The sequence below is a fragment of the Vigna unguiculata genome, chromosome 10 (genome assembly GCF_004118075.2).
Source record: "Vigna unguiculata cultivar IT97K-499-35 chromosome 10, ASM411807v1, whole genome shotgun sequence".
Classification (NCBI taxonomy): domain Eukaryota; kingdom Viridiplantae; phylum Streptophyta; class Magnoliopsida; order Fabales; family Fabaceae; genus Vigna; species Vigna unguiculata.
The window spans coordinates 33,408,209-33,467,210 of record NC_040288.1 but is presented as its reverse complement, the minus strand read 5'-3'; the positions used below and the strand labels follow the sequence as shown (position 1 = coordinate 33,467,210).

General features: G+C 30.6%; 6 protein-coding genes across 18 annotated transcripts; 5 read left to right on the top strand and 1 right to left on the bottom strand.

Annotated features, from left to right (window-relative positions):
* Window positions 1-8,325: 8,325 nt before the first annotated feature.
* On the top strand, window positions 8,326-12,065 carry LOC114166262 (tRNA-specific adenosine deaminase TAD1). 2 transcript variants are annotated; one of them, XM_028050980.1, is made up of 10 exons: window positions 8,329-8,566; window positions 8,700-8,820; window positions 9,269-9,456; window positions 9,569-9,649; window positions 9,939-10,052; window positions 10,674-10,843; window positions 10,927-11,003; window positions 11,090-11,209; window positions 11,394-11,481; window positions 11,604-12,065. In XM_028050980.1, the coding sequence occupies exons 1-10, from the start codon at window positions 8,410-8,412 to the stop codon at window positions 11,712-11,714; spliced, it is 1,227 nt and encodes a 408-aa protein (XP_027906781.1). In that variant the 5' UTR covers window positions 8,329-8,409; the 3' UTR covers window positions 11,715-12,065. The 2 variants fall into 2 exon arrangements, with proteins under 2 accessions (XP_027906782.1, XP_027906781.1); XM_028050981.1 differs by lacking the exon at window positions 11,604-12,065 and having other exon boundaries at window positions 8,326-8,566; window positions 11,090-11,226; window positions 11,394-11,482.
* A 6,779-nt stretch (window positions 12,066-18,844) lies between these two features.
* LOC114166088 (protein O-glucosyltransferase 1-like) lies at window positions 18,845-24,752 on the top strand. The gene is made up of 6 exons (XM_028050748.1): window positions 18,845-19,182; window positions 20,203-20,750; window positions 22,696-22,888; window positions 22,983-23,047; window positions 23,134-23,344; window positions 23,957-24,752. Exons 1-6 carry the CDS (start codon window positions 19,024-19,026, stop codon window positions 24,317-24,319), a joined length of 1,539 nt encoding a protein of 512 aa, XP_027906549.1. The 5' UTR covers window positions 18,845-19,023; the 3' UTR covers window positions 24,320-24,752.
* Window positions 24,753-26,354: 1,602 nt separating this feature from the next.
* On the top strand, window positions 26,355-33,635 carry LOC114167190. 9 transcript variants are annotated; one of them, XM_028052196.1, is made up of 14 exons: window positions 26,355-26,469; window positions 27,204-27,280; window positions 27,386-27,587; window positions 27,825-27,899; window positions 28,055-28,156; window positions 28,722-28,762; window positions 29,446-29,559; window positions 30,810-30,924; window positions 31,032-31,222; window positions 31,326-31,442; window positions 31,516-31,596; window positions 31,742-31,980; window positions 32,418-32,457; window positions 32,863-33,635. In XM_028052196.1, the coding sequence occupies exons 2-14, from the start codon at window positions 27,233-27,235 to the stop codon at window positions 33,436-33,438; spliced, it is 1,941 nt and encodes a 646-aa protein (XP_027907997.1). In that variant the 5' UTR covers window positions 26,355-26,469; window positions 27,204-27,232; the 3' UTR covers window positions 33,439-33,635. The 9 variants fall into 9 exon arrangements, with proteins under 9 accessions (XP_027907997.1, XP_027907995.1, XP_027907991.1 ...); XM_028052194.1 differs by having other exon boundaries at window positions 27,197-27,280; XM_028052190.1 differs by having other exon boundaries at window positions 27,188-27,280.
* Window positions 33,636-35,265: 1,630 nt separating this feature from the next.
* On the top strand, window positions 35,266-37,512 carry LOC114166520 (LIM domain-containing protein PLIM2b-like). 2 transcript variants are annotated; one of them, XM_028051267.1, is made up of 5 exons: window positions 35,266-35,780; window positions 36,076-36,169; window positions 36,321-36,349; window positions 36,475-36,567; window positions 36,972-37,512. In XM_028051267.1, exons 1-5 carry the CDS (start codon window positions 35,646-35,648, stop codon window positions 37,335-37,337), a joined length of 717 nt encoding a protein of 238 aa, XP_027907068.1. In that variant the 5' UTR covers window positions 35,266-35,645; the 3' UTR covers window positions 37,338-37,512. The 2 variants fall into 2 exon arrangements, with proteins under 2 accessions (XP_027907068.1, XP_027907069.1); XM_028051268.1 differs by having other exon boundaries at window positions 35,269-35,780; window positions 36,478-36,567.
* Window positions 37,513-40,948: 3,436 nt separating this feature from the next.
* LOC114166769 (K(+) efflux antiporter 2, chloroplastic) lies at window positions 40,949-51,324 on the top strand. 3 transcript variants are annotated; one of them, XM_028051579.1, is made up of 21 exons: window positions 40,949-41,056; window positions 41,384-43,050; window positions 43,387-43,558; window positions 43,626-43,716; window positions 44,135-44,271; window positions 44,361-44,420; window positions 44,513-44,632; window positions 44,927-44,995; window positions 46,510-46,575; window positions 46,958-47,047; window positions 47,967-48,071; window positions 48,253-48,381; window positions 48,831-49,040; window positions 49,330-49,479; window positions 49,990-50,043; window positions 50,138-50,196; window positions 50,374-50,440; window positions 50,515-50,691; window positions 50,773-50,829; window positions 50,942-51,016; window positions 51,107-51,324. In XM_028051579.1, the coding sequence occupies exons 2-21, from the start codon at window positions 41,459-41,461 to the stop codon at window positions 51,212-51,214; spliced, it is 3,588 nt and encodes a 1,195-aa protein (XP_027907380.1). In that variant the 5' UTR covers window positions 40,949-41,056; window positions 41,384-41,458; the 3' UTR covers window positions 51,215-51,324. The 3 variants fall into 3 exon arrangements, 2 of the variants coding, with proteins under 2 accessions (XP_027907380.1, XP_027907381.1); XM_028051580.1 differs by having other exon boundaries at window positions 40,950-41,056; window positions 41,369-43,050; XR_003600019.1 differs by lacking the exons at window positions 50,374-50,440; window positions 50,515-50,691; window positions 50,773-50,829; window positions 50,942-51,016; window positions 51,107-51,324 and having other exon boundaries at window positions 49,885-50,043.
* Window positions 51,325-54,674: 3,350 nt separating this feature from the next.
* On the bottom strand, window positions 54,675-55,545 carry LOC114167607 (transcription factor DIVARICATA-like). The gene is made up of 2 exons (XM_028052713.1): window positions 55,217-55,545; window positions 54,675-55,135 (listed from the first exon to the last, which is right to left on the bottom strand). The coding sequence occupies exons 1-2, from the start codon at window positions 55,423-55,425 to the stop codon at window positions 54,967-54,969; spliced, it is 378 nt and encodes a 125-aa protein (XP_027908514.1). The 5' UTR covers window positions 55,426-55,545; the 3' UTR covers window positions 54,675-54,966.
* Window positions 55,546-59,002: the final 3,457 nt, after the last annotated feature.

Sequence of the window (59,002 nt, the reverse complement as noted above, 5' to 3'; positions counted from 1 at the left end):
CATAAATAACCCTAATTATTATTTTGAATAAAGAACTTATAAAAGCTTTTTTTATTAAAAACTTGATATAAAGTTAAATTTCAATTTTATACAATAAGGTTAGTATGCCCTTATTTATACTATAATTTAATATTATATTTATACCTAAATATGTTTAGAAAATGTCTTATAAAATTCGAACAAAAATATTATTAATATTAACTCCTAATATATATATATATATATATATATATATATATATATATATATATATATATTAAAACAATATCAAACTATTTAGATCTATCTTCTACAGTAACTTCTAATAATTTATGAAACCCTACAAGAAAAATAAGAAAGTAATCATAAAACGGTGGGTTTTCCGTGTGGTTTAGCAGTGTTGTGTCGGTATTTACACAACAGCGTAAGATTTTGATGGGTTGCGTCACACGTGTCTTTTTCACGTCATCTTTTAGATCTTATCAAATTTTAATTATATAATTAAATATTTTCTAATTTTAAAATCCAAAGTTTCAGATGGGATGTAAGTTTCAAATTTAAGATTTTTATTATATCATACCAACTAGATTTAATAAAAATCTAAATCTTACTTAAGAAGCTTATTAGAGATGCTTCAGGACTCAAATTGAGTTTATTTTTGGTCCAAACAGTGTTATTTGCCTTTCAAATGGCAACAAAATCATTACTTATTTACTCTAATTAATTACAAAACACAAACAAACACTTTAGCTAATTTGTCTCAACCTTTTATCTTTTGGATCTTTTATAAAGTGTTATTGGTACAATCACATAATTAATCTCCTTATTAAAGTTATGGAAAATGTTTTACTCCAATGAATAATTTTCGTAGCAGTATTTGTGGAATATGAATGTAACTAGCAAATACTTTATAATTAAGATTACTTTTAAATTTAAGCAAAATAAACTCTATTGTGTTCAAGTTTATAGATATTGTTTACTTTCATATTCAATAATTTCATTACAATTTATCCCAACATTGATGTTTTCATGAGTTAAAAAAGAAAAAGAAAATGCTTATATACACTATTTATAATTTTAATTTTTAAATTGGGTAAATTGTTTTGGAAATATTAAAACAAATCACTTAACAAATGAACATTAAAAAAAATTTTAAATTCAATTTTGTTAAAATATATGATTGTTAGGATGGATAATCGTAAATATTTTTTTTTTCTCACAATTTTTTTACACGCGTTTTAAAAATAAAACTTTGACGAAAACATTAAACTCTGAAAGAATCATACTTCAAATATAGTCATGGCTTTAAATATGTGATTTAACATAATTGATTTCAAAATATTTTCACATTTGTAAGTAAAATATAAATACAGGTAATTTTTCAATCTTAATCTTTCAATGTAATTTTAATAAGACTAAAAAATATTATATATTTAAAAGTAAAAATAAAATATTATTAAATAAATAATTAATTTAGTAAAATTATGATAAAATAGATATAATTAGAGTAAAATAAAAAAATCATTAATTTTGATTAAATTTATTTTGATTGTTAAAGTAATTAAACACATATTTAGTTTTTGAAAATTGTCAAATGTATTATATATTTGTTAAATTTTTTTAATAAACACGTGATAATTAGTGAATATGAAACGCATATTCAATTATTAAATTCAATCAATACAATTTTTTATATTTATAGTATAATATTTTTTTTCGTATGTTATAATAAAAGCTAGATATTTTCACATTTATTGTACTAAAGTGATGGTTTATCCAAAACCAAATTTGTCTATAAAAGTTACTCTCTTAGCTACTAAACTGTCTTATAAAAAAAAAAGTGTTACTAACATATTAAATTTGATAGCAAATAATACAGATTGGAATGACATTAATAAAATCATTTTACAAGAGAATCAGTTGTTAAAGAGTTACTTTAATTACAAAGTCAAGAATTAGTTGTGCCAACTAGTTTAGTGAAGTTAGACAGCTATGTTATGTTTGATTCCTACGACTTCTTCCCTTTTAGCTACAAAAACCATGTTATTAAGCTGTAATATTACTGCCATTTTCTTTTTCTTTTCTGCCATTATTCCCCTGCTAGGTGCTTTCTTTCTCATATATTACGTGCAAACACTTATTAATAATTGAGGTTGACCACCCCAAAAGAAAAAAAAAAAAAGTTGCAGTAATGTGGTTGGAGACAGAAAAATCGCGTTGGAAAAATGTGGAATTATTAGATTCGAAGAGTGTTTTGTTTGAGTTCCCACTTGTTTCGCCGTTTGTTGTTGGTTTTATTATAAACTGTGGACACAACTTTCCCTACGTGCCCTGCATCATCATCAAATCTTAGTTTTCGTTTCAACCTTTTCTCTTTCGTTTCAAGAAAAAAAAGAAGTAAACAAAGCAATATTACAGGGACTCCATGGAACGAGTTGAAGAAGCACCTCATGAGTTCTGTGGAGAGTGACAAACAATGAACAAAACAAAAGAAGAGACAGAGAAACTATTTTTCAGTAGTTTTTACTTTTTTTGCTTTTAGAATATCTTTTTATATAATTTTAAAATTGTATATTAGTTATCAATCGAACAATTTTCAAAGTATATTTTTGTTTTCTATCGAAAATCAAGTTTCAAATTTTGCTTATTTTTTAAAGCTAAATTTTGTCCACCAAACTTTGTAATTAAAAATTGATTTGTGATTTTTGGTAATATTCAACTCAATTGGGTTACGGTTTTTACTTTCTGCATCCCCAAAATATTTTGGTGCACCTCCCAAAATTTGGAAATGATCTTTTTATCTTTCGGAAGTAATTTTCATGATTATATATCCCGAAACTTTCCAAAAAAGTTATTCAAAATTTTATTAAATTTCTAGAATGAGATTTTTGAAACCAATTTTTTAGGATAAGTTTAAAAATGCATGAATAGAGATGGTAATGGGTCAGGTCGGGCACGGATAGTGTTACCCGCAATCCGACCCGCAAAAAAAAAGAAATCCGTTCGCTACTCGTTCGTTTATCCGTCAAGTATCTGCAAAAAAAATCTGTGGATATCTGATACCCGCAAATATTTAAAAAAAATATTTTATAAAATTTTTAATATAAAATTATAAAAATAAAATATAAATTAAATTAAATTATAATTATAATTGAATTTAATATAACAAAATATACTGTTAATTTTAATTTTAATTAAATTTAACTTAATAAAATATAAATTAAATTTTAATTTTAATTTTTTGTGGGTAACGGGCACCCATGAGTACGGATAGTATGATACTCGTACCCGATCCGTTTATAAGCGGGTATTAAAATATCTGCTACCTGCGGGTAGTAACTATCCGTCGCGGATATCCGTGGGTGCATGTATTTTTGTCATCCCTATGCATGAATATATGTTGTGGAACAAACTTTCTATAATAGGATTTCTAGAATAAACTTTCCATATTATATATAATCTATGAAGTTTGAATACGAACACAAATATGACACGTGTAACACCCCATTTAATTAATAACGTTAATTAAAGAAAATGTCACACAGGATAATATCGGAAATAAAGATCTGGAGTACAGACACTACTCCTAACATTTAACCAAGAGAATCCTGAATAGAAATTTAGGCACACCAAGATGTCAGTGACCAAAGTGGAGTAAGAGTCTACAGTATTCAAAATAATTGCCCAAGGGCAGACAAGTACATGAGCTACAACCCTAAAAGAAACTTGGACGACATAATCCAACCCAAAGCTAAGCAGCAAAGTCTCCATTATCCTATTGACCACAAAGAGTTCTCACATATGCTCACATCAATAAATTGATGGTCATCGTAAAAAGAGAACACCACACACACAAAACATACAACAAGCAGAAAGAGTAAGCTAGAGTAGAAAACGATTTTTATCATACCAATGCATACAACTTTCATAGCCAAAGATACAAATATCAACCAATCATGTTATGACATGCAACCAATACACTAAGACTCAAGACACGACTCATCCAGATACATATAATTAGTCGGATTCAACGAATGCTTGCACTTATAGTGAACTTCCCTGCTCTACTGAGCTGCTCTCCCGAGCTAAGTGTTACAATGTTTCATCCCCCCACACAAGGTTAGCCCTTAATGAGTTTCAGGCTTGGCCTCCTGCTACTCTCACCACTAGAATCAGTACACTCTATGTGAGACTAACTGACTCTTTAGAGTGTCAGGATGCAACCTTACCTTGAACCCTTACTAAATTATATAGATGGGGCACCACCATGAACTCCCACTAACAAGGGTCATGGAATTATGTCCCGACCAACTAAGGCACCACCATGAAGTCTCACCTAGAGGCTCATGGAATTACGTCCTAACCAAATGAGGCACCACCACGAAACTATCCTGGAATTATGTCCTAACCAACCCAATCATCATGCTTCCAAGAATCAATATTGAATCATTTATCATGCCAAAATCATGCCACTTTGATAACCAACCATCCCATATAAGTCACGTGCCAAGGTCATGTTAAACTTATCAATCACAGGCCATAAACCACTCTACTCATACCCATTCGCCCAATTCATGTTTTTAAAAGTAATTGAATCAATCCACAAGTTCAAGTTAAAGTAAGGAATTAAAATTCTGCAGCAATTCTCGCTTAAGCTAGACTGGTCTCGCTTAAGCTAGACTGGTCTCGCTTAAGCTAGACTGGTCTCGCTTAAGCTAAAATTTCTCGCTTAAGTTAAACTGACAGATTTTCACTGGTTTCAACATGTAAAAACACGAAATCCGAAACAACAAAAATTTAAGAAAACACAAGCACGTTGTATAAAACATGTTGGCATCATATTTCATGCTTTAAAAGGGTAAACAAATCAATCATGGGAGCATACAAGCATTTAAACTATGTTGTCAATCTCGCTCAAGCTAAGGAGCTCTCGCTCAGGCGACATGGGTCTCTCGCTCAAGCGAAAAGCTTTCGCTTAAGCGAGATTGAAAACAGAGTACTTTGAGTTCCTGCTCAAGCTAGCACATGCACCTATGACAACGAACGCAACAACTCCAGGAGCATACTCAAGAGGTGGAACAGAGAATGAGGTTGAGCTGACTTGAATCTGGATGAGCTTCGAACCTTAGCGGAACACTGTTTGAAGGGAAAAGAGAAGAGGAGTAAGGTGGCTGATTTTGCAAAATGGGCAGAACATGAGAGGGTTAGGCTGGTTTAGGGGTTTTGGGATGCCCTATGGGCCAGCCTTAGGCCAAACTGACTAAGAGAGACCCTTAAATTTTCAGGACAAAATTAAAGCGGTCTTACAACACGAATGATTAAATTGAAAAACATAGTATATAGGACACAATATGTATATACATATTATTTTATAACTTTCAATGAACACATTGTCAAATAACACATAAATAAATCTAATTTATTTATCTAATATCCAAAAAAGTGGAAAGTAGTGATCGTATAATATTTTTTACTTATTTTTATAATCATAATAGTAATATATGTGATAAATTTATAAGTTTATATATTTTTTAGAAAATCATTAAATTTGTGGTTATTAACGTTGTGTTAGAGTTGTCAAAATCATGTTAAAAAAAAAATCTTCTAAATTAACCTTTATTAATACATATCGTATGAATGTTGGTGTCTGATACATGTTGCACACCAAAAAACGTCGTTAATGAGGCGGGCTTCACGATGCTTTTCGGAAGGAGTTTTTCGTCGGAACATGCTTATGTAAAATGTATTCTAAAAAGAGTTTTTTTTGGAATACATGAAATACGTTGAGCATTGCGAAATAAGTTTTTTTTTTCTACATTTTCTTTCGTCTTCCTCTGCAACATTTTTCTTTTCTTTTTCTTCGTTGTGTAGCGGCAGTGACGGTAAAAACTGGTGGCGTTGACGGTGACATTTAATGGTATATGATGTTTGAATCTTTTCCTATTATTGTGGGGGTGCAATTAGTAATAGTGGAAGGGTAGGAAACAATAGTTTTGGATACTTATTTATTCAGCCCGGAGAGGGAGAAGAGGATGTTTTTGTTGGGTTTGAAGAAAAAAAATGGCTATATAAAGAAGAAACAGAAGATTTTGACTAAATTGTCCCTCCATTAATTTATGATGAGATTAAAAAAACTAATTGTAATTTTCCGGTAAATGAAAATCAATAAGTTGATTTTAAGTTAAATATTTTGTAGGTTTAAGTCAAATACACTTAAAAATCTAAGCAAGAGTTTTAGAAGTAATGACAAAATGGACGCTTCTTCCTGCACCTCCAACAGTTCTTCTGTACCCCCAAATTTTACTATTATGCCCTTATTTAACTTACAGGTGAAAGTGGGTAGGGACGCAATAAATTTCATTTACTGCGTCGCCAACTTCTCTGCACCCCCAATACTATTTCTTCTCCCGTTCCTTCTCCATCCCACTGTGCCTTCATTTAAAATGTTATCAGTTTCATTCTCTGTGGTCCCTCAAGAAGTCCTGAGCTTTAATTTTTCTGAGCTTCATTATTTCATTATCTGGTAGGTGGTGATCCTCTTCCGAGGTTTGTATAACTTTCATTCATTTTATGAAACGAATTCTGGAATCCATTTCAAACCATTACGAAACGGATTACGTAAGCTGCTTCGCAAAAAAGTTAAAATTTATGGGAAACGGAATACGAATTCCGTTTCATAAACTTGTGACACGGATTCTGTAATCCGTTTCAAAAGAATTTGAATTTTTTTTTTTGAAACGGATTACAGAATCCGTTTCACAATTTTATGAAATGGAATTCGTATTCCGTTTCCCAAAAATTTTGAAATTTTTCCCGAAACGGATTACATAATCCGTTTTGTAAAGATGTGAAACGGATTTTGAATTCCGTTTCACCATGTTCCATGTTTAGCGTAGGGAGAAGCCCCCTTTCACTTTTATTTAATTTTTTCAAAATGACTTCTGATATTTAATCCATTAATTCATAGCCTTTTTATAGTCCATAAAAGACAAACCCAGAAGTCCTCCTGCAAACACATCTTGCCAATGATGCCAATAGTCATCCACTCGTGAGATTCCAACCATGCAAGCAGTAAGAAGAGGAAGAAAAACAATGCATAGTTTTGCTATGTGCCCTTTTTGATCAAAAGCTTTAATCTTTCCTGATAAGTACAGTGAGAGAAAATCTAAACCTGCAAAGGACCCTGCACAACAACATTTATCAGAAAAAGGCCCATGCACAAACAATTTTCAGTACAAATACAAATATGCTAGTAATCCGATGAATAACTAATTTTCTGATAAACTAAGCAAAACAATATTTACCAATTTCCCACTCTTCTTAATATTAAAAGCAAGCTCGCTTTTAGTTAACATTACGCTTCTAACATAATTAATGAGTATTACGAGAAATATAATTCAATGCTCCTCATGCATCTCCAACTTGGTGAGATTTCTGCGGTGGTTGCATCCTCCCCCGGCTTGGCCAAGGAAATATTGAAAACCAACAAAAAATAACCAAAACGGGTTCCATGTTCCGTTTCAGCGTCTTCTACACGGATTCCAGAATCCGTTTTTGTAAAAATCAAAAACAAAAAAAAGGAAACGGATTGTGTATTCCGTTTCATCGTCCGACACGGATTCCAGAATCCGTTTCAGTAAAAAAAAAAAAAAGAAACGGATTGTGTATTCTGTTCTAGCTTTCTGGGAAACGGATTTCACATTCCGTTTCGAAAAAAAAAACAAAAAAAAAGGAAATGTGTGTTCCGTTTCAAGCATGTTTGAAACGGATCTGTAAAGCTGTTTCGGTGCACTCTTAAAACGAAGACCGTTTCTCAATTTTGATGAAACGGATCTTGTAAGGGTGCAAAGCGTGAGGGTGGTTTTGGGGGTGCAGAGCGTGAGGGCGCTTTTGGGGTGCAGGAGTATGCTGCGTAAAAAGAGACAGTAACTCTTATATTTTACCATGGGTAAACATGGAAATAGATTTGATTTTGGGAGTACAGGAGAGATTGTTGGAGGTGTAGGGAAAAGCCCCCTGACAAAATACAGTAAGCCATCTTTTTGGGCAGAATTTCAAATTGGGTTTGGGTCATTGAGTAGAAGCCCAGAACTCTGTACACAACACAACACACTAGTTAATTAAACTTAAGAAAAAAATTTAATCTTAAACATTTTCCATGCAAAAAGAGTAATTTAAAAAGAGGATTAGAATAAATAATTTATTTACAAGAGGTTACATTTTAGAGTTCAATTGTTATTTTTTACACTAATTATTTTAAAAGTTATACTAATAATATTTGATCAATTAACATTAACATTTCATTTAATAATTAATAAAAAAATAGTAGAGGATTAAGCCAAGCCAATGCTGTTGGGGTTTTCTTCTCTGATTTTTCACTACACAGAGTTCAGAGTTACTGCACTGGTTTGGTGAACCTCAACCATTTCTATGGCGGTTTCAGTTTCATCTTCTGAGGAAAGTAATTGGGGCCAAAGGGTATCGGAAAAGGTTCTTTCTTTCTACGCTTCTCTTCCCAAAAAGGGCAAACCTCAAGGCCGTGAAGTCACTGTTTTGGCTGCTTTCCTTCTCTCTTCTCCTTCCAACGGTTCTCTTCTTCCTCTTTCCACCATAACGATCACCCACTAACCAAATTTCACTTTTTTTTTTCTTATTTCTCTCTAAAAAAAAGCCTTCTTTCGGGTTAAGGAGTTCACTAGTTCATTATTTTTTCTCCCAAGACTTGAAGGTTGTTGCAATTGGAACGGGAACAAAGTGCATTGGGCGCTCTCTCTTGCGAACTTGTGGTGATGTTGTTCATGATTCGCATGCTGAAGTCATTGCTCGAAGAGCTTTGATGAGGTTTCATTGCTATCCTTTTGAAACTTCTTTGTCTTTTTTTTTGAGAGCCTTTTTTTTTTCCTTTCTTTTGTATCATAACTATGCAGCACTTTATATCCATCGATTTTTCAGTTTTGAATACCGATAGTGAAGGTTTGCTTGTGTCATGTTTGCAGTACAATTTACTTAAGTTTTGTAAAATTGTAATGCAGGGTACTACTACTGTTTGTGATGAATTATATGGTCAAAACTTCTATACGATCCTTGTGTTGTTTGTAATGTTCTCTAATTAGAATTGAAATATTTTCGTAATAAAGGTTTACAGAATTATGTGGATTATTGTGATGAAAATCCAATTGTTATTGGAGAGTTTACAGCAATACCAATGAAAATGTATATAATTTTTGTCCTCAATATAATGTCTTGCTATGTGAGGAGATGTTATTTCATTTGTTTCTATTCACACCAGGTTCTTCTATACACAGATTCAACATCTTACAGAAACTAATGGTAACCACGGACCTACCAATGGAGGCAAACGGTTTAAATTTGATGATGGTAACTTGCCATTTGAGTTAGATACAGGGTGTCTTAATAAAGCGAAATATACTTTGAGGAAGGATTGGAAATTACATATGTACATATCACAGTTACCATGTAATTTATCTTTCTGTCCCTTTCACTCTATCTGATCAAATTTTCCTCCTTTATCTGTGACCCTATGTTGGTTAGGTTCAAGGGTGATTTCCATTTGTGTTCCATTTTGTAGGTGGAGATGCTACACTGAGTTCGGTTGTCTCGCCTTTGGAAACTGTTCCTTTAGGAGAAAGAGATTCAACTTCACCTTTGGGTATGCTATTCGATTCCATGGTTAAGTTTTACAACATTTAACATTTTATGTGAAAATTATGAAGTGTCTGAGGTCAGAGGGGCCTTAAAGACAGATGAGACTGAGCTTTTTAATAGAAAATATATTTTCTGAACTCTGTTTCCTTCTATACTTCAATTATTGGATTATGATGATTTTTATCAAGTTTTGATGTATGGTGGTTTTTTATATTTCATTGATAATTGAAATATTGCTGCTGTTTATTTTGGTCTGACTGTCTGAAGAGAAATACTTTTCTCATCAATTCCAGACAACGCTTTAAACCAACAGGGGATGGTCCAGAGGAAGCCGGGTCGTGGTGATACGACGTTGTCAGTTAGTTGCTCTGACAAGATAGCTCGTTGGAATGTTGTTGGTGTTCAAGGTTAGATATGTTTAAACCATGGATGTTTACATGTTGGTAGTTCTTGCTTGAAAATTAGTTGTGATGTGATATTTACATACTCCTGTTCTACAACAATTTAATACAGCAAACGAATCATCATGGAGATTGACATTTTTATTGTTTGTATACTTGTAAATATTCTGCATCAACTATACTTGGCTGTATGATTTTGACTCTTTTATTTTTACTTGTTTATTTTCCATAAATCTTTTACTTGTATTACTAAAGCGTAGACGTCTAATTTGGTTGTAAACACAATATTGAGGTTTCATGAATATCAATTTTGTCAATTTTTCAAACATAAAAGTTAGAGTTTCTAATTTGTGTGATAGTGTTAGATATGTGGATATAATTGGAGTCAAGTTTGAGTTGGAGCCTCACATTGGGTAATAATATGCAAGATAAACAACATATAAGGTGAAAAGACTTACAATCTTGTTACTTTAGGTTTTTGGTTGAAGGTGGTGTTTGAGTTTACTCATGACTTATACGTCTCAAATCTATCTGGTGTCTCCCATCAAAAAAACCCAACAAATTCAAATAGTGATTGTATTTCCGTCAAGTTAGTTAAGTGTTGTGACATTGTTACTCTTAGTGCAGGAGCATTGCTTTCCTACTTTCTTCAACCTGTATATCTTTCTTCAATCACTGTTGGTCTTCCCATTAACAGTCCCGGGAATTTTCATTTTGAGGATAACTTGAAAAGAGCTTTGTATGAACGTATCCTACCCTTATCAAGTGAACTGACATCTCCATTTCTGGTGAACCAGGTATGAGGAATATTTGGTATCTTAGTGAGAAAGAAAAGCGCATTGTAGGATGCTGACTTGTATGTCTTTTTTTCATTTCACAGCCGACACTTCACGCCGCACCAGTACCACCAAAGGACTTTCAGCAATCTGAGAGTGCTGCCAACACCTTAACATGCGGGTACATACGCCAAATGTTGGAGAATTGTGAAATTAATGCAGCTTTATGGATGGATGTTGCATTTAGTTGAATGATTAACTTTGCAGATATTCTATATGCTGGAATGAATGTGGGTTGCATGAAGTCATCCTGGGAACCACTGGAAGAAAGCAAGGCACCTCTGCAAAAGGGGCACTCTACCCTTCTACACAGTCATCTTTATGCAAGTGAGTGCCACTGACATGTATGTGGTAGAAATCTTTGTGAATCACTAATAACATTACAGTTACTGCTACCTCCAAAACCTATATAAACAAGTAACTAATTTCTCAAGACCAATAAAGATGGTTAAGTTACTTAATTATAATTAATAAAAGATCAGAGGTGGTAATAAATTTATTGTCTTTCCAGACAGAGGTTGCTGGAGGTTTTCTTGCCACTGAGAAGGGAAAAATTGAGCAGTTCTCTGGCCAATGGGATTACCTACCGAGAACTTAAGGTATTCTTGATGTTCTTCACATTCTCTTTTGGGTTCACCACAGTTTTTAACAGTTCTGTTCAGTGCAGTTCATTTTGTCCACTCCTAATAATTGTGTCTTGTTTTGCATGATTAATCATCAGGATGGAGCTGAAGAATATAATTTGACTTCCAAAATTTTCAAAGGGAAGCCACCTTTTAACAGGTGGTTCTTGAAACCCTTAGATTGTGAGGCATTCCCCATTTCAGAATAATACATTTACTTATCTGTCTAAACTCCATCTTTGGTTATGTCATCCAACTTCTGTAATATGAGAATGTTGCTCAATTGGACATGGTTGCACATCCTAAGAGACAGAGGGGTAGAATAGAAGTTTCATGAATCAAAAAAGGGGTGGTAAGATGAAAAGTGGAGGGGGATGTTTAGGAAATCATTGTCCAGTGTAGGAGACTGATGGTTATGAAGTCTGTATTTTTGGGCCAACAAGGACTTGATTATCTATTTCTTTCATGATTGTCAAATGAATCCGAATTATCACTATTGGAAACTCTTGGGGGTATTTCTTTTAGGGTTAAATATGTTTTTGGTCCCTTAACTTTCAATGAATTTTGGAATTAGTCCATTTCGAAACTTTAGACCAATTTAGTTCTTTATTTTTTGAAATACGTAGATTTAGTCATTTTTATTCAAATTTTGTTAAGTTTATTTGACATTTCAAGTGTGTTTCATAATATTATTTGACTTAACATTAAAGCAAAATTGTATCAAACATAATGAACAACTCAAATATAATCATGAAATGTGTACGAAACATCAAATAAACCTAACAAAATTTGATTAAAAGGATTAAATTCACGTATTTCGAAAGATGAAAGACGAAATTGGTTCAAAGTTTTGAAATTGACTAATTTAAAGATTTACTGAAAGTTAAGGGATTAAAAACATATTTAACCCTTTCTTTTAAAGCACTTCCATACCTTCTCCTCGTAGGTGTAGAAAAAAGTTTAAATTATACATGGACTGGACTGTAAACATTTTATAATGCATAAATTTATTTTGAATCGTGTCATTCTATACTCATAAATGTGTTCTAGATTGCATAAGTATGTTATAGATTGAATAATTCAGAATATATTTTTGAATTTGAAAATGTATTTTGGATTATATAATTTGAAATGGTTTTGGATTGTGAAACTGAAAATGCATTTTAAATTGTACGATATGAAAAATACTTTTGGATTGTGTGATCTGAAAATGTATTTTAGATTATGTAATAAGAAAATCTAGATGTGTATTTTGGTAAGAATAACAAGTGAACCGTTTTTGTAAGTATTATTTAAATCTGTTTCGATTTGATGAAGAATTTTTGTTATCGGCTCTATACCCATTATTGTTTTCATATCTTCTTATTTTAAATTTACTAAAATATTTTTAATTTATTAATTTATCTAAAATAATTAGATTAATTTTTAATTTTGTTTCTTAGTTCTATAATTTATTTCTAAGATATATCTTTGATTACTTTTGTTCTTTTTTATACTTGACGTTTATCCAATTATTACTTGATATTTATGTAATATGTTTAGCATTGGTTAACAAAATACGCATGTTTTTGATGCTGAATATTATTATGTTTTTTCTTTTTTTGGATGTTTCTAAAAAATATTTGGAAGAGTAAAGGAGCATATATGAGTGTAAATAAAGATAAGGATGACACAAAAAAAAAAAAATTGGTGAAAAGGATGGAGAAGTGAAATTCGCACTCACCTTCACCTTGCCTCGTTACAATTCTTATATTTTAAATTATGTAACGTGAAACTATATTACATTGTTTGAAAATCATTTTAGATTATGCAATTTTGAAATATAAAAATATATTTTGAATTATGTAATTTTGAATATATTGTTGGTTTACATAATCTCGAAGGTATATGTTGATATATATATATATATATATATATATATATATATATATATATATATATATATATATATATGTTTGTATTTCAAAATAATCTTTTAAGCTTTAACTAACTTTTATGTCATTGATAAATTAATAAATGTTCAATCGAGTTCTTATTAGAATTTTGTTGTTCATTGAATATTAAAAAAAATATATTAATCGATTCCTATTATTTAATTTAATTTTTCTGTTAATTGTGTGATGTAAATGTTATGTTGTATGATCAGTTATTAACATATTTTATTTTATAATATAATTTTATAATTTAATTATCATTTATGTCACAATTTTCATCACCAATTTCAACTATTATAATCTCTCTCTTCTTTTACCATCTAATATTCATAAAGTTTCAACCTCAATTACAATCTATTTAATAAAGAAATTATCGAGCATCTCTCTGTTGATAGAGAACTAATAAAAAAAGTTTCGAGAAAGATCATGCATGGGCTTTGATGTTGTCATCACTGTTGTCATCACTGGTGTCAACCACGAGAGAAACTGGTATGAACAATGTGATTCTCTTTAACATCTAAAACCTTCAAAACATGTCACATTCTCCAATTTGTGTCTCAAAGTGGAGATAAACTTCATGCTTCATAGGTGCGTTTACGGAGTGGGTTTCAAATTATAAATTTGCTTTTGTGAAAGTGAAAACAATTGAAGCTTTGACATGGTTCTCAGGGTGGGAGGAAGAAGTCTGATGAGAGTGTTGTCCTTTGAGGTGACATGCAACTGCTAGCAATAGTCGAAGATAGGATTTTATGAGTGTGGTTGAAGTCCAACTAGATATACCGTAGATTTTGTAGCGTTCTTGTTGAGCCAAGTATTCCTACACTAAACTTGTTGTAAGTAAGGTTGATGAGTTTTATTGATGAAAGGATTTTTTTTTTCTTTTTTTATGAAGAGATTTATTGACGATGGGTTAGATGAAAAAAGGAGAAAATTTTTAGTAATTGAAATTGATGTTGAAAATTGTGATATAATTAATAGTCGTAAAATTATAAAATTACGTGTGACAACAACTAAGCAATGTGATCACATAAAATAACAATCATATTATCTAGATAATAGAAAAATTAAATAGTAAGAACTCAATTGACACTAACACAAAAAAAGATTTCAATGTATGTTATTTTAGAGACGACAGACATCAATTTAACATCTGTTACGTTTATTTCAATGTATGTTATTTTAGAGACGACAGACGTCAATTTAACATCTGTTACGTCTATTTCAACGTATGTTATTTTAGAGACAACATACGTCAATTTAACCTCTCCTACGTCTAAACAAATATCAACTAACATCTGTTACATCTAGAACAGACGTTAATCGATGTCTGTTACATAGGCAACAAATGTCAATTTGTGGGATTTTTCTTTTCGCTAATATTTCCTCCATTAAAACATGAAAAATCGTTATACAATGCAAGAATACATTACAAAAATTTCCACAATTATAGAAGTAGTATGGGTATCTAAAATAAAAGTATAAAGTATAAAAAAATGGGTGAAAAATACTAAGAAATAAAAAATACCTTAAATAATGAATTTTTGAAAATTTTCGAACCACAATTCTCTTTGGGTATTGGTCAACGTGTTTGTCACCGCTTTTCCAACAACTTTCATTTTTTGAGTATCTTCATCCAAAGGTTTGTAGCAAAAGTTACCATAAAAAATATTCACAACTTTGATTTTTGTGACCAATATCTTTCGGTATTGAACACTTTACATTTGAATACAACTTAATAGAAGTTACCACAAAAATATTCGAGTAAAAAAAAATCATTTTCTACTATTTTTAGTGATTTTTACAAAATAGAAATAATCTAAAACACAAAAATGCAACTTTTAGGACATACAACAATGACTAGTGAATGAAAACACCAACTTTATGCGAAATACAATCGGGGAGAATGAAAGTTTGAGCCAAAACAAGCATCACCATGACAAGATAGAGTGAAAGGTTGAAACATTTGCTCCTTCAAGTTTGACGTTGTCATTGTACTTTGGTAGAAGGTTTCGCACAAACAAAACAGAAAAAGGTGAGGATTCTGAAATTTTAAAAGACAAATTGATGTCAAACTCTTTACAATAGACATTAAATGATGTTAGACCTAGGATAGTTTGATGTTATTTAACATCCTAGCATCATCCTAGTATCCTATAACAATTTAGATTAAATATTTACAAAAATAACAGTGAACATTTTTAATATAACTGATGATAAGTCCTTCTTGCACCGGTGTGAAAAATATTAAATTTTTTTAATACTCAATAAAACTTTTGTTTCAAAAATCTTTGAACGCAGAAATAAAATTTGTGGTGCAAAAAGTAATTGCCAAGTATTGGTTAAAAGACATGGATAATTAACATAGACAAGGACCACCTCGTATGAAAACCTGGGAAATGGGCACATGGAGTGTGCATTGACGTCGATGTCCAAAATTTAAAGTCTATTTGTCGTTTGCAAAATTTCCTTTTGAGTTTGGTGCACGTTACTGTCTACTCACTCTGCATTTCAAGTCAACCAATAAATTAAAAAAAATAAATCCCAAACATCACGTCATCTCCTCCATCCTCAATTTGCCCAAACCGTGTATCTTTGCATTAATTTTTTTTTTCTAGATTGAGTTTAAAACTCAAAAGTTTTAACGTGTAAACGTAGTTTGAAGGTAATTAATCTTGTTACAAAATTGAGTTTACCCTTAAATGAAAAAAAAAAAATCAAATTGAACAGGTAAATTGGTGTAAAATTAACATACACAAAAATGATATTCACCAAATACATGTGTAACTATTTGTAACTATAATCCTTTTTAGCCTCATTTTATGGTGGTCCTCCACTGATTCTTGCAACTTATGCACATTCTCTGCTTTTTAATTGCTACGGTTTCCCAGTTAGGTTAAAACAACCTAATAGCTTGTATTATTCAATAAATTTGGTGAAATGCATAATTAACCAACCTAACTATTTAATGAATCTTCATTATCCTTATTTCGAGTCCATATTATTTATTAATTTTTTTTGTGTTAGAACATTAAAAATACACTGTATTAATATTTTAAATATCTTTTTAATATATTTTAAAACGTTAAAATTAGTGGTAATCGGTGTATTATAAAAATATAATAAAAAAACAACACAAAAAATCTCACCAAAAATCCAAATTCTTTATTTCATGTGCATGTACTTTGCATGAAGTGAATGATATCTGCATAAAATTGACATTGAAAATTGAATAGAATGTGAGCACGTGGTTGCTGAACTAGAGAGAAGGCCATAGACAGAGTTTATAGCTCATAAACTAATAATGCTCTATTATGTTACATTATTTGCCTCATAATTTGCCCCACTTTCTAAGTAATTGACCACTTAGAACTAATTAACTACTGGAATTTTCTACCTAGTTTGGCATCTTCCTCTCACATTATTATATTAATCAAATTAACATTCGTTGCTGACTTTTCATTCTTCGCTTTCCTTTTTCTTCCAACCCACTCTTCCCACTGTAATTTATGTGTGTCTTTGTGTTTGACGGAGAAAAACGTGGGGTCAAAACAAAACGATGTTCACAATTTCACTCTTCCTTTTCTTTCAACTTGATATTGATAATAGAAAGATTATGGTTGAAAATCTTACTTCGACAGATAAGACGAAATCACAATATATAAGTGGGTGTAAATCTCATCTTACAATTCGGTTATGTGAAATTGAATTATTTCGATTTTGTGAAATTGAAATATGTCAATTTTAATTGATATTTTGAGAAAGGATTATTAGAAATATATTTATAAAGTAAATTGAGTCCAACTCACACACATAAAATAAATGACATTATTCTCGATCCAAAATCTTAAGTTTTTTTTTTATCTAATATGAAACTTATCAATTTAGATATATTATTATAAAAATAGTGAGATTATGGACTAGACTTGTTTTGAGGCTGAAAATGAGAGTCTTTGAGTCTTCTACGTCACTTTGAAACGATGGAAAATTACCTGATTAAGTTGAAGAGCAAATTACGGACGTGAATGTGGAATTGCCTTTACAAACAAGTTATAGCATAACATCATCACCACGTTATTTTGTTCTATTAGTAAACTCATAAACTATAAACAACTCTTCTTACTATTCTTTTTACTTCCTATATAATCAAGAAATAAAATTTCATATTCCTAATCGTAAATAGAATACAATAACATCGAGAATATATATAATTTTGGATTGAAGGGTCAGATAAATTAAATGATTTTTACTGAACATCACATGTTTCATGAGATATTAAAAAAAAAAAAAACTACTTTGAGTATATTTGAGTCAAGAAGAATTTTCTTGATGGAAAGTTTTTATGATTTACACCAACACCAACTGTAATCGTAATAGCAACAAAAGAGCATTGCATTTATACATTGAATAAACATATATAGGTTTAATTACTCTTTTGATCTCTCTTTTCGTCCAAAAATATCAAGTTAATCACTAAGTTTTGTTTAATCTCAATCCGGTTCTTTAAAACATTGATACTATTTGATTTTTTTTTTCGTTAAATTTTTTGAAAGGGATGAAAGATTTTCCATCAAAACTATAGAGTTGTTAATTAGAATGATTTTCTTTTTTTTGGTGTAATTAATATAATCCTAGTGTCAATATTAATGAAAAATCATTGATTCACATCAAAAAATTCGGGACCAAATTAAAAATTAAAAAAAAATTGGAGAATCAATTTGATATGTTTCGATGAAAACAAAGACCAAAAGAGTAATTAAACTATAAATACAATATATTTTATGAATATATTATTTATTAATATTAATAAAACTTATTATTTAGTTGTTAAATAATAAAATTCATGATTATTCTATGGCTTATATTTAAAACTTTTGTTTTTATATTTTATTTTATTTTATCAGTTTGTCAGTTGAAATATAAATAATTACATACATTTATGTATGTTGTAAAGAAAAATTAAAACTTTTATTTTAATCAGTAACTGAAATAATTTTTTATTGTTGACGTGTATTTATTGAGGTATATATATAAATACTTGTGTTAGAAAGACCATGTATAATACTCGTGTCTTTGGTAGCATATTTTGGAAATAATTTTGAGTAAAAACATATTTATCATATTTTTAATTATATAAGATGAATAATATTATCTATAAAGGCTAAGACAATGTTTAACATAAATTCATAAACCAAATATTAAAGATTGTTTTTCCCCATATAATAAGACTTTAATATTTCTTTTCTTATAATTAACTTGCTTAATTTGTTGGCCATGTTAATCTTTTCTTATAGTGTGTAAAAACTTTACATAATATTAATTATAGCATTTATTTAATCATCAAAAATTCAAACTTTGACTAGTTGAAAGTGTTTCAATTTCGATATACATCCAATGGTTCTTGCTTCCTCTTCCACACACACCATCTCTCTCTCTCTCTCTCTCCATCAAACATAGCTACAGAAACCAACCAATAACACAGTTTGTGAGAAGAAACACCATTGTTCAAAATCCATGATCAAACACAGAGAGAACTTCAAAAGCTTCTTGAATTGAAAGTGATTAATTATTGAAGCAGTGTTTGAAGATGGAGAAGGACAACGAGGCATATCTGAAACTCTTCTGGGGGCGTTCGAGTAATCAGAAAATGAGTTTGTTGTCGAAGAAGGGGAAATCCAGAACAATGGTGTTTGTCATGGTTTTCTTTGCAGCCACTTTCCTTGCTTTCACTGTCTGGAACATTACTGTGAGTCACTTCTCAAACCATGCAAATTCAAAAACTTTTTCTGGTTTTTGTTTCTTCTCACATGCATGGAGATATTGATGATGCGCTTGAAAATTTTTGAACGAGTTTTAGATATGGAGTCTAATAAACTCAATTTTTTTACATGCTATTGGATTCTAGTTTAGTATTATTTAAAACCACATGCATCTAGATATTTTCAATCTTTTCAAATTCCATGCTCAGAATTTGTGGTTTTTAATGTGAATGTTTGCCGGTGATAATTAAACATAAGTGTAAACAGATTAATCACAGTTTGTAGAATTTTAAGATAGCAAAAATTAAGATTTATCTTAGTAAGAACCTAAAGAAAATATAATATGTCTTCATCTAATAAATCAACAAAAATAAATAAATAAAATAAAACACCAACACATAAAATTAACTCCAGCTCTCCTAAACTTTAGTCGCTTGAATAATTATTATTAGAAATTGAATTTAAATCTAAAATTCATGATTAGTTTAATAAAGAAAGTATCCTCACTTTTATACGGTAATTTATTCTTATAACACATTCATTATAAGAATAAACGAGTTTGATGCCATTTAATAATGAAATTTAAGCCCTAAACTAAACTTAATTAGTAATTTAGTTCATACATTTAACTTTATAATTATTTTTGTTCTTGTATTAATTTTACTCAATTGAACTACTATATTTTTTTAAATAAAAAAATCAAGGATATTATTATTATTTTCTTCTCTCTTTTTTTTTTCAAAAGTACTATTCCATCCATCCCTCCATCTCTTTCCTTCGTCCCACTTGAGGTCACCTCCTCCACATCCCACTTGTTATTTGTCTCAATATTTGTGAGTCTTGATTTTATTTAAAAAAAAATACAAACTTAATTGAATAAAAAATAAAAACAAAAATAAATTATAGAGCATAATATAGAAATTAGATTATTAATTAAATTTATATGGTTGGTAAAAGTTTCTGAATGGCTAGTATCCTAACATGGTGATTTTTTTTATTTTTTGAAGTCGACATTTTCTCCAGGTGCTTCCATTCTAATGAAGAAGAAACCCTCCCCCGTGCCAATACCGAAAGTCCAAGAACAAGAGTTCCCACTTAGGTGCACCCCACCACACGTGCCACAAGAGTGCCCTAGAGACTACCCTAGGTCGCATAAGCCCACGGGCCCAGCCCGCACGTGCCCCTCGTACTTCAAATGGATCCACGAGGACCTGAAGGCATGGAGAGAGAGAGGGATCACGAGGGAAATGGTGGAGGGGGCAAGGCGAACGGCACACATGAGGGTAGTGATCGTGGACGGGAGGGTGTACGTGGAGAAGTATAAGAAGTCGATCCAGACCAGAGATGCGTTCACTTTGTGGGGCATCATGCAACTGCTGAGGGTGTATCCCGGTAAAATTCCTGATCTGGAGCTCTTGTTTGATTGTGATGATAGGCCCGTTATACCGAAGGGAAGGTTTGAAGGCCCAAATGCTGCTACTCCACCGTTGTTTCGCTATTGCTCGGACCAGTGGAGCTTTGATATCGTCTTCCCTGATTGGTCCTTTTGGGGATGGTACGTGTTAAAACTCAATTTCTCTTCCTCTTTTTAATTCAAAATAATATCTTATTTAGTTTTAGTAAATGATACAAATTTTGTACTGTTAAATATTTATTTAATTTTTCAATTTCAGTGAAATTTTGAATTAGTATTTTTTTTTTAAATTTTTGATTAATTTAGTCTTTCATCTTTAAAAATATATGAATTTAGTCTTTTTAACCAAAATTTATTAAGTTTATTTTATATTTCAAACGCATTTTATGATAATATTTGAATTTTTTACGACACATTTTTGCTTTAATGGTAAATCAAATATTATTATAAAATACATTTAAAATGTTAACTAAACTTAACAAAATTTGATAAAAAGAATTAAATCCATACATTTTTAAAGATGAAGGACTAAATTTGTATAAAATTTCAAGGAGAGACTAATTTCAAAATTCAGTAAAACTTGAAGGACAAAAAGAACATATTTAATCCAATTTTTTATTTTCTTTCTTTCTTTATTTTTGCTTAATAACTCTTTTTCTTATGCTATTGCGATTTTTTTTTTATTTTTTTCTTACCACTTTATAGTTAATGTAACGTGTACATAGTTTAGTGTTTGTATAGTTTTAATTTTTTTAAGAAAATCGAGTGATGAAATGGTATTAGGATTGACATGATATGTCATTGTATTACTGACATAATATTATTACCATTAATTTCACATATAGGTTATATTAACTTGTGTTAAAAATTAATAAAATCAAATTCAAAGCGTTTTAAATAGTAAAAAAAAAATCTTGATTAGTACAAAAGGAAATATTAAACCTTTATTTTTTAAATCTTTGGATCTTATAAGTGGCGTCTTTTTATTAGGTCTGTTTGTTTATTTTCTCTAAGAAACAAAACCTTTTTGATAAAATAATCACGTACTATTAATAATTTTACATATTTAGGTAATTTTATTTTAAAATGTAGATGAAGAAAACAAATTTGTTTTTGACAATAGTTTTTAATTAGAAACAAATAGACTCATTATTTAATGATCATCTTATCTGAATACATCTTTTAATTATATTTTAAAATTAGAAAAAAGAGAAAAAAAAACTATTCAAATAAAAAAGTATATATATATATATATATATATATATATATATATATATATATATATACTTAGTAAAACATAAATGATGTTCATAAAGGTGAATAAAATATAAAATTAATTAAAACAATATAATAGAATTGTCTTCGAACTTAAATACCATTTTACAGTTTTTTTCTTGCACCCCATAACTTTCCTTCAGTGTTTTTATACTAAAATAATTTTCCATTATTTTGTCCTTTCAGATTATACATTTTGAAAATATTTTTTACATTCAAATTCTATAACTGAAAGTTAAAAATGACTTTGTAATTATGTAATTTAGACATAATTAAAAAAAAGCTCCTAAGTTACATAAATTATAAATTATAAATTATAAATTAAAATTTAAAAATTATTTTAGTTTTTGGATTACATAAGAAGTATTTTTTAGAAAAAAAATGACTAATTGAAAAATTACTTTTAACTTTTAAATTATACAATTCATGAATCTTTTGAATCATATAATTCGGAAATCTTTTGATTCCACAATATCAAAATATTTTTATTTTTGAATTGCACCAAAAGAAGAACAAGACAGGGAAGTGTTTTTTTTTATATGGGATGCAAGAAGAAACTTACGAAGGTGTAAGGAGAAAGCTTACATTTTTTTCTACAAATGGTATCAGGATAATTTTTTTCGAACAATTTTTTCTTATAATTTGAAGTGATATAATTTTAAAATGAAAAAATAAAATAAAAATTATTTAAAAAATATTTTTTAAAATTGTGAAAAGGATTATTAAAATTTTGTAAAAGAAAATTAAAATTTGGTCATTAAAATATTATTTTTCATATACAAGAACTGTAATTAGGATTTTGTTATAACAGGGCTGAGATAAACATAAAGCCATGGAAATATGTGCTAGAAGATATAAAAAATGGGAACAAGAAAACCAAGTGGAAAGAAAGAGTGCCATATGCGTATTGGAAGGGTAACCCTAATGTGACTCCAACTAGGAAAAACCTTATGACATGCAATCTCACAGACAAAGATGACTGGAACACTCGCCTATACATACAGGTTTTTCCCACTTTTTCACCATTTTTTTTGCTCTGTAATTCATTTCAGAAAGGAAGATTTGTATTTTTATTACATGTTTTTGTTTTGGTCACAGGACTGGGATCAAGAATCCCAACAAGGGTTCAAACAATCCAACTTAGGGGACCAATGCACACATAGGTAAGATTCAAACTCTGTGACTGACATTCTGATAAAATTGTTGTGTGAAATCTATGTTAATGATGTGTGCAATGGTGGTGACACAGGTATAAAATTTATGTAGAAGGTTGGGCTTGGTCTGTGAGTGAAAAGTATATTTTGGCATGCGATTCTACAAACTTGTATGTTAGGTCTCGCTTCCATGATTTTTTTATCCGAGGCATGGTGCCATTGGAGCACTATTGGCCCATTAGAGACAACACCAAGTGCTCTTCTCTTAAGTTTGCCGTCGAATGGGGCAACAATCACACCGACAAGGTACTCTCTCACTCTCACTTTATAATAAAATTGATAGGAAAGCTATTTTGTCGTCATATTTTGTTGGATATTTCGAGAGAGAGGATCCCTAAGAAGGTACAATGTCATTGAGACATGAGACAAACACACACATAAGAAGAAATTGATACTACTGTTATCCCAAAATTTTAAAACGATGAGTTTATAGGTATTCGTTCTTATGTGATACTCAACTTTCTCATTTTTACTCTCAAACTTTAAATTCCCAGCATATCTTAATAAGTATCTGGGATGTATAAAAAACTGAGACAATTGTCCATCCTTGAAAAATTTACAATTTTGTACAAAAATAATTATATAGAAAAGTGTGCAGTTTTGTTTAGAAAAATTGTAGAAATAAGTCTGTAGTTTTGTCTAGAAAATTTAGGTGTTAAACCATTCTAAATTTATTGTGTAATTTTATTTATACAATTATTTGTGAGTGTCTCTGTGATAAAAGAGATAATTTTCTAATGTGATCAACATAATATGGCAAGATGTTTCTTTGATATATAGATAGAATATTGAATGATGAAAAATTTCTCATTCTATTGTACACAAAACTATGTGTCTTAACATCACTGAAATTTGCAGGCACAGGCAATGGGGGAGGCTGCAAGCAAATTCATTCATGAGGACATGGACATGGATCATGTGTATGATTACATGTTTCATCTGCTAAATGAATATGCAAAGCTCCTGAAGTTCAAACCAGTTATACCTCCAAAAGCTGTGGAGTATTGTCCTGAAACAATGGCATGTGCTTTAAATGGTACAGAGAGAAGGTTCATGGAAGATTCAATGGTGAAGTTTCCTAGTCATTCAAATCCATGCACTATTCCTCCTCCATATGATGCTACAAGCCTACAACAATTTCTAGACAGAAAAGCTAATTCAACAAGACAGGTAGAAATTTGGGAAGATGAATATTGGGAGAGTAAAAAGAAGGTACAATAGTATACACATTGTGCTCATGACAAGATTTTGTCATGTTTTATTTTACTTCTTCATCTGACAAATATCATTTTATCCGAATCTAAATTCTCTACTGAATTTTTAGTATTATTCCTCGGCTGAACTTTCAAAACACATTGATATTAAGATATTAATACATATTTTAATGTATTTTACAACATTAAAATCAATATCTATGAATATATTTTAAAATGACAGCAGAGAGAATGACCAAAATCTCAGTAGAGAATTCAAATATACTCACTTTCAAATATACACAGTTGATAGTTGATGTTGTCTCTTACCACATTCATATTTGTTCTCATTCTTCTTCTTTGATTTTCTTCTGAATAAAGCTTGATGATTAATGTAATTATAATTGCCTCCAATTTGTAAGAGACTTGTTTGATATAAAGCACTAAATGAAATAATTTACTGTTCTTTCTGCTCTTATGTATCTTATTGTGTTTTGGCATGGTGAAGAAGTCGAATAAGAGTAAAGCTTGAAATTTGAATAGAAGTGAAAAGGTGAAAGTGAAATAAAACTTTACAAATTTTGTTTTAATAGTGGTTACACAATTTATAACAACAAAACTAAGAACAGGTACAAAATTACAAAGACAACGACATTTTAGTGATTGAATATTTTTTCATTTTATTATACATCAACCAAATTGTAAATTTAATTCCTAATATTTGTGTTAATTGCACGTCTCATACAATTAAATTAAATATTCATGTTAGTAATATCAATATTAAAATGAGTTTTATGTAGAATAATCATAATAATAATTTGCAATATTTGTTTAGTTATAAATCAATTTTACACTGATCATTTTGCAAGGCTTATTCTAAAAGTTGGCTGAATCAATCAACCATTTTAATTTGTTGTTTCTTAGGTACGTACAATTTATAAGAAACTATATATTATTCAGCGAATGCTATACGGCCAAATGAAATATTTACTTATATATATATATATATATATATATATATATATATATATATATATATATATATATATATATATTAACCTATAAATAAAAAGAAGAGAATGAGATGTTTACCTTTTCAATATTACATTTTTAAACTTGTTAATATATATAAAAAAATCATATTTTTTAAATTGTATTCATATACATATAATTAAATTTATTTGAAATATATTTTATGAATAATATAATTAAAAATAAAACATTTTAAATGTATATTTAAGTTAAAATAACTCGTAATAATGTATCTTAAATAATAATTAAATATTACAAAGTAAGATATTTTATATTTGTGTCAATTTATATATATATATATATATATATATATATATATATATATATATATATATATATATTTATTTATTTGAAATTTCAAAGTATTTTATAATATGATTAAAAGTAATAGTTGTAAAGTTTAGATTACATATTCTCTAGCAATTAAATTTTTCATAATATTTTATTACTTTAATCACTAATAGAATTTTTAATATTTTGTGAATTTTTTCAGTAAATTTGTTATAAAATTTAGCGGGAAAAACTTTTTTATTTAACAAATTTTAATTGAGAGATAATTTGTTTGTAATAATTTCTTACAAAATTATAAATGTTGTAAGTATTTTATACAAAATTTTCTATAAAAAATATTTTATACAAAATTTTTTTCAAAAGAAATAGTAAAAATTTCTTGAAAATAATTATTCATAACAAAATTTGCAAGTATTTATTAATAAAATTTCAAAATAAAAATTGGCAGAAAATATGTATTTTTTAGTAGTGAATAATTTAGCAACTTAATTTATTAAATATATTATATTTTAAAAATAGCTCTTCATATTATTTTTACAATAAATGATTATATTTAATAAATATTGTATCCAAAACTATTGTACAAACATTTTATCCCAAATTAAAAATATTTGTACATTACTTGTATATTAGTCTTATTAAAATTATTTTCTCCCAAATTCAATCTTATCCAAACATGCTGGCAAAGTGTTGATACTAAGATATGATTCATTATTTATTTGTCAATTGATGCACGGAACCATTGTACCAACGTTACCTAGACTAGTTAAGCCTGGGTTTGGTGGGTCCTTATTGGAAGAACTAACACCACCATCGTATTCTGATTATCACTTTTCACTAGTGGATTTCAATCTGGTTCGGTTCCTTTTCTCATACCCACCAATCCTGTTCTTCATATTTTGACATTGTTGAGTGGATTTTGCACAATCATTATCAATTTTTCCTTCATTTGTAAGTGGGCATGTATATGCTGAATCTGAGCTACATGAAAAATGTCTCTTCTGCATGTCGTGATATAATTATTTCATCCCACATTTTCTCTCATTGAATTGGAAATAGTATGCTAAGTTACTTGTAGCTCTGTGTCATCTCTCTGTGGGGTTATGGTTAGTACAAGTTTTGATTTCAATCAATGGTTCAAGTGTCAAGTTTGATTTGTTTGTTCATGCTATCCTTGTAGTGGGATACGAGTACAGTACTCTTGTGACGGTTGAAAAAAAAAAATCTTAATTTGATGTATGGTGTATCATTACGGTAGCCTACTGTTGATTATATTTTGGTTTGAATTTGATGTTATTCTTCAATCATATTCAAAAGAGAAAAAACGAGAAGAAGCTGGTGAAACTGGTTTGAATTTAAGGTGTTTGATGAATAGTTCACACCATCTTTCTGAAGTTCAAACGTGCCAACTTCTCATACTTGTATTCGAATGGAATTGATTCAGAAAAGTTATCTAGAATTCCTTTCTCAAGAATGAAAATGTCTTTTTGGACTTTTTTGTATTGCATTTTATTTGGATTCTTTCTCTCTATATAAAAGGGCTCTTGGATTCTTTTCTTTTTCATTTGGTTAGTCGTTTTAGCTAGCAGAATCAGGGGTGCAAGAGGACCTTGAAGTGATGGAACCCCAGGATGAAGAAGAGATCCATAACTGTTTAATCAAGCTGGTTGTCTTATTACTCCTTACCTTTGCTTATCTTTTTTGTGGTTACTGTCTCAAATGCAGCATCATAGCTAGTGAGGTGATTAACTGTGTTGATTTTGCATTACAGAGAAGTAATCCTCAAAGGCGAAGGGATAAGGTTTACATTGGCTGTGGAGCAGGGTTTGGTGGTGACAGGCCTTCGGCTGCTCTTAAGCTGCTTCAAAGAGTTCAAGAACTAAACTATCTGGTTCTGGAATGCCTGGCTGAACGGACTCTAGTTGATCGTTATCAAATCATGATGTCTGGTGGTGATGGTTACGATTCTCAGAGTATGTGTTTCCTGTCCAAATAAATTGTTAAGTTTCATTATTTGGTCTATATCTACCAAGTCTCAAATAGTACTATCTAGGGTGCTATATTCCAATTCTTAAGTTTTTTTTAAGGTGTGTAACTAAGTCTCAGTTATGTTTTAGACAGGAAACTTAAATTTATATTATTAAAAAATCCTGCTCTTGTGTTTTTTCCAATCTTATTCTACGTTTGACATTTGTAAATTTTTTCTGCAGTTTCTTACTGGATGCGTGTGCTGCTGCCTCTGGCTTTGGAAAGAGGAACTTGCATAATTACCAATATGGGTGCAAGTAAGTAATTTCTGATGCTGCATCTGATGTAACGAATGACAATAACTTTTGATTGTCCAAAGATAGTTGTTCAACATTGATATTAGTATTAATATATATGACTTCTTGCTGCTTCTTTTTTTTCTCCAACTTCGCTTACTCTTTGTTTTTAACAGTGGATCCTCTGGGTGCTCAACACAAGGTCTTAGAAATTGCTGACAGCTTGGGTCTCAGTGTTTCCGTTGCTGTGGCTCATGAGGTGTCTGTCACTAATATAGGTATTTGGATTTTCCTGTAAACTTTACTTTAGCTTATTTTGTTGTCAAATTTTAAATGAATGTTTGAATTTCAACTATTCAATTTATTTGTCTCATACATTAAGTTTTTAACCTCCTTACAATTTATTTTTCTCATTTTACTTTTATGTTCGGAGATCTTACCTTTGGTAAATGTTGCTCGCCTAGAAAGGTTGATTTGTTGTAATTGGATGACATCGAGAGTGCTACTTCTATCTAATGTATAAACAAACAGTTGGAGTGTTCTAATAAGGAGATTTTTCTGGCTAACAGAATGATAGTTATTAACATTATGAGCTCTATATTTATTTACTCTTAAATTAAGATTAAAAAGGCACATGTTTTTACTTTCCAATGTTTTTCCTAGTCTTAGCTCTTTGCCTGGTGCTTTTCTGAAATTGTTGGTGCATCTGGTTGTACTGTTCTTCCACCTTTTAATATATTTATATATTAAAAAACAAATTAAAATTTTGGATTTTTTTTTAATTTAATTAGTCTCTGTACTTAGTTTCACGACTTATACATACATGCATACACAATCTTTCAGGTTCAGGATTTTCACCAGCAAAATCATATTTCATGGATGGAGTAAGAATATTTTCTCACGAGGCTGTTTGTGTTCAAATATAAAGCCATTCTCTAATTAACTCTGTTTTTATTTAATTTGGTGATATATTCCCAACTAATTTGTGAGAAATCATTCACCAACCAACCACCTGCCTGCACCAAATGTGACTAGTTTAGCTTTTAGCCCTTTTTTGACTACCTACTTCGGGTGTGTTTGAATTCCTATTCAAACAACCCAAACAAACTATTGAAAGGATTATTTGTAAATGTGTTGTGTACACATGAATATTCTTATTTATAACAAAGAGGAGACATAATAACAAGGAACAAAATCAATAATTAATAATGAGAAATATTTGCTAAGATATTTCCTTATTTAATATAATAAAGTCATATCTTTAACACTCTCCTTCAAGCCAAAACATATGTATTATATGAGTTAAACTTGTTACAAATGTCATAAAGAGGAGGCCATTTGATATTACTGATTCCTTCTGCAATTTTTCTTCAGTTCTAGACTTATAAGGCTGCATTCTGATTTACTTATTGAACTAAGTAAAGGAACCAATATATTTCACTTTGTCCGTATTTTGAATATGTTAATGAGCATAATCTGATCAAATTTAGTTATCCACGCTTTTTGTTTCTTCACTTTATCACACTTCTGTTAATGTGAATGTTAAATTTGGCTATAATTTGCAAAGGGTATCAGCACATACTTGGGAGCTGCTCCCATTGTTCGTTGCCTTGAAAAGTACCATCCAAATGTAATAATTACTTCAAGAATTGCAGATGCTGCTTTATTTCTAGCGCCTATGGTATGATCTGTTATTTCCTTCACATTTCCCATCATAATCAATACTTCCTGTTTAGTGACTGAATTCATTCTTCATTATGGACAATATTGTTTTTCACAAGTTGTAGGGAAATTTATAGTTTAATTTGATACTTGATTCTTTATTTTAAGGAAGTCAGTAGAGTTAGATAACACCATCAACTTCTGTACGCTTAGGATAATTCTTCAAAAAGTACGTCGCTCTGCTTCTCTTAGAGTGAGATCCTAATGATTAATCACGGCACATGGAGTCATCTCTTTATCTTTGTTTCAATACAAAGATAGCATGATGTAGTCACTGTTTTTTCTTTTCATTTTTATTCTTTTTAGTGGAACCAAAATGTACCTCCTTTTAGTATCATGTACTGTTCTCTTTTTTTCAAATATATATACCAAACATAAAGTTAAACTCATCTGTTCTGTCCTGTTCTAATACGTCTATGAAACATCTCCCCCAATTTTTTCCTTGAAAGATAAGGAGAATAATTTGTTGAACTATATTTAAGTCATTAAAGAACTATTCATGGAATGTGATTTTCATCAATTCTATCCCTGGATCAAGAGTCACTACTCATTGGATTTTCTGAGTAACATACATTGCTGACTAAAACTTTTTATGCTCATTAACTGAAGCTATTGATAGAGTTGACAATTCGCACGGTATGAAATCCTATACGACCCTGTGATTTTTAGATATCAACCTTTGTCACTCCCATTCTTCCATGTAAAAGTTGAACTTTAGCACATAGCAGTATTGATTGTCCATGATGGATTCCCTAAACATCCTTGTGAGAGGTGACATGCTAGACCTTATTCATACTTCATCCCCGCTGATAAAAAGAAAATCATATTTTATCCCCTGACAGCTTAAGGAATTTTGAAAATTTGGTATATGACAGGTAGATTTTGTTGAAGTAGCTAAAGACACTGATAAAAAAAGTAACATAGTGAAAACAGAAAAATAACTTATTATCCCGTTATTAAAAATTTTCACATTAATTAATATTTATTTCAGAAAAGTTCTAGACTTTTTTTACAGAACATATTACATTTTTTTATAATGTGACAAATATTCTATGCTAGCAAACAAAGATAGAATCAGAAGTATTCTATAACTAAAGATATTATATTAGCTGTTCATTCTCAATCTCTTACACTTTTGAATTATATTATTCAGTCATTTGTACTTAGTATGGAACATAATTCTGAAGGGTTAAACTGGTGAATGAGTAGGTTTATGAACTAGGATGGAACTGGGATGAATTAGATCATCTAGCTCAAGGTTCTCTGGCTGGCCATCTTCTAGAATGTGGTTGCCAACTCACAGGAGGATATTTCATGCATCCAGGTCTGCTAATATAGCTTATCTCTACCCTTGGTTTGAGATATAAAATATTTGAGGATAGGTTGTGTGAATGAGATGATACTCTTTAAACGTTATCTTGTTTGGTTTAGGAGACCAGTACCGAGATATGTCCTTCCAGCAACTACTGGATTTATCACTTCCATTTGCTGAAATCTGTTTTGATGGCCAAGTATCTGTAGCAAAGGCCGAAGGCAGTGGGGGAGTTTTAAATTTCAGTACATGTGCTGAACAATTATTGTATGAGGTTGGAGACCCCGAGGCTTATGTAACCCCTGATGTGGTAAGCTAAATGTTAGTTGTGAAGCACTGGACATTTATATCACTAGATGGTAGAATATACAACAAAAAAGATAGAAAAAAGAACTCACTGTGTTCTTCAACAGGTGATTAATTTTCAGGATGTTTCTTTCAGTACATTATCAAGCTCTAGAGTTCTCTGTCTTGGGGCGAAACCATCTACTGTATCAGTTCCAGATAAACTTTTGCAGCTGGTTCCCCAGGTACATATCTGAATCATTCACTGTTGATTCGCCGAATCTACCTTTATATTGATGCTTCAAATACTTTTTGCAGGATTGTGGATGGAAAGGATGGGGAGAGATATCTTATGGAGGCTATGAATGTGTTAAACGTGCTGAAGCAGCAGAATATCTGGTAACGTTTAAAAACTTATAAGGAATACTTAGATCAGTGATCTAACTATTTTTTTTATAATTTAGGTTGATTCTACTGCTTGATAAGACTTATAAGTACATCTATTACTATCAATTAATATTGGTCTCTTCACATGCTTAATTAGGTTAGATCATGGATGGAAGAAATATATCCTGGTCTTAATCACCGTATACTTTCTTATATAATTGGGTTTGATAGTCTTAAAGCTACCAGCAGCAATGGAAATGAGCGGTCACAAAGAACCAGTGAAGATATCAGGCTACGCATGGATGGCCTTTTTGAGCAGAAGGAACAAGCCCTCCAATTTACCAGAGAATTTATAGCATTGTATACAAATGGACCAGCTGGTGGCGGTGGTATCAGGTAGACTTTACCGAAAATTTGCTTCTGCATTCATTTCATTGAAATTATTAATGGCCAATTTTTGCAGTGTAGGATTATAACTCTGTTGAATTGACAACCAATGTTCTTCTAATTTGATGATTGCTGGTGAAATTGTAATTTTATCAAAATTGTTCTTCACATTGCTTTGATTATCAGAGTCTGCACATTGTATTAGAATTGCAATGTTATTAAACAAACTTGATAATCAAGACTTGGAAAACACCAATTGTGAATGGAGTTGGAACAAAAAGTTGAAACTAGGTTGTTAAACTTTGAAGAGCTAGCTATGATGTCCATGTACTAGTTATCTGCATATTGGTTCTTCTTTTTTGTTTTGGATGCTGTTATTTTGATACACGGTATTACTTCTGCAGTAGATCTTTAGTGACGTTGACGTATCTTTTATTTAAATGCAGTACTGGATATAAGACGGAGAATCTTCTAGAAAAACATTTGGTATACTCTCCTCCCCCTTACTCTCTCATGGATTTACTCACAGTGATGTATATGCATGCATGTACTAGGACTATACTGAAACATCAAACACCAAATTTTCAGTAAAATAATTTGTAGAAAAGTCCTTTTCAATGGAATAAGGCTTAGTTGTTCAATCAACATTATACTTTGAGGAGTGAGAACTAGGAAATTATTTGTAAAAATGGTAATGAGAAATGTAGCATTTCATTTTACTGAAGAGTTCCTTCTGAACTGCTGAAGTCAGACAATAAACTTGAACGTTCAATGAAACTTGTTGTGTCATGAAGACGTTTAGTTTAGTTGCAGTGCTAGTGATTTAGTCTTACTGCAAAATTCATTAACCATTATCCTAGAACTATTCATCATAGCTAGATTTATTTTCAGGTTAAGCGTGAAGAAGTTTTCTGGCGAACTGGGGTAAAGAGGAACACAGTGAGTGAGTCAAATAAAGTGGTTAATCCTGAACACAATCTGAGGCACACATTGACAGTGGAAGCAAAACTACAAACTGAAATTGACAAATCCTCTTCAGAATTTGCTTTCCTTGGTAGTAGTTGCTCACATTCACCTGCTCCATCTGGCCAAAAGATTCCACTTTACAAGGTAGCACATAGCAGAGCTGGAGATAAAGGAAATGACATAAATTTTTCCCTCATCCCACATTTTCCTCCTGATTATAAGAGGTTGAAACAAATTATTACATCTCAGTGGGTAAAATCAGTGGTCTCCCATCTTCTGGATTTGTCTCTTTCTTCTGATCAAGATGCAAGAAATCAAACAGACAAGAGAATCAATGAAAATGTTACAGTGGAGATATATGAAGTCAAAGGAATCCAGTCATTGAACATTGTTGTCAGGAACATCCTGGATGGTGGTGTCAACTGTTCTCGGAGAATTGATAGGCATGGAAAGACCATTTCAGATCTCATACTGTGTCAACAAGTTGTGCTACCTCCTTGATTGCTTGATTCACTACTATGTGGTAATGATCTCATGATTGGACTGGAATTGAACATTGGAAAATAAGTGATAAAATATTGAAGCTTTTAACTGCTTTAATTGAAGTAGGACTCTAGTTTTTTCATAATTTTATGCTCTTTAATCTCTTCACAGACTTCTGATTTATCTAGTAGAATAAGACTTTGTTGTAGTTGGATACTTTATATTGTCACCATGACCTATGAATAATGTGTATAAGAAATTATAATATAATTTTTTATTAAAACTTTTAAGACGATGAGTTTGTTTTTTTCTTATTATTGTTCAACTTTCTTCTTTCTATTTCATGTGAAATTCACATTTATATTTGGATTCCTAATAATATGAAATTTTTATACAGATTTAATGATATGTTTAATTTAGGCGAACAAGTCCAAAGAAACCACAGAAGTAGAAACTTAAATAATTTTTTAAGTTCGTCAATAGAAAAAAAATTAAAATAAGAGAATAAAATATTTTTTTCTCTTGTTTGTTTGTAAAGAAAGTAAAAGAAAAGAAATGAAGACAGTATTGCATTTTTATTAACAAGAACATCTTTATTGTTAAAGTATAGGTTTCTTAGCAATGCTAACAAAATCCTCATTAATACCCTTGTTCAAACACATATACAAGCAATCCTTTCAATACCTACTTAAGTATAATTGTTGATAAATATTGTTATTATTAATACTGAATTTGAAAATACAATTCATGTAAGGAGACAAAACACTGAAGAAAATATTTTGGGCAAAACAGAAACTTGAAAAATTAGAAAAAAGTTAGTTGAAAGGATACAAAAATGTACTAAGAAGAGCACCGACAGAAGTTTGAGTAAGAAACAAATTACACTTGAACTAATAAGATGAATTTAAGTGAGTTTGAAACCTATTATTAGATTGAGTTGAGTAATCTATAACAATATATAAAGGAGATTCCCCTTTTTGTGTCTACATTTTAAAATACCAATTTTACCCTTTAAATATAATAATTTATTAAATTTTTAAAAATTGACCGTTACTTTTACAGGCTTTTTCTAAAATCAGTTATATCTCATTCTTCCCTTTTTTCTTTATTTATCAATGATTATTCTGTCATATGTTCTAATATATTTCACTTTATTTTTAATAAATATAATTTTATTTTATATATTAACTTATTAATATCACAATATTATCACCTACTGATATAATATCACGTATATTTAAGAAATTATATACATAGGCGCGATAGTGTCTGTGTTTATGTGTTTATGCTAGTATATAAGAATGAAGATTTATAAAGTTGAGTTAAATAATACTAAAATCTCTTATACAAATTGTTTAAAGCATGATTTCCATTTTATAAGAAAAAAGAGAAGATGTATAAGAAAAAAAAAATTAATGATTTCCATTTTATTTTTATTATTTAAGGAACTATGGAACAATTTTACTTTAAGAATTCATTATTTGTACAATTTTACTACATACTCAATTCTATAATTTTCTTTACTGGATATAATTCACACATTATATAAGTGGAACATGACTTTCGCTAATCAAAAGTTATTTTAACCTAGCTCTATATTAATTCACAGAATCCATAATTATTTCTTTAATAAATAAATACAGTTTAAATTACAGTTTACAATTCCAGGGGGAGGAACTATTTTCTCGGTTCTAGATTAAGATTGTTGGAGAAGAAGTAGGAGCCTGATCACCATAGATTTGACCAAAATTAAAACATGCTAAAGATAAAAATAGTCTCTTAATTTACAAAGATCAATGAGGTTAACATCTTTTATTAACCTCTTAATTATGAAATCCACATCATAATCACAAGAATAGTAAACCAAAGAAAAGTTAGAAATAGCTATTTTTGTTGCATCTAATAATCTCATCTAATTAAAGTGGTCAAACCAACCAGCCTCTTTTCTCTCCATTCAGATGGATCATATCCACAAATAACAAATAACTTTTCCATTTTTGCTTCACATTTTCAGGGTCTATAATCACTTGTTAACCACTTACAATAGAAACCTACATGTTCATATAAGTCACTTTTTTGCTCAGACATACCCAAGACTTTGTTCAGTTCCCTTTTGTCTGAGGTGTGCATTCTTGTTCAACCTCTCTTTGTTCCTCAGACATCCCCAAAGGGAATAAAAAACACAAAAAAAGTACATTCAATAAAGGAAGGGAATATAAACAATCATGTCTTTCACTGGAACTCTTGACAAATGCAAGGCATGCGACAAGACTGTCTATGTGGTTGACTTGTTAACCCTTGAAGGCACTCCTTATCATAAGAACTGCTTCAAATGCAGCCACTGCAAGGGATGTCTCACGGTATAACACCCTTCATTTTCTTCATTTTTTCCTTCATGATTTTACTATTTGTCTATTTGTAACTCCAAATTGGAATCAGAGACATCATAGTTAAAAGGGTCAAAAGAGATTTATCTTAAATCATTCTACAAAGATGATAATTTGTTCTGATATGAGGAGGTTTAGGAATGTCACTTGTTTTCTGATTTTATGACTTTGAGAAGGACATTGCAGAAAAAATAAAATTATTTTCAAACTTTACTGAATGAAATTTGGAAAATATTAAAAAAAATTTCCTTTAAACATTGTTGATCAGATGTGCACATACTCTTCAATGGATGGAGTTCTCTACTGCAAGACGCATTTTGAACAACTCTTCAAGGAATCTGGCAATTTCAGCAAGAACTTCAGTAAGAGGAACATCTTTTGGCCAAACTTTGTGTTATGAATTCTCATAATAACTCTCATCCAACCTTGAATTGAATTACAAGTACATATGAATCACTTCCTGTTATTTACACTAATGAAGCTATGTTGTTTTCTTGATTCTAAATGTTGCAGCAAAGTCTGCTGACAAACAAACCGACATAGTATGTTCCCTATCCTTTCTTGACACACACTTTACCAATTAATTTTACTGCCATACACTTTCCTATGTATGATTATGTATTCCTGTGTTCTGTATCTAACATGCAAGTTATATCATGATCAATAGCAGAACAGAGCCCCCAGCAAGCTATCTTCCATGTTCAGTGGAACTCTGGACAAATGTGCAGTATGCTCAAAAACAGTTTATCCTCTTGAAAAGGTTTGTGATCTCTCATATCTTCACCATGTAACATGAAAAAGTGAGAACAAGTTTGTACTGTCATATTTCTCAAAAATACTAGCATTAATCATAAATAAGTCACTAGATACTCTAGATACTTCACATCTATATCATGTAAATAATAATGATGGATCCTTTAAGGGAATGACAGAGACTTTTAATCAAACATCTTTAAGAAAATGGGTTCATGGGTTTTCTTTTTTCTTATATAGTTCTTAACTTTATCGATCTTATATAGAACTTAGACTCACAATTTTCTTCAAAACACATAAAAACTAACAAGACCATTGAATGTAGAATGATTTCAAATCACTTGAAATATGATTTTGTTTGGCATGAATAAACTAACCAGGCATGGAAATTTGGTTTTGTTGATGAAACAGGTGACACTAGAAGGGGAATGCTTCCACAAGACTTGTTTCAGGTGTGCTCATGGAGGGTGCACTCTGACACATTCAAACTATGCTGCCCTTGATGGTGTCCTCTACTGCAGAGTCCACTTCCAACAACTGTTCATGGAGAAAGGGAACTACAGCCATGTGCTCCAAGCTGCTGCACACAAGAGAACCGGTTCTTCTACACCTCCTGAGCCTCTATTTGAGGAGTCATCACATCCACCAGCAGCATCTGAGGAACCTGAAGTAGTGGAAGATGAAGAAAAAAGTGACGAAAAGAGTGAAGGAAAAAGTGAAGAAAAAAGTGAAGAAAAAAGGGAAGAAAAAGAAGAAGATGAAGAAGAAAGGTCTTGAAGAAAACTGGAAACATGACTTGTTTCCATTCCCCTCCCCTACCTTCTTTCAGTTTGAGCAGGGTCTTTGGTTTCAAGTTCTTTACTCTCAAAACATTTCCTACAAATTTTTTTTTGGTTTCTTTGTAAACTAACTTGAGAGCTATGTAAATGTATTTGAAATTTGAAATAAAACAAAAGTTTGAGTAACCCAATGTTTTCCTTTCACTTTTTTTTACAGTAAGATATTATTTATAAGGTTTAATTACTCGTAAGGTACCAAGTTTGGATTAAGGGTGTCAAATTGGTACCCCGCGAAAAAAAGGTGTCAATTTGGTACTCAAATAAGTTTAAGTGCATCAATTAAGTCCATTTTCATTAACGCCGTTAAAGTTATTAACGTTGACCAATTAAAAGAGTATGTTGACACAAAAATTTGACACGTGGAATACCAATTATTTGTGACGTGGTAATTTAAATAAAAAATAGGAATTTTTGAAATGAATTAAAAAAAATTTGTAATGTTCGAAGTGGCCATGTGTCAAGAAAAGTAGGAAAGAAGTGAGAAGGTGATCGAGGTTCATGCGATTTGGGGGCTTGTGCAATCTCAATCTCATTTCGCTCCCATTCCCAACGATTTTCATCTTCTAGTTTTCACCATTGACGCCGAATCTGAGTCCTAAATTCCAATTTCCTCTCCCTTCTTATTCATGACACAATCACGTTAGACTAAACTTCTAATTTTTTCCTCTTTCATTTTTCTGTCGCTTTTATTCTTTGAACTGTACAACGACATTTGTTGCTACAATAGGGTAATTTCAATTTCAATGCCAATTTCAAATATTCTGAATTTTTTATGTATCTTTTTAGGTTTGGGATTTTAGGGTTCTAAAGTTTCTACACCTAACCCTGGGGGATATTGATTGGGAGGAGGGGGAAAGGAACTCGAGATTAGGGTTTCCTCAGAAGTTTTGTTTTTATTGGAAAAAATCAAGAGGGTGTATTTGGGATTAGGAAGAGGGTTAGGTCTGAACTAGCAAGCAAATGGAGAGGAAGAAGAAGATGATAACGACCACAAATGACATAGGGCAAATTCAAACTTTACTATTTATTAAATAATTTGTAACACTGTACAATTGTTTTTTTTACACATCTTCTTCTTTCATTGCCACATCACCACAAATTTATCGCCGTTTTTGACAATTTAACGGGATGCACCTGATTGATGCACTTAAACTTATTTGGGTATCAAATTGACACCTTTTTTTCGCGGGGTACCAATTTGACACCCTTGACCCAAACTGGTACCTTACGAGTAATTAAACCTTTTTATAATTAGTAAAAATTTTAATCGTCAAAGTAATTTTAAGTAAAGGTATAACTTAGTATACACTTATAATTAAAGGATTAAATATGTTTTTTTTCTTAATTTTCAGTAAATTTTGGAATTAGTTTATTTTGAAATTTTGAATCAATTTAGTCCTAATATCTTTCAAAATATGTGAATTTAGTCTTTCTAATCAATTTTGTTGTGTTGGGTTTATTTGATGTTTCGTATGCATTTTAGGATTGTATTTGAGTTGTTTGTATTATTTGACATATTTTTACTTTAATGTTAAGTAAAATATTATTACGAAATGCATTTGAAATGTTAAATAAACTTAACAAAATTTGATTAAAATGACTAAATTCACGTATTTCGAAAGATGCAAAACTAAATTGATCCAATATTTTAAAATAAACTAATTTCAAAATTAGTTAAATGATAAAAAACATATTTAACCCTTTAAATAACTGGTATTCATGTTTAGTTAAAATTGTGTTTCTTAAAAAATTATAGATATACATATAGATACTAACATAAATATATTTTATATCAGAATTATAATTTCCTAAAGCCTTAGAACTGAATGTTAACATGTAATTTTTTTATATTTTAAATAAAAAAATTGTTAACGAATGTACACTACACTTTATTTACTTAGAAAAGTTATTAATTTCTTTAAAAAAAATATTATTTAACATAATTTGTAATACTCATATACTGTTAATTAGAACTATCAACCTGTATTGAGCTGGAGTTTCTATTATCAATATTTCTTACTTCTTTTTTCTTTTTCCGGAGAGGTGTATTTTAATTTATATACTTGATTTTCTTAACTATCTATATATTCTTCTCACTTTAAAAATAATTCTATGTAATTTGAATTATTTATTATAGATATAAAGTGCAATTTATATATTTTAAAATATTGTTGATTATGAATTTTAAGTATCATATGATTTATATATTTTAAATATTTATCTTTTATATAATTATGAGAAACAGAAGTTCATTAAAAGTATATACAGATTAAAATACTAGTTTAAATAGATACGAAGATACCTAAATTAAGCACGTTTTCAAAACATAAACTTAACTTAAAACAAATTCCAAAACTAATCTTTAACAGTTTTATTATAGGTTATTAACTACTCATCTCACTTAAACTCAGTAAAAAAAAAAAAAGGATAGTAAGTTATTTTTTCATAAAGAGTGTTATTAAGAGAAAAACTCATAACTATACTATTGTCAAGGGTCAGAATTTTAAAGTGCCTTGTTGGATAAAATTCTATTTTGTTTTATCATTAATCTAACGGATGTAGGTAGAAGAGAAAACATAAATCTTATCATAAACTGTTAATATAAATAAATTTAAATTATTTAATATTATTTTATCAAAATAAAATAATGTAATAAAAATTTTCGGATATTAGAATGAAGTGGAACGAATATGCCTTAGATATTTCTTTGAAATTGCAGTGTCCATTTATCACAGACACTTTATTTTTTGCATATATATCCTCAAGTGGCCATAGAATAAATACAAACAATTTGAATTTATCCCCAATGTTTGACCACACTTCCTTCACACGCTACCATATATTTCACTAATTTCTTTAATTAAAATTGAAATAAAAAATTTTATTTGTTTTTAACTCTTTATTAATTAAATACATCTTTAATTTAAAATTACCTATTCATAATATTTCATTAAAAATATAAATCACATTTTCATCCAAAGAATATTATCTTTCCTCCTAAATAGTCTCCAAACTAATAAAACTAGTTTTGAAATTTTAAATCTTTAAAATAAGGTATTTGAAAAAGTTTCACGATAAGATTTTTTTAATGTTTAGAGATTATATTATTTTTAATATTCTTAAATTAATTAAAATTATTTTGTTTCAGGGAGTACTTGAGAGTATAACACATTACGTAAGAAATTGATAGTTTATTTTACATAAAAAGGTTATATTAGGTTTAATATTATAAAGATATTTTATATTATTTATTCAATAAAAAATCATAATTAATGAAACTTATGAGTTTTTGAGAATGCAATTTTTTATATTAATAATACATAAACAAAGAAATAACACGTTCTCTATTTTACTTAATTACGTCACTACTTCAAACAGTAAAAAAACATGATAAATCTCGTTAAATAAAGAAAAAAAAAAGACCCAAACTTTTCTGATTTGTAATAAAGTTAGAATTAGAATAATTTTAATTTTAGAGAGCTACAATAGAAGCCCACGCGCGTTAACCGGAGGTGAAGACAAAGCTTGGATTTGTGAATAAATATCTTCTCCCTCCCTTCGGTGTGTATCTGCTTACTCACTTCGCTGACCGTTTTAACAGAACACGCAAACAACGCATTCATTCATTTTCAACCGTCTTCAACACGACGCAAATTTGTAAATTCCATTTCCATTTCTCTCTCGAAGCTTTCTATTCATTTCTCCATGTTTCGGTAGTTTCATCGACGTTTCGAATTCCGATTCCGCCTTGCGAAAATGCTTCTCTTCGTTTTGTTTATTTCTAAATATCTTTCTGTTGAATTGAATGAATGCAAGAAAACGAAAATGCTACTGGTTATAGCATGCACTTTCTGAAACGAATAATATTCAATGATAGTATAATATGTTTGCCAAAGTCGCAGTTGAGCTGTGTTTGAACGTGATTTTGAGTTGTGTTGAATGTTGTGGAGCTTTCTAATTCTTTTTTAGACTGTTTCGTTTCAGTTTTTTCGAGGAATTGGTGGTGGAGTGCATTGAAGAGGAGTGGTTCCGTGAGAGTGTTTTGTTTCGGGAGAGAACATGGATGTAGCTTTTAGGTTACCGCAATCAAATGTGGTATTAGATGGTTTGGATTCTTGCGCAGTATTTGGCGGGAGAGGTTTTCGTTGCGCTTTTCTTGGCAACTTGAGGACTATTTCGAAGGCTCGTTTTAGTGGAACGAACAAGATAGGTAGTTGGAGTAGTTCGAGAGTAGACTGTTTCGGAGAGTTGAAAGTTTCGAGCGGGAAGAGGAGTGTGTGTTGGAAGAGAAATAAACTTTTTAGGAGGAGTGGGAAAATTTGGACAAGGTGTCAGGGTAACGATTCTTTATCATATGTCAGTGGGAATGGACGGAATGTTGATAGGGGGGAAAGTGCGGATGAGGACTCTGGTTCCAGTGCTGAATCTTTTGAATCTTTGGGAGAAGACGGGCAAGAAGGGAGGAAAGAAGCTGGGGGTGAAGTAGCGGAGGAGCAAAATGTGGATGAATTGAAAGAACTGCTGCAAAAGGCCAAGAAAGAATTAGAAGCCGCTCGAGAAAACAGCATTGCATTTGAGGAAAAGGTTAAGAAGATATCAGAGACTGCGATTTTCTTGCAAGATGAAGCAGCAAGTGCTTGGAACAATGTTACTCATACCCTTGATATCATCCAAGATATTGTGGGTCAAGAATTTGTTGCCAAAGAAGCTGTTCAGAAAGCAACTATGTCCCTTTCTCTGGCCGAGGCAAGGCTTCAAGTAGCCATAGAGTCTTTCGAGGTTACAAAAGAAACTTACGATTCCTCACAAGGTTCTAACAATATTAATGATGATAAAGATATAATGGAAGAAGCGAAGGAACTTTTGGATGCTGAGGAAGATATTAAGGAAGGCCAGACAAATTTATCAAATTGCGAGAATGAGCTGCGAGGCTTGCAATGTAGAAAGGAGGAGTTGCAGAATGAAGTGAACAATTTGCATGAAGTTGCAGAACAGGCGCAGCTGAAAGCAGCAAAAGCAGAGGAAGATGTTGCAAGCATAATGCTTTTAGCGGAGAAAGCTGTTGCTGCCGAAATTGATGCTGCACAACATGTGAATGATGCAGAGATTGCATTACAGAAATTAGAAAAATCTGCCTCTAGTTTTAGAGCTGATACCAAAGACAGTCTACAAGTACAAGAGGTTGTAGCTATTCCCGAGGACGAGGAAGTGGGTCAAGGCTTTTCTGGTGATGATGTCGTTAAAAGGGAGGCTAATCTTTCAAATGATGGTGAGCTTTCGCTGACCGAAACAAAATCTGATAACAGTAGGCAAAGTTTGGAAGACATGGCGCAGTCTGATTATCTGAGTGATCATGAGAACGGAAAATTAAGCTTAGACTCTTCTAAAGAAGCTGAAGTTGAAACAGAGAAGTCAAAGAATGTAGTTCAACCAAAAAAGCAGGAAACACAAAAAGATTTGACTAGAGATAATTCATCATTTTTTCCAAAGACATTATTGAAGAAATCTTCCCGATTTTTTCCCGCATCATTCTTCTCTTTTACTGCCGATGAGACTGATTACACACCTGCATCAGTTTTCCACGGTCTTATGGAGTCTGCACAGAAGCAACTAGCCAAGCTGATTGTTGGGTTATTGTTAATTGGAGCAGGGTGTGTATGACCTTTGTTTATCCTGATCCTGTTTTTGCTGTTAGTTTTATTTCAACCTTTTTGGAAACAATCTTGAAGTATATACATATGACTGACAAATATTTATGGTATAGGAGTAAAACATGTTATAAATGAGGATGACAATTTTTGGCCTTTTTGTGAGATGATAGAAAATTATCAAGTCTAAAATATTCACTGGCTTGTTTTAAAACTGTTTGGGAAATTAAATTCCTACTCTGGAAGTTTATACTTTTCTATATGACATGCCAATTAGATCTGCAGATCAATATGAGGTTTTACTATGTTTTTTCAAGATGAGATGGAATTTTATTTCAGGCTTGTACTCTATAGCAATAGAGCAGAGAGGGGTGCTCAGCTGCTTCAGCAACCAGAAGTCATTGCAACCACTGTTGAAGAAGTTTCTTCAACAACAAAGCCTCTGGTTAGAAAGCTTCAGGATCTTCCCATGAGAATTAAGAAAATTATTGCATCATTACCTGATCAAGAGGTATGTTTTACTTCCTCATATTCTTTATTATTAAGTTTTATCTAACTCTGCATGGTATTCATCGTAGGTGAATGAGGAGGAAGCCTCCCTCTTTGACATGCTCTGGTTACTCCTTGCAAGTGTTGTATTTGTACCAATTTTTCAAAAGATTCCTGGAGGTAACTAGGTTGCCATGTTTTCTTAATGTTGGATTGGAAGAATAAAGAAGTTGTTTATCCAAATTTTATACTTAAGCTTGAATTCGATCAGGCACCAAACTTTATATATTGCTTACATGAAAATTTTGATATGTAGTTTATACCTGCTTCATTTTGTTTAGCTAACGTTTCTTTTCCTGTGTCACCATTTGTTGGTTTGGTTATGATAATTGATTCCATTTGTTTGTTGAGTTTTGATAATAAATTAAGTTGCTATGCTTGAAGAAAATTTGGTTGCTTGAATTGAATAAAAAGTGTGGTTCTTGTCATAGGCTTCCAATCATGATCTGAATTAGTTTTGGGGTAGGGAGTTCTTTTTAAGTCATAACTTGATAAAATTGATTGTCTAACAATCATCTCTATCTGCAACAATGTTTAGGCAGTCCTGTTCTTGGCTACTTGGCTGCTGGTATCTTGATTGGGCCATATGGTCTCTCCATTATTCGTCATGTACATGGGACGAAAGCAATAGCCGAGTTTGGAGTTGTTTTCCTGTTATTCAATATTGGCCTGGAGGTGGAGTTTCCTATAAGATCTTCTTGTTCTTTAGTTTGGATAATCTCTGTAATTATAAAAAACTGAAGCTCTGAACTCTATTTTTATAGCTTTCTGTTGAAAGGCTTAGTTCAATGAAGAAGTATGTATTTGGATTGGGATCTGCTCAGGTGATGGGAAAACTCAGTCTTGCATCCTTATTATTGTTGTTTACGTTGGGCTATACAAACTAAAAATTCTTAGCATGTATGGAAAAATGTAGGTTTTGGTGACTGCTGTAGTTGTTGGCTTAGTAGCTCATTATATTTGTGGTCAAGCTGGTCCTGCTGTTATTGTCATTGGGAATGGTCTAGCATTATCATCAACTGCTGTTGTTTTGCAAGTAAGTAACTTTAGATCTTGCTTTTCATTTTTTCTCTGTGCAAAACATTCACATGCTACCACTTCAACTTTTAATGCAAATTCAAATAAGGTGACAGATACCTTTCTGAATATATTAACTGTGACTGGATTTTCATTTGTAGTTTGCACGTGTTGAATGTTATTACTTAATAAGCTTGACACCTATAGCTTTGAAAGATGTACCACTTTGAAAGATTTTGAGACCGTGTTCTTTCTTGCTGTATAGTCTGCAAGTCTTTCATGTGGCAATAATTCAAATGAACTTGTTTTGCAGGTGTTACAGGAGAGAGGTGAGAGCACATCACGGCATGGAAGGGCTACATTCTCTGTTTTACTTTTTCAGGTCAACTTATAATCTTAATCATCTATCTAGAAACTGCAAAACTTTCTTGTAAAATTAAATATTCAACTATTGCATCCGTGCAATATTTAGTTGGATAAATTTCATCCTATGTGATGCATTTGCTTCAATTTTCTATACTATCATTTTTACTTTCAGGAATCTGGATAACCTGAAGTTCATGTGTTGTATTAAATATAGCAAAAATAGGTTTGGGATTAATCTTCTTTGTGTAGAAAATACACATAAGTTACTGTATTTATAACAAAGAAAGTATGGGCTAAGCCTAAAATACATGTAAAGAATAATAACAAATAAACTGAAGATAAAGATAGAGATGATAGAGATAAGAAATGTAATGATATATCTAACATGTTTTATTGACAAAAATATGCCATGTCAGTCAAGTATTCTACACGGATAGAAAGCTGAAATTAGAGAGATGGTAGAGAGGCAAGGGAGATAAGGTTTCTCTTAAAATATTTCAATCCTTCAGATACATTAATTGAAGTGTGGGCAGATTGGATTAGAATGGGATGGATTAAAGTTGTTCAATCATATTCCATTTTTTTTTTTAAATTTTAACACCCAATCAATTTGGTTTTAAATTTAAATCCAATCCACTTCAATCTAATTGAAAGTGATTTGAGTGCGATCAATTTTTACAATTTTGTGTTGAAATATGGGTGTGAATATTACACATTTACTGTACAATAGATATAGATTTGATTGATAGAAATACCTAAAATTAAGGGATTGGGATCAAGAGTTTATTTGTAGATTTGCTCCTTATTTAGAGTCTTTATTTCAAGAGATTCATTTCCTTTGTTTCAGGAGATTTATTTCCTTTTATTAGGATTTCATTTTTCCTTTAAGTACCAATGTATTGTTTCTTTCTGATATAAGGAAAAGTAATTCCATAATTATTGCTTACTACCTACACATTTTTTTTGCACTTTGTATTATTTATTTATGAAAAAGTAATAAACAAACCTTGAAATATACAATAAATATAATAAAACCTAATCCAATGTATAAATATCTAATTCAAAATGTTAAGTGTTATCAGCAAAAAAAATAATAATAGATTTCATTTCAGATTCAGTCATGTTTCTTTTTTAAATTGACATACTTACACTAGGGTGTAAAGCATGTTAGAAATAGATATAATACTTTAAAAATGAAATGAAATGTGTAGAGTCACTTCAGAGTAACTAATTTAACAGAGATCATGAGGTTCTTTATGAGGATGGTTAGAAGGAAAAACCTTTTAGGAATGCACAACTCTAGAATTAGACGCATATAATGTGACGTGTTACCCATAGTAGAAACTGCAGAAGCAATTGGAAATAGATATAATACTTATAAAGACTTGTTGTAAAGGAAGATCTATCTTGTTGTAACTATTATGTCTATCTGTTGCTTATGACATCGATTTTTTTATTCTTTTTTATCTTAAGCAACTTTGGTATTGCAATATTTTCACCAAAATTGACTGTCACTTTGTTTCTATTCAGGATTTGGCAGTTGTTGTCTTGCTAATACTCATACCTCTAATTTCACCTAATTCTTCCAAAGGAGGGGTAATATTTTCTAATATTCTCTCTTAAACTCTTATTAGATAATAGACAGTGTCATGGTCATGAGATTTAGAACATGGCTACTTAAATTTGCATGAATTCTTGTGTAGTAGGAGATAATTTATGACAAGGGTGTTTGGCTATGTTCAACCCCTCAACACTCAATATGGGAGTTCTTTATTGTTTAGAAGACATGGATGTAACTTGATCATTTAATTTTTATAATTTTATGATATATGCACTAAGAGGACTTAAGCACAGTTCGTTCTTTCTAATTAAAGGTGGTCCATAACACTTGATTGTTGGAATCATGATTGTTGCCCCTTGTATACAACTGTCATTACCTATCTTGTCTTTTTTGTGAAACATCGTTCTTTGTCTTCAGGTTGGCTTTCAAGCCATTGCTGAAGCACTTGGTCTGGCAGCTGTTAAGGCGGTGGTTGCCATTGCAGCCATAATTGCAGGTGGACGATTGGTAAGTATCAGAATTAAGTTGTAGACCTATCATTGCTATTTATTAAAATATACTGCTATATTGTAGGACTGATGCTTAATTTTTTCTGATTAATCGAGATATTTGCATATTCCTATTTGTTCATCTATTTTGTTTAGTTATTCTCAGAATTTGGAAAGAATAATATATTTCTTCTATATTACAATAATGAGGTCATTGGACCTATAAATACATGAGTCTGGTGTTTATTTTAGAAAATATAGGGAGCTAATTCTAAGGAAACAAATTCTTGTAATTATGGGGTTGTTTTTAAATACATAATCCTAGTTTTAATAGCAAGATACACATGTAATAAAGATTAAAAATATAGTGAGGATAAATTAAAAAAACTTCCTAAAATACATAATGAGCTGCACGGTTTTGACAATTATCTTAAGTGAGTACATTCTTAAATCATCATATAAGACATGAAGGGTAACAATAAACCACTGATTCTATTATTCAGGGTAGATATGCTGACATCTAAAGGTTGATATGGGGTAGAGTTTTGGTACAAATTACTGACTATGTACCAGGGATTGTATATTATACAAAGAACTTTGATTTATAAAATGGTATTGTGCAAATTTAGATATTCTACTTAACATGGTGGACAGAAGTTTCTAATCATAATTAATCATCAATTGAATGCATGAATTCAGTTGTGTATATTGGTTGAGACATATTGTACACTGTAGTGGTTATTCATTGAGGTCTTGGGTGAACTCTCTTGGGCTGCTGGGATTAAATGGAGCTGAAATTTAACTTAGTTATTGTTAAATGTATCCAAATCCTATATATCATATAAAAGTTATGGCATTTCTTTAGGAAGGCATGTTATGGCATTTCTTTATTCTACTCTAACTGTTTCTATGTAATTTTGCTCACCCCTCTTTGCAAGCTCCTGCGACCCATATATAAGCAGATTGCAGAGAATCAAAATGCAGAAATATTTTCCGCTAATACACTCTTCGTTATTCTTGGGACTAGCCTTCTCACAGCCAGGGTAGGTGTTTTCTGTCAATGTTTTTCTATTTCCTTTTTTCCCCTTTGTTTGTGGTTTTGAGCCTAGCTGAGTTTTGGTAGTTTTCTTGAAGTTATTCTTCTGTCCATTGAAGTGAACTTTTTTGTTGTGGTGCTAACCATGCTTTACCTTTGTTAATATGGTTTGTCTTTACTTTAAACAGGCTGGACTTTCAATGGCATTGGGGGCATTTTTGGCAGGTTTACTACTAGCAGAAACAGAGTTTTCCTTACAGGTGGAATCTGATATTGCCCCCTACCGTGGCCTTCTTCTGGGTCTCTTCTTTATGACGGTTTGTGGTTAATACTCACTCCAATTTAAAAGTTAGCTAGTTGTTTTGTTTATTTTTTCGTGCAACATTATCTATTTTATAGTTTGTTAATCTGCTGTTTAATTGCTTATATTCAAGTAATTCTTAGCGGGTTTTATTTTTGATTTTTGTAGAAATCTCCCATATTATAGATTTTCTTAATGGGTTTTGGTTTGGCTGCTGCCCCATTTCTGTATTTCTTTTTGCTTTTAATTGTATTAAGAATGCTGCATATAACTGGTAGAGGTTGTAGTACTAAACTGGTTAGGATTGTAAAACATTCATCTTTTTTATGTAAAACAATGTTAGAATAATCCTTTTGTTCTAAGTCTGCTACGCAAGGAATGTCTCTGTCTTTACATTTGTCACTTTCTGAGCAAGCCAACTTCAATCCTTGTAATTAATGAAAATTAATTTTGGTGGATTTTCAGGTTGGAATGTCAATTGATCCAAAACTTCTTGTTTCAAACTTTCCAGTCGTTACTGGCACCTTGGGACTTTTGATATTTGGCAAGACTTTGTTGGTTTCTTTAATTGGTAGAATATTTGGTATTTCTATCATTTCTGCTATTAGAGTTGGTCTTCTTCTTGCTCCTGGTGGAGAATTTGCATTTGTGGCTTTTGGTGAAGCTGTTAATCAGGTTTTTATCCCTGAAAACTATTTTTCTATCTAGGGTGTTTATATGTTATAAATAATTATTTTGCTTATTTCAAATATATCATTATGCTTGCCTTGGCTTTTAACTAATGCATCTTTATGTTTGTAACTTCAATTTATTGATAATTGTGTTTGTAACTTCAACTAATTTTTTGTCTTAAAAAGATGGAATTTGAAATTGATTAATTTACTTATAGTTAAGAAATTTTCCCTCATTGAAATTTAACATGTTAAAGAAACTAAAATATTCTTGCCATTTGATACTTACGCAGGGCATAATGTCTTCCCAGTTGTCCTCCTTACTGTTTCTTGTGGTGGGAATTTCAATGGCTCTCACTCCTTGGCTAGCTCAAGGAGGGCAGTTACTTGCTTCCCGTTTCGAGCTGCATGATGTTCGAAATTTATTACCTGTAGAAAGTGAGGTAAGACACTGAAATTTATAGCTATAGCACTAACTTTGTAATTTATATCTTCATAATTGTAATGATTAGGTGGCCAAAATTACTGAATTAAACTGAACTGAAGAAAAACTAAACTACTTAAAAATAAGTTGAACTTTAAACCGAATATATTAACTTCAAAACTGAACTACTTTAGACAACAGTTCCTAGCATTAAACTGAACAAAAATAAATTATTATGAATATATTTTGGGTTTGCAGTTCAGAGTACACCTTTATTTCTTCCATTTGAAATATTATCTTCTCCGTGCTCTTTTAATCACATGATTAACCTTTTCCAATTAATTATCCTTATTTATTATCTCAAATTTAGACTAGTTTAGTTTAGTAAGTTCTACAGTAACTTATCCTATGCCTTCATTTGTAGACAATGCAGGCAGTTAAACCAAATTGATTCAGCATTTCTTATTTCTATTTAGTTTTGAATTGTACAATTAGTTGTTGACTTCCTTTTGGAGGACATCTTTTACAGACAGACGATTTGCAAAATCATATCATTATTTGTGGATTTGGGCGAGTTGGGCAAGTAAGTTCTTTCTGTTTTGGTTTAATGAATTAATTTTAATAATTTTCTCATTTTGTTATTTAAGTATAACAGTTTACAATGTTGTTATTTCAAGATCATCGCACAACTTCTTTCTGAGCAACTTATTCCTTTTGTTGCACTGGACGTGAGAAGGCAAGTCAATAATATCCGGAAATATTGTTTTTCTTGTAACGATTTTTTTTTTTACCAACAACTGCAATTGTATTTATTGGGTAAATGCTACTATAAGATAATCTTTAAGATTCTATCATATAATTTTATGGAAAGATGTGTGAACTAACATGTCTTGATGTTTGGCAATGTCTCCAGTGATAGAGTGGCAATTGGACGTGCCCTTGATCTCCCTGTGTACTTTGGAGATGCCGGTAGTCGAGAGGTAGTATATATAACTTGAGTACTTGAGCTTCCATGCATCTTCATTACCTGACATGCTTTGGACTCTATGATAAGGTCCTACATAAGGTTGGAGCTGAAAGGGCAAGTGCCGCTGCAATAACTCTAGATGCACCGGGAGCCAATTATAGAACAGTTTGGGCTTTGAGCAAATACTTCCCAAAAGTCAAAACTTTTGTTCGCGCTCATGATGTTGATCATGGATTGAATTTGGAAAAGGCTGGAGCTACCGCTGTAATATTCTATTAACTCTTGTACTATTAATCTTATGATAGCCTTTCTTGTCTATTTATGTCTGTTCCACTTGTTTTTCAGGTTGTCCCAGAGACCTTGGAACCAAGTCTTCAACTAGCAGCTGCGGTTCTTGCCCAGGTAACTATCATATTGTTTACCCACTGAATCAAACCTTTTGCGTCCTAAGAACCAAATCATGTTTGTTCTTCTAATGGTCCATGAGGATCACACTAAGCATTACTCTCTTCAGGCTAAACTTCCTACATCAGAGATTGCAGCAACCATAAACGAATTCAGATCCCGCCATCTGTCTGAGCTCACTGAAGTACGTGTTTCTTTAAGTGATGTTGACTTAACTATAGTTAAAAGTTGCATGATCATTCATGTGTCTAACTTATATGTTTTATTTATTCAGCTATCTGAAACAAATGGAGGTTCTTTTGCATTTGGATACAATAAAATTGCAAGCAAACCCAATTCGTCTGACGATACTCAGTTCTCTGAAGGGAAACCGGCCACATGAAGACTATTCCATTCCACGTATATTTGTATAGCAACACAGTATATTTCCCATCGTTGTATACACTGTACAGAAATATATCCTCATTCAAATTTTGATTAATCATTCTTTAATCTCTCTGTTCATTTTCTCATTCCATAAACGTCTAAAAAATGACGCCATATTTCTATACTATTTTTTTCAAACCATAATGAAGTTGAAAAGAATTAGCATAATAGGGGGAGATGACGAGTACAATGAATAAAAAGATGCCTAAGCTGTAAAATTTTAATTCCTCATATATGTTTCATATGTGTCTAATTTACTTGCAGAATCCTAGCATTCTTTCGGGGCATGCAAGAATTACCAAAACACTTAATTTTAAATCCTTTATCATCTGATTCTTTCTTGGCCTTTTGCTACTATGCTACTTCACTATGTAACAAAAGACGATTATTATGGTAACAATTGTCATCGTTTCTTCAGTTTGTTTTTTTTTTTTTTTAAATGCAATATTACAATATACATAGGCTCACACTTAAGACTTCTTCACATACTAATAATAAAGTCAAACATATATACGTTCATAAAACATAGTAATAATAAAGTCAAACAATGTCACTTAAACATAATTGAAAATTTAAACAATTTTTAAACAAAAGTAGAATTTGTATCCAAACCCAATACTATAAAAATTTATACTACGTTATCATCTACCCTAATGTGTTGTAAATACTAACAAAATATTTTGCCCATGTTGTTCTGATGTAATTTAATGCTTCTAAATCTAGTGGTGCTGTGTTGTTGAAAAACTGCAACATATACGTGATAACTTAATTTATCACTCTATCTGTAACCTCTATTAATATCGGTTCAGATGATGGTCATCATCCACTGCATCACATAATAACCACACTCATAGTTTGGGTTTGTTTATTAGACTGCAATGAAAGATAAACATGATTAACTCATTTAATGACAATGTAGAAATGAACAAGCTTTACCATTTAAATACCTTTAGGTGCATCCACCTGAGTTTTTGTGATCTTGCACTTGACTTACCATTCAATATGTTATATCCAGAGTAAACTCTGAAAAAACAAGATTTGATGTTTAAATACATGATTGTTAATGAAATTGGCTTACAAGTCTACTATTTGTTTAAAGTAGGGAGGAGGTTTCTGCTGCAAGGAGCAGAACCATGCATAACAGCTATATTAAGTTCCTGATTGCCCGATATAATCTCCAACAAATCAGACATGTAAATGTAGAATGGTGCATCACTGTTCCTGCCAAAAACATTGTCATTCCATAGCACCTTTACAGGATTTAAACCTATGGTCATAGCAACCTCCACCAATGCAGCCATAGGATCATCAATATACAATGTTTTTCTCTGCTTTGTCTCACATTGCTGCACATAAACAAACATTTAAATCATATGAAAATTATAAACATTAACAACATTAAGCATATTCTCACATACTATGCTAAAATTTTAAAAAATATATACATATTCATACATCACACCAGTCTTATTGCTAAACCACTTGCAATGGAAAATAGAAAACATAGTATAACTAATCTTCCAAATCTCTTCTATCACACTACGATAAACCAATTATCCCACAGCAATTATTAATCAACTCCGTTATTTTACATTGTACTTTTACACCTTGAGACTTTGTATAAAACAAAGTAATCTATGACAAATCTCTACGTCAGTAGACATATTTTCATATGCAACAAAGGATTTTGTTCCAACATTATGGATCATGTCCTTTAATATGTTGTCGGTTGTAGAATAAAAAAACTCTTTAATTTGGTGCACACTTGATAAGTGTAACAATTCACCATACAACATCCATATTGTATAATTTTTCATAAATCTATCACAAAAAATGTTCTCTAATTTCATATGTATACAATATCCTCTCATTCAAATAATTTACACAAGACACCTTATCCTTACTTCATTGTCTATATCCCTGACATTACATTATGCAAATTAGACAAATTCTTCCATCCCTCTTTATTAGGCCTTACTTATACATATCCAACTCTGGTTCATATCTTATTCAAGAAAATTTAATTTTATTATAAATCAATAATACATAAACTTTAATCATCATCTTATATATATTTCCCAAAATTTTGAGAACATTCCGCACTAGTCTTCAGTGGTACAAAATGAAAATGGTGACGTGAACTTTTCACAATCAAATATGCATATGAACATTATCATAAAATACAATAAGCCAAAATTAAATAAAATATATAAAAAATAAATTATAAGCTGTGTACTAATCACTGTAGTTGGAGTCATGATAGAAAAAAGTGAAAAATAATTTGAAAAAATAGAGAGGAGAAGAATTACCTTCATAATTTATTATAAAAATTACGGAAAAACTTTAAAAATAAAAAATGCTCTTTAAAACCAAATTTGACTCTAAGAATCAATTAGACAACTATCTTTAATTAAATATACAAAATTAACATAACTTTTAAAATATTATTTATTTTAAATCATATATATATATATATATATATATATATATATAAAGACAATTTAAAGTTAATTATTTTATTATGAATTAAAGATATTTATGGAATTATTTACTTGGGTTTGAAGATTAATGGAACTCCTATCTATATTCATGTAGCAAATGAAAAATGAAGTTATATATTTGCTATGAAATTCATTACGCGAGGTAGAAGGCAACTGAAGAGAGAGGCGTTGATGAGGGTGCAAGGATGGCAAATGTAGCGTCACACTTGTTTAGGAACTCGATACTCAAATTTAAATAGTAAATATTTTAAAACCGACTTAAAGTTTATGAACCAATAAATTGGTCCTATATATCCGAGTTTCGAAGACCAATAAAATAATAAATATTTTGATATTCTTTTACTATTCGTAACTAATTTACTTATTTGGTATAATTCACTCAGCTCTTTAATGGAGGATGCCGGTTCCGGCAAGGATGGCGAGGCAAACCGAATACTTGGGTTCGAATTTGGTCTCGCGGAGCAGTGCTCCTACATCTCTCAGTGGAAATAAAATTTTACTTTTATGTATTATTTATATTTTTAGAAATTTATCTCTTTTTAATATTTATATTTATCATACTAAATAAAAGTATATTCTAAATTAATAAATAAATTAAATTCTATCTATTTAATTTAAATAAATTTTAATTTTAATTAATAAAGAAACTAACCCGACGGAACGGACGGTGAGGGAAGACTGCGGCGACAGAACCGATGAGAGGGTTAGGAGGAGTGAAGGGGAAGGCGGCGTTTGGATGCTTGCTGGCGGCGCTGCACGACGGAGGAAAGTGACGGTCGGTGAGGATAGATGGCAGAGCGAGGGCAACGAAGCAGCCGTAAGAAATAAAAAAAAGAAAAGAAAGTGGAGAAAAAACCAAATGAAGGTGAATGCGAGAAAAAACAAAAGATTTTATAACAGGAGAAAGCACTACGGTTTTCTAAATAACCGATGCCAATTGTGAAAGCTTTCACTACATATCGTAACAGTGACACATTCCATTTCTCTTCTCCTACTACTACCTATCTTCTTCATAGAAGAATATAATTCTTGTTAAAGTAGAATCCTTTATTTGAGAATAAGGACAATAATCTTTAACTCATTGCATATAAACCCAGAATCGTATCTAACAATACCAGATAAGCCACTCTCATTGCATATAAATGTCTACATTCAAGAACAAAATCTCAGACAATTCCTTCTCTTGTCTTAAACAACATATATCTCATCATGTTACGTCGTGGATACTTCTTCTTTTACTTCTTTTGTCTGAGGCCAAGTGAATAAAATATTTCTGGGCATGGCTGGCAACCTGAGTGGCGCTCCTCGTTTTAACCATTCTTGAAATGTTTTTCCAGTCTCCTCTTCCATACTTCTCAAGCCCAGAAAGAAACAACCTTGTTCAAGATTCCAAGAAACAGTGTTTAATTAGTATAGAATATTTGAATCTTTCTATTTGAAACTGAGACACAAATTACCTGTGTTCTTCTCCTCTCCATCTTCTGCAGCTATTCTTCTTCTTCTTCTGCGTCAAAGCTGAGACCTCAATCTTTGGTGTCAACATGGGTGGAGTTTGAATTGGGAAACCATTGTGTAATGGAATCTCTTGAGTCCACTCTTGTTGAAGAAGTGCCATGACTTCATCCACTGTAGCGAAACCTTGAAACTCCATGCTATTTTCTGGCATCAATTTTTTTTTCCTTCTTTTCTATTTTATCAGCGCTGTGATTCTTTTTCTCTCCTTCTTTCGTTTATATGCACTATGCTTTCTTCTTCAATCATCTTTCAAGAAACACAGCGCGCTTATTTTTTTCTCTAACAGCTTTGTTTTACTTAACACCTTCACCACGCACCGTTTTGATTACACAGTGCTTGCTTGCTGAATTTAGTTAATGCAAAATACTATTTACACTAATTTTATTCTTGGCATGTTTTTAATCCATCAATATTTTATTTATTTTTTTATATCTGAATTTTGTATTTTAATTTTTTTTATAAAATTCTATTAAGAATTTTTATATTTTTCTATATTTTAAATTTATACATTTTTTTTCTAAATAAAACCTTTTTAAAAATCTAAAATGAATCTAAATGTTTTACATTCAAATTACTAATTTTTAATTTTATATTAAATTTTTTTTCAAATATTTCCACCTACAATTATGTTATTAATTAATTTTATTTTAACTTATTACAGAAAATAAAATTAATACATAAATTGACTTAACCAAATAAATATACATTTATCAAAATTAATTTTATAAAAACTAATCATAATTACAATATTTTACTTATATAAATTTTTTATTATCATAACTACTATGTATTTAAATTATTTAAATTATTATTATTAGTCTTCAAATTTTTATTTTCAATCAATTAATAAATATTAAATAAAATATATTTTATAAATTTATATTTATATGAATTTATAAAAAAATTTAAATTTGTAATAAAAGAATTTATTATAAATAAATATATAAATATTACTTAATATTCGTTAAAGCAATAAAATTTCAGTCGCAAATCCCTGCAACATTAAAAGAAAACATGATGAGAATTGATTTTTTTTTTAAATTATGTTAAAAAATAAAAAATCTAGTTTAGAAAACTTTTTTATAATCTACTCGTCAATCAATTAAAAAATATCAATAAATAAAAGAAAAAAATTATATTTACACTAATCAACCAAAAATAAATTATTTTTTAACATACTTACTTTATTACAATTATATTTTTTATGTTTTAATAATTATTTCTATGATAATAACGGTATCAATTTTTTAATTGTATTTATTATTCCCTTTTCGTGTCTAAATTTTCAATCATAATAATAATAATAAAGAAATTTTCTTATCTAATAAATATGTTTCATATTTTTTTTGATATTTATTTGTATTTAAAAATTAAAAAAATAAAAGTTAACTATTTAGATATTAATACGCATATATTTTTACACTTTTATATAAATTACAGTTCAAATTAAAATGGACCTACCAGGTCGATCTCTCTTTAGGCTGTATAAGTAATTGAGTCGGATTCCATAACATTGTACATAACATTGTACAGAAAATATAAATGGAAAAACACTTCAACAAATATAACGAAAACTAGGATTTGAAATGAATTTTTCAGTGTTCTTATCATAATTTTGTCAGAATGATCCAATGTGAACTAGTCTGATATTCAGAGTGGATGTGAGCTTTGTTACGAAGGGAGAAGTTCACCTGAGACGCTCAAATCAGTAAAAAATATTTGCATATAGAATGAGTATTAAGTTAGATTATTCTACGTGATATGGAATATTTATAGATTTTCTTGAGCATATTAGTAACGATGTTAGAAAAATATGTATTTGTATGTATCTGTGGATAAAACGTCCAACATAGGTAAAAATGAATATTATAAATAGATATCTGCAGGTAATAGAAACAGACTTTTTTTTTTTTATTCTTGCATGTTAATGGGACAGGTACAGATATCATAGTATTTGTACCCGTGGATACATGTACTCGCTATACTCTAATTTAAATTAAAAAAAGATAACTATGATTAAAACATTAACACATTGATTTTAAATGGGCTATGTTTTATCAACAGATTTAAAAAAATCTTCATTTCTTTGTAATCTGTCACTTAACACTATTTAAATGAGTTATTTGCACTTTTGTTTGAAATTTATAAATGTTATACATTCTATTTTTATTTGAATTTATGATTAAAATATGTTGTTAAATATAAAATTATGTTGTTATACATTTCTCTCCCTCTTGACTTACTACTATCATTAAATCTATGAGAATTCTTGTACATATTTATTTCTCTTGACTCCATAACTAAAACTTCATTTTGAGTAGAGAAGATAACCTTACTGCTACCCTTCCTCCTAGTTTCTTCATTTAAGAGGTTATCCTTGACCATGTCAAAAGTCAGTTTTCCATTAGTAGAGTTACTCACAAATACCACTAATGTCTCCCAATTGTCTAGTAATGAGCTAAGCAATGACAATGCTAGTAGTTCATCATCTAATACAATCTCTACTGTGGTCAACTAATTCACCATTCTGGTAATGAGGTAAGCAATGACAATGCTAGTAGTTCATCATCTCTATTGTGGTAAACTAATTCACCATATCTTGAAAATTGTTCAAGTGCTCTGCTATTGAGGAACCATCTTTGTATTTTAAGTTTATTAGCTTCCTAATAAGGAATGTCTTGTTCAAGGAATTTTTACACTCAAACAAATCACTTAATCTCTTCCATAAATTGTAAGCAAGAGTCTCACCTGACACATGATGATAAATAGATCGATCTACCCATTGCCTGATAACACCAATAGTCTTCCTATTTATCTTTTTTCAATCTCCATTAGATTTAGTTGTTGGTTTAACACCTTTTTACTCAATAGGATCATACAACTCTTTACAAAATAACAAATCTTCCATACGAGATTTCTATATTGAATAATTTGTAGAATCCAATTTAATCATGGTTCCTACACTATCACCACCTACCATTTTCAGAGCAAAAACCAATGCTTCTAACCAGAGTTCTAATATCAATTGTTGGAAAGATAACAAAATTAACATATAAACAAGTGAAAGCAAAACCAAGATCAAATCTTCCCTAAATAAATAGTATACAAAATACTAAAATGCATAAAACAAGAAAGAGAGGAACCAATAAACACCAAAACTTTTTATGTGAGAAAACCTCAATATAGAGGAAAAACTAACGGGACTTAGTCTAGTAAAATCTTCCAGTAATAATAATTAATAAGTTTACCACAAGTTCTCTTTAAGTTTTCAAGGATCAAACTGAGTATTATTTTCTTCACCAACAAGGTGGATAACAATACAAGTAAACCCTAATGGGTATTTAGTTAAACAACATAGGGAACCCCAATATATAAGATGAGAAGTAAAACCTTTTTTCCAGGATAGTTTTTCTACACAGATTTGCACATGATACACTGGTTACTATTTCCTTCTTCCTCACTCTATTTGGAGGCTTCTTTTCTTTTCTCACCTAAGACACTCACAATTTTTGTCTCTTTATCTCCTTAATATATTTTTCCCTCCTCTAAACAGATGTAAATGGTTGTTTATAATTTTGAATTGCAAAATGGACTGGGAGTCCATAAAGAAAAATACCTATTTTATTTTTCTTAATTAAGTGGGTCCAATAAATTGGTGACCCACTTCATGGACTTACTTGGAAAGCACTCCAAGTATCTTAAGAGTGTCTGACCATAGTCTTACAAGT

Excerpts from the sequence above, each read along its gene's own strand:
- LOC114166262 (XM_028050980.1), top strand. The coding sequence starts at position 8,410 with ATGGCGGTTTCAGTTTCATCTTCTGAGGAAAGTAATTGGGGCCAAAGG. Across the intron at positions 8,567-8,699 it reads TCTCTCTTCTCCTTCCAACG|ACTTGAAGGTTGTTGCAATT; the intron begins GTTCTCTTCTTC and ends TTTTCTCCCAAG. Across the intron at positions 9,650-9,938 it reads AGATTCAACTTCACCTTTGG|ACAACGCTTTAAACCAACAG; the intron begins GTATGCTATTCG and ends CATCAATTCCAG.
- LOC114166088 (XM_028050748.1), top strand. The coding sequence starts at position 19,024 with ATGGAGAAGGACAACGAGGCATATCTGAAACTCTTCTGGGGGCGTTCG. Across the intron at positions 22,889-22,982 it reads ACACTCGCCTATACATACAG|GACTGGGATCAAGAATCCCA; the intron begins GTTTTTCCCACT and ends TTTTGGTCACAG. Across the intron at positions 23,345-23,956 it reads GCAACAATCACACCGACAAG|GCACAGGCAATGGGGGAGGC; the intron begins GTACTCTCTCAC and ends TGAAATTTGCAG.
- LOC114167190 (XM_028052189.1), top strand. Across the intron at positions 27,900-28,054 it reads AATTACCAATATGGGTGCAA|TGGATCCTCTGGGTGCTCAA; the intron begins GTAAGTAATTTC and ends TGTTTTTAACAG. Across the intron at positions 29,560-30,809 it reads CTTTATTTCTAGCGCCTATG|GTTTATGAACTAGGATGGAA; the intron begins GTATGATCTGTT and ends GTGAATGAGTAG.
- LOC114166520 (XM_028051267.1), top strand. The coding sequence starts at position 35,646 with ATGTCTTTCACTGGAACTCTTGACAAATGCAAGGCATGCGACAAGACT. Across the intron at positions 36,350-36,474 it reads CTGACAAACAAACCGACATA|CAGAACAGAGCCCCCAGCAA; the intron begins GTATGTTCCCTA and ends CATGATCAATAG. Across the intron at positions 36,568-36,971 it reads CAGTTTATCCTCTTGAAAAG|GTGACACTAGAAGGGGAATG; the intron begins GTTTGTGATCTC and ends TTGATGAAACAG.
- LOC114166769 (XM_028051579.1), top strand. The coding sequence starts at position 41,459 with ATGGATGTAGCTTTTAGGTTACCGCAATCAAATGTGGTATTAGATGGT. Across the intron at positions 50,044-50,137 it reads GATTTGGGCGAGTTGGGCAA|ATCATCGCACAACTTCTTTC; the intron begins GTAAGTTCTTTC and ends TGTTATTTCAAG. Across the intron at positions 50,197-50,373 it reads GTTGCACTGGACGTGAGAAG|TGATAGAGTGGCAATTGGAC; the intron begins GCAAGTCAATAA and ends CAATGTCTCCAG.
- LOC114167607 (XM_028052713.1), bottom strand. The coding sequence starts at position 55,425 with ATGCCAGAAAATAGCATGGAGTTTCAAGGTTTCGCTACAGTGGATGAA. Across the intron at positions 55,136-55,216 it reads TGGAGAGGAGAAGAACACAG|GTTGTTTCTTTCTGGGCTTG; the intron begins GTAATTTGTGTC and ends ATCTTGAACAAG.